The sequence below is a fragment of the Zea mays genome, chromosome 7, assembly GCF_902167145.1.
Source record: "Zea mays cultivar B73 chromosome 7, Zm-B73-REFERENCE-NAM-5.0, whole genome shotgun sequence".
Classification (NCBI taxonomy): Eukaryota; Viridiplantae; Streptophyta; class Magnoliopsida; order Poales; family Poaceae; genus Zea; species Zea mays.
The window spans coordinates 105,436,247-105,507,295 of NC_050102.1; the positions used below are offsets into that span (position 1 = coordinate 105,436,247).

At 49.0% G+C, this 71,049-nt stretch overlaps 3 protein-coding genes and 1 non-coding gene across 7 annotated transcripts; 2 read left to right on the forward strand and 2 right to left on the reverse strand.

The window, feature by feature from the left end:
- Nucleotides 1-14,421: 14,421 nt before the first annotated feature.
- Nucleotides 14,422-17,815, forward strand: LOC100285582 (carbohydrate transporter/ sugar porter/ transporter). Of its 4 annotated transcripts, none has more exons than NM_001413639.1 (3): nucleotides 14,422-15,114; nucleotides 15,998-16,747; nucleotides 16,890-17,815. In NM_001413639.1, the coding sequence occupies exons 1-3, from the start codon at nucleotides 14,824-14,826 to the stop codon at nucleotides 16,902-16,904; spliced, it is 1,056 nt and encodes a 351-aa protein (NP_001400568.1). In that variant the 5' UTR covers nucleotides 14,422-14,823; the 3' UTR covers nucleotides 16,905-17,815. The 4 variants fall into 4 exon arrangements, with proteins under 4 accessions (NP_001400568.1, NP_001151945.1, NP_001400569.1 ...); NM_001158473.2 differs by having other exon boundaries at nucleotides 15,998-16,743; NM_001413640.1 differs by having other exon boundaries at nucleotides 16,001-16,747.
- Nucleotides 17,686-17,758, forward strand: TRNAK-CUU (transfer RNA lysine (anticodon CUU)). Its single transcript has one exon. It is a non-coding gene; the product is annotated as a tRNA-Lys (tRNA).
- A 2,272-nt stretch (nucleotides 17,816-20,087) lies between the features above and the next one.
- On the reverse strand, nucleotides 20,088-22,079 carry LOC103632659 (Major facilitator superfamily protein). Its single transcript, XM_008654415.3, has 2 exons — nucleotides 21,538-22,079; nucleotides 20,088-21,428 (listed from the first exon to the last, which is right to left on the reverse strand). The coding sequence occupies exons 1-2, from the start codon at nucleotides 21,850-21,852 to the stop codon at nucleotides 20,265-20,267; spliced, it is 1,479 nt and encodes a 492-aa protein (XP_008652637.1). The 5' UTR covers nucleotides 21,853-22,079; the 3' UTR covers nucleotides 20,088-20,264.
- A 377-nt stretch (nucleotides 22,080-22,456) lies between these two features.
- On the reverse strand, nucleotides 22,457-27,073 carry LOC100193741 (Major facilitator superfamily protein). The gene is made up of 3 exons (NM_001138828.1): nucleotides 26,640-27,073; nucleotides 23,198-23,949; nucleotides 22,457-23,067 (listed from the first exon to the last, which is right to left on the reverse strand). The coding sequence occupies exons 1-3, from the start codon at nucleotides 26,934-26,936 to the stop codon at nucleotides 22,596-22,598; spliced, it is 1,521 nt and encodes a 506-aa protein (NP_001132300.1). The 5' UTR covers nucleotides 26,937-27,073; the 3' UTR covers nucleotides 22,457-22,595.
- Between the last annotated feature and the right edge of the window lie 43,976 nt (nucleotides 27,074-71,049).

Genomic DNA, 71,049 nt, shown 5'->3' on the forward strand with positions numbered 1-71,049 from the left:
AAGCTTGCAGGACGTCGCCCTCGTACCTGAGGCGACGGTGCAGTCAGCCCTCGACGTGACTTCATCGCCGCTTGACGACCAAAAGGTACCGACCGATTCCCATCCTACGTCATTTGGACTCAGCCTCAACCCGCCTAGCGACCTTGCTTTGGCGGGCGCTCTCGTAGAGGCGAGTTCAAACCCTCTGGGGTTTCGCATGCGGTCGCCTTGGGACCGGTTGACGGACGTCTCGACCTACGGGCCCTCTGGGTCCGAGGAATATGACGATCCCAACATCTGTTGGGATTTCTCTGGATTTGGCAACCCCAGTGCCATGCGGGACTTCATGACCGCATGCGACTACTGCCTCTCCGATTGTTCCGACGGTAGCCGCAGCCTCGACGACGAGGACTGCGGCCCAAGCCACGAATGTTTCCACGTCGAGCTAGGGGGTCCCTCCGAAGGCAATCATCTCGGCATGCCGGAGGACGGCGATCTCCCTAGGCCGGTGCCTCGCGCTGACATCCCACGGGAGCTAGCTGTGGACCCTGTTCCGGCGGGGGGTTACGACCCACAGCTCGAGCAAGTCCGCGGGGCGCAGGCCAGGCTCGACGAGGGAGCAACAGCGCTTGAGCCGATCCGCCGGGACGTCGGGCAGGTATGGGCGGGCCAACCCCCGGCCGGAGAAATACGTCACCTGCCCCAGGGTCTCCAGCACCGCGTCGCCGATGACGTCAGGGTCAGGCCGCCGCCCGCATCCAGTGGGGTCGGTCAGAACCTGGCTGCAGCAGCGATGCTCCTCCGCGTGATGCCGGAGCCATCAACCACCGAGGGTTGGCGAATCCAGGGGGAGCTCAAGAATCTCCTGGAAGGCGCCGCGGTCCGACGGGCCGAGAGCACTGCCTCCCGAAGGCAAGGATACCCCTCGGAACCTCATGCCGCGACTTCCCGATTCATGCGGGAAGCCTCGGTCTACACCGGGCGCACGCGCAACACCGCGCCTGCGGCCCCGGGCCGCCTCGGCAACAAGCACCATCATCGCGACCGTCGGGCTCACCTTGACGAAAGGGTGCGCCGAGGCTATCGCCCCAGGCGTGGGGGGCGCTACGACAGCGGGGAGGATCGGAGTCCCTCGCCCGAACCACCCGGTCCGCAGGCCTTCAGCCGGGCCATCCGACGGGCGCCGTTCCCGACCCGGTTCCGACCCCCGACTACTATCACAAAGTACTCGGGGGAGACGAGACCGGAACTGTGGCTCGCGGACTACCGCCTGGCCTGCCAACTGGGTGGAACGGACGACGCCAACCTCATCATCCGCAACCTCCCCCTGTTCCTCTCCGACACCGCTCGTGCCTGGTTGGAGCACCTGCCTCCGGGGCAGATCTCCAACTGGGATGACTTGGTTCAAGCCTTCGCCGGAAATTTCCAGGGCACGTACGTGCGCCCCGGGAATTCCTGGGACCTCCGAAGCTGCCGGCAGCAGCCGGGAGAGTCTCTCCGGGACTACATCCGGCGATTCTCGAAGCAGCGCACCGAGCTGCCCAACATCACCGACTCAGATGTCATCGGCGCGTTCCTTGCCGGCACCACCTGCCGCGACCTGGTGAGCAAGTTGGGTCGCAAGACCCCCACCAGGGCGAGCGAGCTGATGGACATCGCCACCAAGTTTCGCCTCTGGCTAGGAGGCGGTCGAGGCTATCTTCCGAAAGGACAAGCAGCCCCAGGGCCGTCCATCGGAAGATGCTCCCGAGGCGTCTACTCCGCGCGGCGCCAAGAAGAAAGGCAAGAAGAAGTCGCAAGCGAAACGCGACGCCGCCGACGCGGACCTTGTCGCCGCCGCCGAGTACAAGAACCCTCGGAAGCCCCCCGGAGGTGCCAACCTCTTCGACAAGATGCTCAAAGAGCCGTGCCCCTATCATCAGGGGCCCGTCAAGCACACCCTGGAGGAGTGCGTCATGCTTCGGTGCCACTTCCACAGGGCCGGGCCACCCGCGGAGGGTGGCAGGGCCCGCGACGACGACAAGAAGGAAGATCACCAAGCAGGAGAGTTCCCCGAGGTCCACGACTGCTTCATGATCTATGGCGGGCATGCGGCGAATGCCTCGGCTCGGCATCGCAAGCAAGAGCGCCGGGAGGTCTGCTCGGTGAAGGTGGCGGCGCCAGTCTACCTAGACTGGTCCGATAAGCCCATCACCTTCGACCAAGCCGACCACCCCGACCATGTGCCGAGCCCGGGGAAATACCCGCTCGTCGTCGACCTCGTCGTCGGCAACGTCAGGCTCACCAAGGTCCTTATGGACGGGGGCAGCAGCCTCAACATCATCTACGCCGAGACCCTCGGGCTCCTGCGCGTCGATCTGTCCTCCGTCCGAGCAGGCGCTGCGCCCTTCCACGGGATCATTCCCGGGAAGCGCGTCCAGCCCCTCGGACGACTCGACCTCCCCGTCTGCTTCGGAACTCCCTCCAACTTCCGAAGGGAGACCCTGACGTTCGAGGTGGTCGGGTTCCGAGGAACCTACCACGCGGTACTGGGGAGGCCATGCTACGCGAAGTTCATGGCCGTCCCCAACTACACCTACTTGAAGCTCAAGATGTCGGGCCCCAACGGGGTCATCACCGTCGGCCCCACGTACAAACACGCGTTCGAATGCGACGTGGAGTGCGTGGAGTACGCCGAGGCCCTCGCCGAGTCCGAGGCCCTCATCGCCGACCTGGAAAGCCTCTCCAAAGAGGTGCCAGACGTGAAGCGTCATGCCGGCAACTTCGAGCCAGTGGAGACGGTTAAGGCCGTCCCCCTCGACCCCAGTGGCGACACCTCCAAGCAGATCCGGATTGGTTCCGGGCTCGACCCCAAATAGGAAGCAGTGCTCGTCGACTTTCTCCGCGCGAACGCCGACGTCTTCGCGTGGAGTCCCTCGGACATGCCCGGCATACCGAGGGATGTCGCCGAGCACTCGCTGGATATTCGGGTCGGAGCTCGACCCGTCAAGCAGCCTCTGCGCCGATTCGACGAGGAGAAGCGCAGAGCGATAGGCGAGGAGATCCACAAGCTAATGGCGGCAGGGTTCATCAAAGAGGTATTCCATCCCGAATGGCTTGCCAACCCTGTGCTTGTGAGAAAGAAAGGGGGGAAATGGCGGATGTGTGTAGACTACACTGGTCTCAACAAAGCATGTCCGAAGGTTCCCTACCCTCTGCCTCGCATCGATCAAATCGTGGATTCCACTGCTGGGTGCGAAACCCTGTCTTTCCTTGATGCCTACTCAGGGTATCATCAAATCAGGATGAAAGAGTCCGACCAGCTCGCGACTTCTTTCATCACACCCTTCAGCATGTACTGCTATGTCACCATGCCGTTCGGTTTGAGGAATGCAGGTGCGACGTACCAACGGTGCATGAACCATGTGTTCGGCGAACACATTGGTCGCACGGTCGAGGCCTACGTCGATGACATCGTAGTCAAGACGAGGAAGGCCTCCGACCTCCTTTCTGACCTTGAAGTGACATTCCGATGTCTCAAGGCGAAAGGCGTCAAGCTCAATCCCGAGAAGTGTGTCTTCGGAGTGCCCCGGGGCATGCTCTTGGGGTTCATCGTCTCCGAGCGGGGCATCGAAGCCAACCCGGAGAAGATCGCAGCCATCACCAGCATGGGGCCCATCAAGGACTTAAAGGGCGTACAGAGGGTCATGGGATGTCTCGCGGCCCTGAGCCGCTTCATCTCACGCCTCGGCGAAAGAGGTCTGCCTCTGTACCGCCTCTTAAGGAAGGCCGAGTGCTTCGCTTGGACCCCTGAGGCCGAGGAAGCTCTCGGGAACCTGAAGGCGCTCCTCGCAAAGGCGCCTATCTTGGTGCCTCCAGCTGACGGAGAAGCCCTCTTGGTCTACGTCGCCGTGACCACCCAGGTGGTTAGCGCCGCGATTGTGGTCGAGAGGCAAGAAGAGGGGCATGCATTGCCCGTTCAGAGGCCAGTCTACTTCGTCAGCGAGGTACTGTCCGAAACCAAGATCCGCTACCCACAAGTTCAGAAGCTGCTGTATGCTGTGATCCTGACGAGGCGGAAGTTGCGACACTACTTCGAGTCTCATCCGGTAACTGTGGTGTCATCCTTCCCCTGGGGGAGATCATCCAGTGCCGAGAGGCCTCAGGTAGGATCGCAAAGTGGGCAGTGGAAATCATGGGCGAGACAATCTCGTTCGCCCCTCGGAAGGCCATCAAGTCCCAGGTCTTGGCGGACTTCGTAGCCGAATGGGTCGACACCCAGCTACCGACGGCTCCGATCCAACCGGAGCTCTGGACCATGTTTTTCGACGGGTCGCTGATGAAGACGGGAGCCGACGCGGGCCTCCTCTTCATCTCGCCCCTCGGGAAGCACCTACGCTACGTGCTACGCCTCCATTTCCCGGCGTCCAACAATGTGGCTGAGTACGAGGCTCTGGTCAACGGGTTGCTGATCGCCATCGAGCTAGGGGTCCGACGCCTCGACGCTCGCGGTGACTCGCAGCTCGTCATCGACCAAGTCATGAAGAACTCCCACTGCCGCGACCCGAAGATGGAGGCCTACTGCGATGAGGTTCGGCGCCTGGAAGACAAGTTCTACGGGCTCGAGCTCAACCACATCGCTCGGCGCTACAACGAGACTGCGGACGAGCTGGCAAAAATAGCCTCGGGGCGAACAACGGTTCCCCCGGACGTCTTCTCCCGGGATCTGCATCAGCCCTCCGTCAAGATCGACGACTCGCCCGAGCCTGAGGCACCCTCGGTCCAGCCCGGGGCACCCTCGGCTCGGCCCGAGGCGCCCTCGGTTCGGCCCGAGGTACCCTCGGCCTCCGAGGGCGAGGCACTGCGCATCGAGGAGGAGCGGAGCGGGGCCACGCCTGATCGAAATTGGTAGACCCCGTACCTGCAATATCTCCGCCAAGGAGAGCTACCCCTCGACCGAGCCGAGGCTCGGCGGGTGGCACGACGCGCCAAGTCATTCGTCTTGCTGGGCGATGAGAAGGAGCTCTACCACTGCAGTCCCTCAGGCATCCTCCAGCGATGCATCTCCGTCGCCGAAGGTCAGGAACTCCTCCAAGAGATACACTCGGGGGCTTGCGGCCATCACGCAGCGCATCGAGCCCTTGTCGGGAATGCTTTCCAGCAAGGCTTCTACTGGCCAACGGCGGTGGCGAACGCCACTAGAATTGTCCGCACCTGCGAAGGGTGTCAATTCTATGCGAAGCAGACCCACCTGCCTGCTCAGGCTCTGCAGACGATACCCATCACCTGGCCCTTTGCTGTGTGGGGTCTGGACCTCGTCGGCCCCTTGTAGAAGGCGCCCGGGGGCTACACGCACCTGCTGGTCGCCATCGACAAATTCTCCAAGTGGGTCGAGGTCCGACCTCTGAACAGCATCAGGTCCGAGCAGGCGGTGGCGTTCTTCACCAACATCGTCCATCGCTTCGGGGTCCCGAACTCCATCATCACCGACAACGGTACCCAGTTCACTGGCAGAAAATTCTTGGATTTCTGCGAGGATCACCACATCCGGGTGGACTAGGCTGCCGTGGCTCATCCCATGTCGAATGGGCAAGTAGAGCGTGCCAACGGCATGATTCTACAAGGGCTCAAGCCTCGGATCTACAATGATCTCAACAAGTTCGGCAAGCGGTGGATGAAGGAACTCCCCTCGGTGGTCTGGAGCCTGAGGACAACGCCGAGCCGAGCCACGGGTTTCACGCCGTTCTTCCTGGTCTACGGGGCCGAGGCCGTCTTGCCCACTGACCTGGAATACGGCTCCCTGAGGACGAGGGCCTACGACGATCAAAGCAACCAAGCTAGCCGAGAAGACTCGCTGGACCAGCTGGAAGAGGCTCGGGACAAGGCCTTACTACACTCGGCGCGGTACCAGCAGTCCCTGCGACGCTACCACGCCCGAGGGGTCCGGCCCCGAGACCTCCAGGTGGGCGACCTGGTGCTTCGACTGCGGCAAGACGCCCGAGGGAGGCACAAGCTCACGCTCCCCTGGGAGGGGCCATTCGTCATCGCCAAAGTTCTGAAGCCCGGAACGTACAAGCTGGCCAACAGCCAAGGCGAGGTCTACGGCAACGCTTGGAACATCCAACAGCTACGTCGCTTCTACCCTTAAGATGTTTTCAAGTTATTCATATACCTTGCACCCACGCAAAGTTTAGTCATCAAGGAAGGGTTGGCCTCGCCTCGGCAAAGCCCGACCCTCCCTCGGGGGCTAAAAGGGGGGGAACCCCCTCTGCGTTGAAATTTTCCTCGAAAAAAAAAAGATCTCTTCTGCCAGAATATCTTTCGTGCTTTTTGACTACTTCGAAAAGTGGATCCTGAAAACGACGGAGTACACGTAAGCAGCCAAGGCTGACCGAGCCGAGGGACTCCTACGCCTCCGGGATACGGATACCTCACTCATCACCTTCTGCGAGAAGTAACTCGCGTTCGGATAAAGTGACTTCGCGGACCGAACAAGTCTTTACGTTCGGAAGCTCTTCTGCCGAAGCGATCCTTCGAACCTTCTCGACTGAGTCGGTGACAGGGCCTCATGGACGGGTAAAGGTGCGCGTAAGCGGCAAGGCCGACCGAGCCGAGGGACTCCTACGCCTCTGGGATACGGATACCTCACTCGTCACCTTCCGCGAGAAGCAACTCTCGCCCGCACAAACGTCCCTGTTACCGACAAAAAAGTCCAGATACTCGAAACAAGAGGAAAGGAGACGCAGCTTTACAACACAGCGAGGGTGTGTATTCTGGCCTCGGCGGCCGCAGAAGGCACACGCTACAAGACACTCTGATCCTGCAGGCTCGGGTCTTGGCGCTGGAAGGGGGCAGCAGCACCCTCGGCATCGACGACAACTTCGGCGAGATCCGACCTAGCCTCGGACGGCGACGCGGTCTGAGGATCTCCGCTCTGAAGGACGACGTCATCATCACGCCCGGGCAATCGCTGCCAGGGACTTCTCCGGGAATCCGGCCCGAGCAGGCGGCTCGGCCGGTTACCCCTGGGGCCTCGGCCAACCATCTTCCAAGGGCGCCAGCCCGACCCGAGGCCTCGGCTGATCGACTCCGGCGTCGGTCCCGCTGACGGACAACCCAGCTAGGCTCCGGCCAACCAGGTTTCATTTTCGAGCCAACTCCGCCTCTGTTCATGCTGATACCGCTACCCCTGGCCTCGGCTCGTCGAAGAGCGGCCAAGGGGTCCCTTTAACTAAGCTAGAGGAGCCTCAGACAACAAGGCCGACCGAGCCGAGGGACTCCTACGCCTCTGGGATACGGATACCTCACTCGTCACCTTGACACGGGGCGACTCATGCTTGGTGAAGCGGTTCAGATAATCAACAGGCGAGTCTTAGTGCTCGAAAATGAGGAAAAAACACAGCTCCGTGCCAAAATTACATACATGTTCAGGCCCCAAAAGCCGTAATGAACAAAACACTGGCATTCGAAGTGCCATTACAAATGGAACTCCGGTTCCCCCCTCCACAGGTACGAACAACCCCACTCGATTGGGGTGGGCCTGCGGAGCAACAGAAGACCGACGAACGGCGCGCCGTCACCTGCTCTAGCAGCGGCGACGACGACGACTTCTGCCCCGGGGGGCCGAACAGCGGCAGCACTGACCTCAGGGCGGATGCTGCTGCCAGGAGGCCCCCGCCCATGCCCAAACTCGTGAGGCAAGGACGGGCAGAAGGCCGTAGAGTTGGAGGTCGGTCCGTGGCCGGCCTTGGCTATCAGCACCGGCGGAAGAACCTCTTCAAGCTGTCGTGGCAGACGCCGGCGCTGCGAGCGGCTCTGAAGCCACTCGCGTCCGAGAGCCAGGCACGGTGCAGCTGCCGGCGCCACGGACGACGATCGCCCTTCCCTCCGATCACTGAGTGAAGGAGCGGGCCGCCGCCCACGCAGGGGCCGACCCCAACTCGGCACACTCCCCTCCCCAGCCTTGGTGATGAAAATCCTTGAGGCTGAGGGAGGGGCAGAGGCCGCAGCCCGGCTCGCTTTCCCCCACCATCAAGCTGGAGGTCACCATCTTGGGTGACCGCCGGCGGAGGGGTGCAGCCGGGCTGCATGATGAAAATCCTTGAAGCCGAACGATGGCTAAAAGGTACCAACTCCCACGGAGTTGCGTTCCTCCAACGATAAGGCGAAAAGACGGCGGGCATCCCCCATCCGGGGGCTTGGAAGGTGGAAAGACGCGATGCATAAGAAAGGGAGAAGACATGGTCGCCTTCCGAAAGGGATCGCCCTCCTTTTAAAGGCCACTCTCCCTGCTTGCGCCTCCAACCGTCACGGGCTGAGTCTTCTCCAACACGCTCCAAGGTCCTCCCCTGCGGCGCGGGGGCTGGGTCCCACATGTCATGCAAACCGGCTCGGAGCAGAAGAAGCCAAACCGCCGCGCGTGGTGCACACAACTGCCCAGCGGTTACAAGTGACCCTCCACTTTTGCCCAAACCAACGGGCGAAAGAGGCGGGCAGCCATGCAGGCGGCATGCAACCGCGCCAAGTGGACGCGCTTCTCCGACCCCCGACACGCCAGCGTGGAGGCCCAGGCCCACGCGTCACGCAACCGGCGCGCCGGATGCTGCATGCAAGCAACTGCACCGCCACTTGCGCCACCACTGCGCCTCCTCGATTGCGGAACCAGTACCGCGACTCAAGGCGACCCAGCGCACGACCCAGCGGCGCCAGCTTGACGCGGCGGTCAAACGCGGCCAAAAGTGGGCCGGCAGTAATGGCGGTGGCAGGCGGGCGGGAGCAGCGGTCACGTCGTCAGCCAGGCTCACATCCCATCCGGGGGCAGCAAGAGAACCCCCTCTCACGGCGTGAAGACGACGCGCCCGTGATCCGTTCCTCGAGCGGCTCGCGCACGCGCAACGGCCGCCCCGCCAACCACTCGCCCCGTCGCATGAACTCCGCGGCAGGACAGGCGGCGTTTCTGGCAGGAGAAGCGGGCGACGCTTCGCCTTCGCCGAAATAACCGCGCCAAAAAAGGTACGCCGCGTCGTTTCGATTCGGTATCCTTTTCGTTTTTTTCCTCTTTCTCTATCTCTTGCAACAGGGACCGGGAAAGGGGGATACCCCGAAAAGGATCCTTCCCTATGAAGGAACCAAGCTCCGAGCCTCCTTACTGATCAGAGGTTCGAAGGCTGGCCCCCCGAAGGGTTCAACAGCCGCCTCAGATCGCGTGGGCCCTACACCCACTACTGGTCAGAGGTTCGAAGGCCGGCCCCCCGAAGGGTTCCACGGCCGCCTCAGGCTACCCGGGCTCCGCGCCCATTACTGATCAGGGGTTCGAAGGCTGGCCCCCGAAGGGTTCACAGTCGCCTCAGACACCGAGCGAGGGATGACCAGGGGTACGTTCGTTACATAACCGAGTCTCGGGCTGCGCTCCCGAGGTACCCTAGGACATTTCCGAGACCAGCGGGAGCGATCTTGTAACGGAATCCCATCGGAGGGGGGCATCGAGCCCTCGGACCCCGTCGCCAGGGGATCGGGTCCGGCAGATCACCCGCAGGTACTTTTGGGCGTGCCTCTGGGCCCCTAGCCGACCCCTAACGAACGGGGCACGGACGTCCAGTCGGATTACCCACTTGCAGCTCACCGGAGACACCATGTTCGGTGCCCATCGAGGGTAACATGGCGCTTTCCCCCCTCCTCCTTGCGGAAAGGCGACGTAGGGGCGTATGTAAAAAAGCCGAGTATGTCCCTGATCGCCCTCTCACCCTGTGCAGAGGCTCGGGGGCTGCTCTCGCAAACCCGGCTCCGGCCAAACCGTTGACAGCGTCAACATACCAGCCCGAGAACTTGGGCCCCGACCGTACACCCGGGCTACGGCCAGTTCGCATGAGGGAACAACCAGACCAGCCGAAGCGTTACGCAAGGCATTAAGACCTCGAAGGAGTGAAACCACTCCTCCGAGGCCTCGGGGGCTACACCCGGCGGGTGCGCTCGCGCGCACCCACCGGAACAAAATGCAACCGAGAAAGGCTGGTCCCCTTGCAAAAAAGTGCGACGAAAGCCTCCAAGCGAGTGTTAACACTCCCTTCGAGGCTCGGGGGCTACTGTCGGGGACCATAATTAGGGGTACCCTCAAGACTCCTAATTCTCAGCTGGTAACCCCCATCAGCATAAAGCTGCAAAGGCCTGATGGGTGCGATTAAGTCAGGGATCAGTCCATTCGAGTGACTCGATCACGCCTCGCCCGAGCCTAGCCTCAGACAAGGGCAGCCGACCCCAGAGGGTTTCCGTCTCGCCCGAGGCCCCCCTCCAACGGCAGACACATCTCCGGCTCGCCCGAGGCCCTGCCTTCGCTAAGAAGCAACCCTGACTAAATCGCCGCACCGACCGACCAAGTCGCAGGAGCATTTAATGCAAAGGTGGCCTGACATCTTTATCCTGACGCGCGCCCTCCGGCAGAGCCGAAGTGACCGCCGTCACTTCGCCGCTCCACTGACTGGTCTAACAGAAGGACAGCGCCGCCTGCGCCACTCCGACTATAGTGCCACTCGACAGAGTGAGACTGACAGGCAGTCAGGCCCTGCCAAAGGCACCATAGGAAACTCCGCTCCGCCCGACCCAGGGCTCGGACTCGGGCTAAGACCCGGAAGACGGCGAACTCTGCTCCGACCGACCCAGGGTTCGGACTCGGGCTCAGCCCCAGAAGACAACGAACTTCGCTCCGCCCGACCCCAGGGCTCGGACTCCGCCCTGGCCTCTGCCGACGACCTCCACCTCGCCCGACCCAGGGGCTCAGACTCGGCCTCGGCCATGGAAGACAGACTCGACCTCGGCTTCGGAGGAGCCTCCACATCGCCCAGCCTAGGGCGCAGGCCAGCCACGTCAACGGGAAGCGCCATCATCACCCTACCCCAAGCTGACTCGGGCCACAGGGAACAAGACCGGTGTCCCATCTGGCCAGCTCCGCCAGATAGGCAATGATGGCGCCTCGCACGCTCTGTGACGACGGCGGCTCTCAGCTCTCTTACGGAAGCAGGTGGACGTCAGCAAGGACTCGACCGCTCCAACAGTTGTCCCTCCGCCAGGCACCGTCGCTCCTCTGACGGCCACGACATCACACCAGCAGGGTGCCAAGATCTCTCCGGCTGCCACATTGGCATGTACTTAGGGCGTCAGCTCTCCCCCGCTAGACACGTAGCACTCTGCTACACCCCCATTGTACACCTGGATCCTCTCCTTACGCCTATAAAAGGAAGGACCAGGGCCCTCCTAGAGAAGGTTGGCCGCGCGGGGACGAGGACGGGACAGGCGCTCTCTTGGGGCCGCTCGCTTCCCTCTCCCGCGTGGACGCTTGTAACCCCCTACTGCAAGCGCACCCGACCTAGGCGCGGGACGAACACGAAGGCCGCGAGATTCCCACCTCTCTCACGCCGGACTCCGGCCGCCTCGCTCTCTCCCCCCTTTGTGCTCGCCCACGCGCTCGACCCATCTGGGCTGGGGCACGCGGCACTCACTCGTCGGCCTGAGGGACCCCTGGTCTCGAAACGCCGACAAAGCCCTTGATGATACAAGATATGACCATGGCATCATTATGTGGATAATACTTGAGTTGCAGGTCCACTTGAGATAAGATAATTGGGACGTGGGACCATTTGGATTTGATGTAGGGCCCCAGGACCCCAACATTATTGCACCCTTCTTTGAGCTTCCTTCCTATCTCTTGTTGCTTGGTTTGAAGCTTGATCCTCCCATAATGGGGAGAATAAGTTTCCTTAAGCTTGCCGACAAAGTACCGAAGCTTGTCATGGTCTCCATCAAGGTCGTGAATTCACCGGAGGTGGGCACCAATGTTGGTCACTTGTTTTTGACTCCTGAACAAAATCAGAAACAACGCAACACGAATGAATTAATCTTTTCCTCACCCTCCAATTAACTCTTTTTAAATAGGTTAATTAAAGGGAGAAGGTTAAAGATATATAGATAAGAGTTGAATCACAGATGAAGAAATTAAAAGACCAAAATGTTCTGGATAACTCATCTTGAAAACATTTTTATTATTCTTATTATTATTAAATAATGATTACAACCATACATTCGACTTTATAGAGAACAACGTAAAAGGCAAAAGGAGCAAATGCAAGCTTCGTAGGTAGAGCGACTCAATTCTCTCCCTCCTGAAAAACGTCGTCTCGTGCATGGCACTCTACCTCTATTTATAATGTTGAACTAGAGTACAATTTCGTACGAAATTGCATTTATGTCCTCAACCCTATACAAATAAACTACAAGATTAACTGAGGGTGTTGTCGTCTGTTTCTTCATAGTCGTGTTGAGCAAGCTTTGAAGTTTTCATTCTTTGTTTTTGTTGGCACATTTATACTGCAGAGCCGAACCTTTTTGCTTCGTCTTCGCTTGCACGTCACTCCTAAACGAAGGTAATCTTCACCAACCCCTCTGTTATACTTGAAACAAACTTTGGAACATTTGATAAACCAATGTTTTGATTTTGATGGCCTTAGATGAAAGCAGGCTGAACAAGTTCTACACAAGAAAAAAGGTAGAGCATGATTTTAGAAAAAAATGAAACTAGTTTTATATTTTTCTAAGCTAAAATAATTTTGATATTTATTCTAGAAAAAAATGCGTGGTTATTGTTTTAAAATAAAGGTGTTTCTATACTCGTTTATAGAGTGTAAGTGACCTCTGCAAGGTATCACGAAAATTCAATTTATCTTTCTCTGGCTGACTTATTAGCGCTACATAGGAGTGTTGGCCATGTAAGAAAAAAAAAACGTTATCAAAACGGCTCAGAGAGGTTAATTGAACGTTTCAACGGTTAGAGGAGTCTAAGAAAACGATTCTCTAATTGAGAAGTATAAATTAAATCAAACGGACTTTTTTCGGGAAGGCTTCGTAAGTCGGCGCTTGGTGTGACCGCAGATGGTGATATATTAGGTATCAGAGGTAGGACTAGAATTTATGGCAGACCAAAAAGATCACATGATAGCTATGACTTACTAGTTTGCTAAGTCCGTCGATCGTCGGGGACATGTCATATCGTTGCGACGAGCGAGATCTAGCTTGTCGGGCGGAGGTTATATCGTTGCGACGAGCGAGATCTAGCTTGTCGAGCGGATCAACGTCACAATGAAAACAGGACAAGGGACAGAGTTGGCGGTGTCGCATCGGGAATGGGTCGGCGACGAAAACAGGGTAGCGAGCAAACTGGTTTAGGTGATGTCGAAAAGATTAGGATCGGACTGGTAGATGCAAGGACTGGACTGAGAAGATCTGACAAGTAGGCTCATTACAGGGTTGTTCTAGGCCATGTTCTAAACCTATAAAGAAAATTGTTAACTGGTTTTAGCTAGGTTGGGGCATCTAATAACTAATACTTATTTGAGGAGTATAGCCAATAATTAGTTGATTCATTCTAAACCTTTCAGCTAATTTTAGTGACTAACTATTAGTTTTAGAGGTTTAGAACAAGACTTTATACCAGGGGCGAAGCCAGACAACGAAGTTATTGGGGTCACTTTCACTAGATAACAATATATTTGTATAGTATTTTCCAAATTTTATAGGGGTCAGCTGACCCCAACAAATGCCCCCGGCACCGCCCCTGCTTTATACTATCTAAAATTTTGATTTTTTTTTCTACGCTTAACACTAAATAATCATTAGATATAAAAAGATGCGCAAAATTGAGGGGTCATGACCCACTTTGCCTCCCTTTAGATCCGCCTCTAATTAGATCATCTTCAACAACTAATATTTCTGCTCCTAGTTTCTTTATATATTAGAATCCTTCTAAAAGTCTAAATCCCTAAAAAAACACCGAACTCTAACAGCTCCTTAAATATACCCAATTAGAAGAGCAGTCAGCCAATCAAAAACGACAGCACAAGCATCGGCCTCGCACGCACACATGTATCTGCAACACGGACGCGAGCACGCTCTAGAACGTGGGAGTGTGAAAAAAAAACTAGATAGAGGCAGCGGTGGCTCGACCCTAAATTTATATTGCTAGTCTCTAGTTTTGGGGCATCAAAAAAATTGGGAGCACATACATATTAGGAGCGGTTGAACTAGTATTTTTTCATCTTTTATGTCTAAACTATAGTTTTGGAAGTTAATTAGAAGATGTCGAAGATGCTCTTAATTTGCATGGGCTTAGATAGTCAGCACAAACTTTGTGCAAGTTGGGCCAGGCCCATAACGTGTTCGGAAGGCCGAAGTCGACACAATAACGGCACTGGACAGTGTATTCTGACGAGTGGCAGCTAGTAGATAGGCTGGTGGCCGCCGATGGAAACGGAAGCCACGTTCCTCCGGACTGAATATTTTGAGTTTCTATAGACACGTCACTGGTGCTCCGGGACACGCGGAAGCGGAAGCGAAGCAGGCCAAGTCCGGCGAGCTGACTTCACCCCTAGTTGTAGCTGTACTATGCCTCTATCTGTGTGGAACTGCTGTATGGATGATTGTCTCTGTCTTTGACAGCTGGCCCGGTCCCTAAAATCCATCGAAATCCTCCGATTTCCGAAGACGAGACGGATATGCGGTGTGCCAATGTCAAATCTCTGATAGCATTGGTCAATTGACTCGTCCTGAATGCCTCCTCCTAACCTTTGGATCAACAATGGAGGGCGGGGAACGCACGCGTTGCAATTGCAATTGCAACATCCGAACGCGTCGGCGAGCTAGGCGAGCAGATGAACCCCGGTCACTGTTCCCAACATCTCCATCGACGAACATTTCCACGAAAATCTCGCTGCTCTCGCGAAAAAAGGACGCCACCCGCCCTTGCTTGCTCTCCAGTTTGCACCCTGGAGGCAGGTGCAGGGGCGCTCCTCGCCAGCGGGCAGTCAACCGCCCGCGTCGGCCATGGCGGAGGCGGGGAGGCGGACGCTTGCGCTGGTGAACCTGGCGGCCATCATGGAGCGCGCCGACGAGGCGCTGCTGCCCGCGGTGTACCGGGAGGTGGGCGCAGCGCTGGGCGCCACGCCCGTGGCACTCGGCGCGCTCACGCTCTACCGCTCAGCCGTGCAGGCCGCCTGCTACCCGCTGGCCGCCTACGCCGCCGTGCGCTACAACCGCGCCCACGTAGTCGCCGTTGGGGCCGTTCTCTGGGCCGCCGCCACCTTCCTCGTCGCCGTCTCAGACACCTTTGCCCAGGTCCGTTCCCTAGAAAATCCCTGCTTTATCCGGCGGCGTGTTTTCTTTTTTCTCTTTTGGCGTGGGATCTCTTGCCACGAATTTGGTAGGCCACCAGTCCAATTGTGCTCAGCTTTGGATCTGATCATAGAACTATGGTGCGGATTCCAGCGGTATATGCTTCGGTTCACTGCTTTGGTTCATCCGCCGAATAATTCTGTGCTTTGTGCTTTCGCTGTCCAGGATTTACTGGCCAAAAAGATAACGAAGGTTCACTTTAGTTCCCGGTGCGGCTTTGTGCATTACCTTTGAGATGCTATAGCAAACCAAGTTTAGATCAAGATCACCGAAGAAAAAAGTCAACACGGTTTTTTTTTTGCTGTTATTTTTCCGGAGGAGTCAGAATTATTACTTAAATTCAGTTAAAATTTGCAAGTAATGCATTCAATGTGGCTTTATCGAAACATACGAGGAAAGTATAACTGCCATATTCATGGCTGTTAATGGTTGATTTATGTACATAATTATCTGATAACCATGAAATTGGTGTTTTCCTTTTTAAAAAAATGTGTTTTATTTCTTCTCATTTCAAGTTTTGAAGTGGCAACTTTCTCTGTATTTTTCTCCTGGATATAAAACTGTTTTAACTTTCGACCTGTTGTACTCTAATCTGGTTGAATCTCCACGAAATGTCATTGTTCACAACCAAAATTGATTTTGAAGTTCGAAAAAACCTTGAATTTAGTTTGCTTGACATTTTACCGCATCAATTTGCACGCGGTGAAATTTAACTTAAAATAAAGTTTCTATTAGCCCTCAACAGAACAACAGTTCTTTTTTGTATATCTGAGTAAAAGAGTAAAAGATGAGAAGATGTGTGCATGAAAAATGCCTTTTTTTTTAGCAGGTAGCGATAGCTAGATGTTTGAATGGTATTGGCCTAGCACTTGTCACCCCGGCGATCCAATCTCTGGTGGCAGATTGCTCTGATGACAACACTCGAGGCGCCGCATTTGGATGGCTTCAACTTACGGGAAACATTGGTTCAATTATTGGTGGTTTGTTTTCCCTGATGCTTGCACCCACCACAGTCATGGGTATTGCCGGCTGGCGTGTTGCATTTCACATTGTTGCTGTTATAAGCGTTGTAGTCGGTGTGTTGGTTGGCCTATTTGCAGTGGACCCTCATTTCCTCCATGTTGAAAGTGGCGAGCAGCTGTTACGCAAGTCTGCATGGGCAGAGATGAAGGATTTGGTGAGAGAAGCCAAGGCTGTTGTGAAGATCTCATCGTTTCAGATCATTGTGGCTCAGGGTGTCACAGGCTCGTTTCCATGGTCTGCCCTGGCCTTTGCCCCAATGTGGCTGGAGTTGATGGGGTTTACGCACAACAGAACTGGGCTCCTGATGGTAACATTTGCATTGGCAAGCTCACTTGGAGGGCTGTTAGGTGGAAAGATGGGGGATCACTTTGCTACTCGCTTCCCGAATTCCGGCCGAATAGTCCTGTCGCAGATAAGCTCAGCTTCTGCTATTCCGTTGGCTGCTCTGTTGCTTTTGGGGCTCCCTGATAACTCTTCTGGTTCCTTGCATGGACTTGTCATGTTTATCATGGGTCTGAGCATCTCCTGGAATGGTCCTGCAACTAACAAGCAAGTATATTTTCACCTTTTATTTGTTTCATTCGTTTCTGCATTAGTACTTCACTGATCAGGGCATAAAATGTATTTTATGACATGCAAGAGTAGCTCTATGAAATTCTTGAGTGCTGGCAATAATGATTCTATCTAATGTGCAGCCCGATATTTGCTGAGATTGTACCTGAGAGGTCAAGGACAAGCATCTATGCATTGGACCGTTCTTTAGAGTCAGTTCTAGCTTCATTCGCTCCACCAGTTGTTGGGTTTCTAGCCGAGCATGTCTATGGGTACAATCCCGTCCCCTACGGAGCTGCAGATAACAATGTTGGCAGGGATAAATCAAATGCTGGCGCCCTAGCCAAAGCTCTGTACACGTCGATCGCCATCCCTATGCTGCTGTGCTGCTTCATCTACTCCCTGTTGTACCGGACGTACCCACGAGACAGGGAGAGGGCAAGGATGGACTCTCTGATCACTCCAGAGCTCCAGCAGATTGAACTGGAAAGATGTCATGGGCAAGCGGATTATTATTCTGGAAGGAAGGACAAGGACGGCTCTACTGTCTTCGATATGGATTACAGAGGAATCGACGCCTATGATGACGAGAAGGGATTAATCGATCAGCAGGCTAAGCAGAGCGGCAATGTCAAGTGGCACAGGAGTCATTCACAGAATTTGTGACGTTTTTGCCAAAGTATCAGTGCTCTCGGATCTGTACAGAAAACGTGAGTGAGAGTGAGTTACCTCTCGAAGGACGATTACATAGGGTTGTTTAGATAGACTCAGAAGCATCAGAACAATTCGGTTATGTTCAGCATTATATATATATATATATATATATAATAATAGTATAAGACTTTTGGAGGAATATGGAGGTGAATATATATTTGTATTTGATCAGACCGACGAGGCTACTATACAAATTATGTAATCAGTAAAACAAAAATATAAACTGCCCGTCTAGCTCAGTTGGTAGAGCGCAAGGCTCTTAACCTTGTGGTCGTGGGTTCGAGCCCCACGGTGGGCGTTATTTTTGTTCACTGTGTGCTCTTCAATCAATGATCAGAGTTTATATATATTTTGCCAAACGGCCAGAAAGCCCGACACTAATCAGACAACCAACAATGGGTCCGTTTCTGGTCACCAAACTTTTGCTTCTCAGTCTGATTTTGTCGTAATGTAACTATATTATGTGAAAATCGGCTAAATTAACATAAATGTATAATCCATCGAATCGTCATGATAAGAGGAATTCGCTGCTTTCTAAACTCTAAACCTTACGGACCTCTTTATGTTACTTTGCACGTAAGTTCCATAACATCTATTCTCGTGACAACTAAATTATACACGAATCTAGGTTCTTAGAAAAACTCTTCAGAAAAAATTACCATATAGGCCTATAGAGTAGGCTTATAGTGAATGATTATGAGACAACTGGAACGGCACGATGAACAAAACAAACTATAGTGAATGGTCATTATCAGGGTATACCTTTTCGTTTTAACTTATTTTTTTGTAAGGCGTGGAAAAAAATCCAACAAATTTCGTTGAATTTCGCTATTTCTGATCGAGATGGTATTTCAAACTTTCTGAAAACAAATTTCGTTTTTCTCAGTCGGAAAATGCTGTTTCTCGGTGAAGTTTCTTGTTTGTGGACCAAAAAGAACCGAGTAGGTGTGAAAACATTAAGATTTTTTTCTTGAACACGCAGGTGAGCTACGTATCATTATATTAAAAAAAGAAATAAGGCCCGAAAATGAACCAAAATAAAAGTTACATGGATCTATCATGGAGGCAAGTACACAAAAAACCAGAAGAGATTCATAAAAGAAACTAAACCAAGGCACATGGGGCCATAGAGGCCACAGCGCACTCAGACTGGACGCTCCAGCTAGACGCCAGGCTGCAGCCTCATCTCTAAGGCTATCCGCAACCGTTACCTCTAAATTTTTCCCCCTATATCACTTTTCCCCCCTATTTTCCCCCCTATTTTTTCATCTCCCGCAGCGGTTCCCCCTAAATACTCCCCCTATACCCCACTACCACTATAAAATATCATTTTCTATACCAACTATCAATTTTTTATCTACTAACAATTACTCGTGGACCCACAGCACAGTGTTTAGGGTGATGAACAGTGACACGCTAGATCTGGGGGGAGAGAGAAGGGGACCGACACGTAGGGGGCGCTGTAGGGGGCACCGCTGCGGCCATAGGGTGCCCCCTACAGCCGACATGCAAGGGGAGGGGGCGCGGTAGCGTTCACCGTTGCGCTCAGTCTAACGACTTGCAATACCTTAGCAATACTAGGATTAGATCCCTCAAACGCACACACATTGCGATGCTTCCACAGATACCATGAGACTAGCATTGCCACTAAGTTGAAACATTTCCTGTCACTTCTTGGGACCAGGGATAAAGCCGAGCACCACCATTCCTACAGACCTAGATCATCTGGCCCAGGAACACAACACCGAAGGCCGACAAAGGAGAGGGTTATGAACCAGACCTCCCTAGTGAACACACATGTGACAAACAAGTGGTTCACATTTTCGTTATGTTGATCACACATCAGGCAATGTTCCGGATGAGACGTTCTGGGTGAGGCAGTGAAGTGTCCCCATTGTTTAGGACTCAAATGTAATACAATTACTAGTCATAGGAAGGTAGTAATCACATTTATTGCATCAGACAGAACATAGTCTTATAAATAAATATTACAATATCAAAAGCAAGTTCTAGGAAGCTTAAAAATAGCGGAGCGGGAACCAGCTCTAGCCACGGTGTAGACGCAACCCTCCTCTAGTCGAACAAAACAGTAATGAAGTGCAATATTTCTGGGACTCGTTGGAGATCAAATTTTATTTAATTTTATGCAACTCTCTTCTTTTATATGTTTTTTCTTGTTAGACATTTTTATTTATAAATTTAATTTTGTGCAGCTCTCCTATTTCATATGTTTTTTCTATTAACAGTGCAACTCCAATAGTTCTCTAAAACGCTTTTTAAATCAATAATTTAGGTTTTTAATATAAAAACTCCTCTACAACAGTTCTCTAAATGAACTTACTAGATTTAGCAACTTCTTATCTAACTTTATTTCCTCTCTATATTAGGCAACTATTTAGCTACTCTCTAAACAAAAACGTTGATAGCATAATGTAGTTAATGAAGGTGATTGTTGACATTTGTGACTTTTTGTTTATGTGGATAGATACCAAACAAAACTATAACCTATATTTAGAGAATTATTAGAGAAATCACAATTTTTTACTTTCAAAGTTATTTATTAACTTCTTAAATCTGTGATTTAGAGAGCTAAAATTTACACAACTATTGGAGTTGCTCTTAGATACTTTTTTAAAAAGTTCCTCACTGATAATAATGTATGAGAAGTTTTTACTAAAAAAGACTGAACGGTGTTACTGAACTAAGCCACGGATTAGAAGTCTTTTTTAGATGAAACGTCTCACGTCTATTCTTCTCCCCAACGGACGCCGGTCTCTTCGAACCTGACCAGTGACCATAGGGACTCACTGCGGCAGCAGCTTCCTCTCGCCATTGTCTTCGTCCTCGGATCCAAATCCTTCATCGCCATAATCCCCTCTATTTCGCGCCGCCTCAGCCCGCGCCATCTCCCTGTCCCTGGGGTAGGTGCAGTACAAGAACGAGTAGATGGCGCAGCACATTGCCATGGGGATGGCAATGGAGGTGTATATCGCCCTGGCGAGGGACGTCGCGTTGTGCCGCTCCATCTGGAAGTCGATAGCCGTGCGCTCGTCTACGCCGCCGCCACTTGCAGATCGGGCTAGCTTGTAACCGTAAAGGCGCTCCGCGAGGAGGCCGACCACCGGGGGCGCGAACGAGGCCAGCACTGCCTCAAACGTCCGGTCCAGCGCGAACACGGTCGTCATTGCCCTCGGCGGGACGATCTCCGCGAGTATCGGGCTGTTTGTAGCTGTGCCGTTCCAGGAGGCCATGATCCCCAAAATGAACAGCGCGGCACCATGCTTGAGCGTGGAGGACGGGTCGTTGGGGAGCGCGAGGAGGAGGATGCCGGAGAGGGGAATCGCGGAAGCAGAGCTGATCTGCGAGAGGACGATGCGGCCCGAGTTCTTGAACCGCCGGGCGAGGACGTCCCCCACCTTGCCACCGAAGAGAGCTCCCAGCGACGTGGCGACCTTGAACAGCGTCATGAGCGCTGCCGTCTCGCCGTGGGAAAACCCCACCAGCTCCAGCCACATCGCCGTGAACAACAGCGCCGACCAGGGGAACGACCCGGTTAGGCCCTGCGCGATGATGACCTGGAACGACGGGATCCGCATCACGGCCTTGGCCTCCCTGACGAACTCCTGCACTTCCTGCCTCACTGGCTTGGAAGTGGCCGGGCTCACCACCACGCGGCCTCTTGCTGCGCCGTCGCTCGCGGCGAACGCGCGAATGGACACGCCGACCGCGGCCCCCAAGACGCCAAGCAAGAGGAAGGCGAGCCGCCAGCCCGGTAGCCCCAGGAATGAGGTCGGCGCCATGAGCAGGCCGAGGGAGGTGCCAGCCACGGTGCCGGCCTTGCCAGCCACGGCGAGCCACCCGAATGCCATGCCCCTGCTGGCGCCGTCCACGGAATCGGCAACGAAGGCGTAGATCGCGGGGATCTGCAGCGCCAGCCCGACACCGTTCAAAGCCGCCGTCACCGCCATCTGCACTCCTCCCAAGACATCTCAGTTTTGGCGGAGGCAAGATGGAAGCGATGAGGAAGCTGGTGGCAAGGCAAGCCGGCAGCCACGCGGCTCATGTACACGGGCGTACCTGTGGGAAGGTGGTGGAGAAGCCAATGAGGAAGGTCGCCACCGCCCACACGAACGCGCCGAGCGCGATGACGGTGACGCGATCGTGGCGCGCCGCCAGGTACGCCGCTAACGGATAACAGGCGGTCTGCACGACGGAGCGTGACAGCGCGATGGAGCCGAGCGCCGTGGGCGATGCCTGCAGCGCGGTGCCGATCTCCCGGTACACCGCCGGGAGCAGCGCCGCGTCGGCGCGCTCCATGGCCAGCGCCGCGAACGCCAAAAGCAGCGTCGTCCTCCGCGAGCGCCGCTGCCTCCAGCCCTGCTGCTCCGCCATTTGCGTGCTGCTGCCACCACCTCCAGCGCCGTGCCTTGTAGTCAACGGCGACGGGGGAGAAGAGTGAGACCGAGACCGAGGAACCTTTCAAGGGCAGTAAAGACTTTGCAGCACATGTACGATTAACTACTATAATCCTCGATTCCTCGCTGCTGCCAGCCTCCAGGGATCTCTGGTGTTTGGAGGCTGTTCGCTGCGGCTTGCTGCGGCTGCAATCCGGCTGCGGCTGCGGCTTCTACAGTATTTTTCTCTCTATGGATTGCAGCTGCAGCAGTCCAAACAGCTGCAACAGTGTCGGCTTGTAGCCAGCCGAACACGCCCTTGGACTTTGGAGTTTGGATAGGCTCCAGCCGCTCCGGACGAGAGTCCATGAGCCAGAGTTTTGCCAAACACGTTCGGAGTATTTGGCATTTGCGAGAAGTTGTTATAGGGACTTTTTCAGCAAATGCTTTTTAAACTAGATGGGCATTTGGTACCGCTTCTGCTTGTAACTCAAAAACAAAGTCCCTTTTCATCAACGTTGAAGTGCCGTCATGTACGTCACGAAGCCACCAGCGGGATATGTTGTATACTAGCAGTTGCAGTAGCAGCATAACATAGACATGGAAGAAAAAAGAACGGTCACTTTAGTGAATCATATTGATCGTCGTGTTACAATTACAAGTTCCTAAAATCGGCAGGAACATCTATCATCCTCTTCAACATGAATGGTCCTCCTAGTAGGTTCTTCTGTTCGTCACAACTCATGGTTTCCTTCCTAGTAGTTTTTCAGTGCCGGCATCGGCCTCAGCAGATCTTTCAGAACCATAACTGCCATCAACCTCGTCAGGTTTATCACCGTCGCCGTCGCCGCCGCCTCCTAAACTCGGACCGCCCAGCAGCTCAATCTGGTCCAACTCTGACTGAATCACCGACTGCATGCGCGCACGCTCCCTGTCTCGAGGGTAGGTGCGGTACATGAACGTGTATATGGAGGTGCAGATGACCATCGGTATGGAGATGGCCGTGTACAGCGCCTTGGCCAGCGACGCCGCGTTCTCCCGGTCTTGCCCAGGGCTGCTCCCTCTGCCGTCGTCCTGTTTGAAGCCGTAGACTTGCTGCGACAACAGGCCAACGACCGGAGGCGCAAACGACGCCAGAATGGACTCGAAGGTTCTGTCCAGAGCGTAGATGCTCGTCCTTTGCTTCTCGGGCACGATCTCCGCAAAAATCGGGCTGCGCAAAATTAAGGAGGCAGTTTTTTCATTCAACATCGGGCAAGGGACAAGTGTGTAGTAAGAAGTGCCTGAAGCCAGCAACTGAACCAGCAGCATCTGAAACTGAAAAGGTGAAATGCGTGGCGTACCAGTTTGTAGCAGCTCCGTTCCAAGAGATGATGAGTCCCATGACGAACAGAACAAGTCCATGGGCAACACCACTGGACGTGGACGGATTATCAGGCAAGCCCAGCAGAAGAACAGCGGCCAAAGGAACAGCAGAGCCGGCGCTTATCTGAGACAGCACGATCCTCCCAGCGTTCGGATACCGCCGAGCGAGCGAATCCCCCATCTTCCCGCCAAGAAGGCCGCCGACGGAGGTGGCGACAGCGAAGGTGGTCGTGAGGACGGCGGTGTCCTCGTGGCTGAACCCGACGAGCTCCAGCCACATGGACAAGAACGACAGCGCTGACCACGGGAACGAGCCGCTGACGCCCTGGGCAACGAAGACCTGGAACGTCGGGATCTGGACTATGGACCTGGCCTCCATGATCAGTTCCCTTGCTTCATCAAGCGCGGACTTTTTGCTGGATGGTGGTGCGGCATCGTTTGTGGGGAAATGGGGATCCACGGCGAAGAACCACACGAGGGTGCCGACGATGACGCTGACGATCGCGACGAGGTGGAAGGCAATACGCCATCCTTCGATCCCCAAGACTGTAGTCTGGGCCAGCAGTAAGGCAAAGAATCCCCCGAATACGGAGCCGATGCTGCTGGTCAGTTGCAGCCATCCGAATGCTGTGCCGCGGTTGTCGTCGTCAGTGGAGTCGGCTACCAGCGACTGGACTGCTGGTATGACGAGAGCTAGACCAATGCCGTTCAAGCCCCTTGAAATTGCAACCTGGAGAGCAGCAGAACTAAAGTTTGAGTAACCCTCCACTGTGGCAGTTTGGCTATGGTAATTTACAGAGTGAAGTTTGGAACGAGAGATGATAATGATAGACAACGGGCATCCGAAACTCAAAACCCGATGAGTTCTTACCCTATTAATAAGACAAGGTTGCAAAAGTTGTAATTTGCTAGAAATAAGGATCTTAATATATTTTTTATTTTTATTAACAAAAAACGTAGTAGTCTAGAGTAGAGTAGTTTGTTAAAAACAATGAGACCTAACTTCAATTTCTAGATTTGACCATTTTTTTAGTGTTAAATGGTCGCTTCAACTAATATGGATTGCAACATTTTATTTTGTTGCAACAACTGGAGTTTGCAACGGGATGAAAAACCGTTACCATAAGCTTTTGCCACTCTGTTTTCTGCAACGATTGACAACGAAAGTGATATTATGGCAAATGGTAGAACTTGCCACGATTTATGACTTTTTGCAATGATTTTTGTCCATTGCAAGATGGTGTTTTACAAGCAGTGCACCACGATTTATGACTTTTTGCAATAATTTTTGTCCATTGCAAGATGGTGTTTTACTAGCAGTGCATTGCCGCTCCTCCTACACAATCTTTTGCTTATATGTATCCTCCTTCGTACCCATACGGATATCCGGTCCTCCTCCTCATGGATCATATGGTGTTCCTCATCCATATGCTCCTCCTTAGGCCATCCCAGCAGGCCATGTAAACGGCCGTGAAAAGTACTGTATATTGAACTATTTGCAGGAGTTTAAAATAAGGAGTGAGTGAGATATAGAATCTGTTGGAGATAGCCTTATGGTGCTCCTCCTACGTTTCCTCCGTATCATGGTAGTCTTTTTACATATGGTGCTCATGCTCCATTTCGTTGTATGGTGGTCTTTTTACATATGGTGCTCATGCTCCATTTCGTTGTCCCCCAAGCACGGTAGTGCCACTAAGCAGCCACAGAGATACAGCCTCCAATCGGTCCATGTACTTCAGTGGCTCACATTTTCAACAACGACGGGACTAGACTACGATAGAAGACGATAGACTAGTAAGTACACATATACCTTTATAAGTTTCACACTTAATTTAAGCCGAGAACTTTTTTTTATTTCATAAATATATGGTTGTATGCATTGCTACTGCACTCTGTTGACCCTGGGGGCACAACAAAAAATGATCGGCCTTTTTGGGGCCAAATAGTGTTATGTACAACTCTACCACAGAACCTCGTTAACACCGTACGGATAAAGCAGCTCAACAATTGATGGTTTACGAGCAATTCAAAAGCCACCCTCTTCAACATCATTTGCTACTGATTGTCCGCGGTCTGGACAAGTGGATAGATGATAATATGCTACTCAAAGTGGCAAAAGAGAGCTTCCACAACAAGATCAGTGAAATGGATGCCAAGGTGGAGCACATGTGACACGCTCTCCGTTATCTACCCAAGAGATGCATACGACTTAGTGATGACGACTCCAGCGATACGAGCAAATGATCTTGTCTCAATATGGATGGCGATTATAGCTCCACACGCTGGATAGTGTTGAATCGACACGCTATACTAGCCATGATAGGACAAGAGCACTACACTAAGGTAAGGGCTATCAAGGAGTCCCCTACCAAGAAGAGCATGGTGAAAAACTCTACAAGGCCAACGAGGAGATAAATCAATCAAAATTGTACAACCATATCACCAAGTTGTTGGATCAATCAACCGCTAACTTGGATGATGACATGAAAAGAGCTTAAAGGTTAGCCATAAAAATGGTCAAACAATTAAATATAAATGAGGAATAGTACGATGAGGATGACAATGAGAAGTACTTTTATTTTTTAAAAAAACTATGTAGTTTTATTTTATTTTTTGCATTTTATTTATTTGTTCGAATTATGATTTATTAAATTATGTGCTTGATTAATTTTTTTCAAGCAAAACGTCGTGTTTGGTATTAAATGAGAGTATGTAAAAGAAAGGTTAATGTTACCGTTGATGGTATATATACACTAGAGTGCTATGATAAATACGAGCAGACAACGATTGATAACACTGATGGTAATATGATCGATGACTAATGTGGTGGGCAGTATATATAGACCGAAAAGGTAGATCTTGCCTTAATCCAAAAGATACTGAAAGTCAACGGCATATCGGTGTCAGACACCACCATCGTTGTGAGGAGGAAATACTCTTCTTTGTCCTGTCATTATACGTCGAGTGAAAGAATTCAAGAGATGATAATAAGGGATTGCTTCTAGGTTGTTCCTTAGTCAAGTGTCAGGTATAAAAATTCCACTTCGAAAACGAAAGATTGGCCAAAACGGCCTTTTGTCATTCTCCTCCCATGATTCACGGCCTCAAGCATACTTTTCACAAGCTCGATACCGATATGATTTCTTGAGAAAAAAAATCCCGCACCCTTCAGCAAAATTTAACCGCTGTACTTTGCTGGAAAATTACGGAGTAACCCCACCTACTTGGTTGAGGATGATGAACCAACAGCAGGAAAATGTTGGACATGGGACACACTACTTGGAGTCAAACCGAAAGACAGACAGCTGAAACAATCTGAACTTTCTAACCGCAGCAGCACACAGCAAGCACTCGCTATGTATTCTTGCAACAAACGGAACAATTAGCAAAGGCATATCCAGTGGCGGTCGGGCGGCTGACCTGGAGGAAGGTGTCGGAGACGGCGACGAGGAAGGTGGCGGCGGCCCAGAGGAAGGCCCCCAGCGCGATGACGTGGGCGCGGTTGTGGCGCGACGCGGCGTAGGCCGCCACCGGGTAGCAGGCGGCCTGCACGATGGAGCGGTACAGCGTGAGGGCGCCGAGCCCCGTGGGCGTGGCGTGCAGCGCGGCGCCCACCTCCCGGTACACCGCCGGCAGCAGCGCCTCGTCGGCGCGCTCCATGATGGACGCCAGGTTCACCAGCACCAGCGTCCGCCGCTTCTCCGGCGGCGGACCCATTCTTCTGGTACCTGCACCCTCTCTCTCTCGCCTCTCCTGTTCAGGCCGCCGGACGCTCAGCTCCGGCTTGGGCTATCGCTCCGCTCGGAATGGCCGCCATTAGTCAGCAACTCAGCAAGCAAGCAAGTAGCCAAGCCACCGGCGGGCGATCTGGGTCTTCTCTCCTCGGGAGAATTTTTATATTTACCGCTCGTCTTTGGTTCGAGTATAGCCGTGTAGCATATGACACGTGGGCCATCTTACATGTGGGATGTTATGTCAGTGATGGAGTCAGGTACGCTGGCAAGTTGGGCAAGCAGGCAAAAGCGACTAGCGACGAGCGAGCTAGGCGAGGTAGTTGGGGAGCTTCCCATTGGTTGGTTAACTGAAACCCCATGGGTCCCGACTTGTCAGTAACACAGGCAGAGCCTATACAGGAGTTGGATGCAGAGGACGGTGTCGCGCGATTGTTTTTTTTTGGGTGAACGACGAGAAAACTATTTGTACGATGCTACGTATGCGCGCGCCCTCGCGCTGAGGGTATTTCTGCAGTACATACGTTTAGTTTTCGGACTGAAAAGCAGTTAAAAGTCATATACAACGACGCAGCACAGGACAAATTTAAATACTACTAGTCGGTTGATCGTGCATTGCGACGGCTCACAACAATACTCACGTAAATTATCCACCAAAAAGATCTTAAGATTTTTTATTATTGTCTCCACTCTCCGCATAATATTTTTTTTAATTTGACTAACTGATGTTGTTATTTACTTCATCCAATATGTCTTGTTACAACACGGTCAATGAAGGGAGCGATTTAAAGAGAGTTCACAATGACTGACTAAACGAACAGAAATTATAGAATGACATAATTCCACCGTACAAAGACTAAATAAGAGAAAGTTTATGAGCTCAAGTTTCTAAAATAAGTCACATGAACTCAAACTTATAAACCTAATGCATACAAGAGCCAAGAACACAAGGGACGAGCACCATGTGGTAGTGCCCGCATTGAGCTCCAAATCCTAACACATATTTTACAGGATTCATGAGCCATCATCAGAAGAACATAAACCATGTGCAGACAATAAATAAAGTATTAATACACCTAAATTATGTTCAGTCCTTAACACAACAAAAAACTAACACCTAAAACAACAGAGGAACAACACAATAATTTTTGCAATGACACAAGGATAGGTGATAGGTACATAGAAGTGCTAGAAGCATACCGAGTCGATACAGTTATAAGGGAAAGGCCATGTAGACAGGCGATGTTGAGCCATCGAACGGGTATCATAGACAGCAAATCAAGGACCCCCATCGCTCGCCTCTCCCACTTCTAAGGTTTCGTAGAGCAGGAAGGGAAGGAAAGAGGCGGGCATACCTATTCGTTGCTGGAGAAGGACACGACGAAGACCTGGGCATTTGGAGGCGACATAGATAGTATACCGCTAGATACATATAGGGAGAGAGCACACAAGCGGAGAAAGAAGCCCAAGCGGAGCAGCTCCAAGTCGAGAGGTACCCGCACCAAGCGTCAGACCGAGAAGGGCGAGAGAATGCGAGTGCCTTCCGAGCCCTGTACCAGCCGAGGTGACACACCACCACCATCAACTTTGTAGCATATGTCGACTGTTGTCACGCTACATGCCTTGGTTGTCCAATATCTTAGACTTGGACTCCTCATCGCCAAGATAACCTAAGCATGACAGACGTCACTGTGTCCTCCTCGGCGTCACGCATAGAGAAAGGCCAGGAGCAAGACCGACTCACCCCGTACCCTCGTTTACAAGCATCGGTCGACTTGCGGCTGCGACCATGGGCGGGGGCAGTAGGTTGGGGAGGAAGAACAACGAGAAGGCCGGGAAGACGAACGGGACGTCCGTCGACGGTGAAAACGATGGTGCGCGCATGCTGTGAAACGTCCTCGTGGACGTGCAATAGCCACCGCGCGGGTCGGTGTCGAGGCTGGTGTTGGACGAATACGGGGAGGAGACGCTTGCTCCCACGCTCTCTACTGAGAATGGGGTGGCGCGAAGGCGGAAGCATGAGGGGAGAGAAAAGAAGCAGGATGGCGAACGAGGTGGCGGCAACTGAGGCGAGGACCATCATTATCGTGCCGATGTATAGATGACTAAATGGGTCGTGTGTGGTGGGCCGGCCCGAGGCACGACCCATTTAATAGTGCCTGGGCCCGCCCGACTTGAGCGTCGTGCCTTCTTGGGTCGTAGTCTCGGCCCGTAGTGCTGGCCCGACCCAGCACGATTATATTTTTTATTTTACAAAAAATATATACATATGTACAATTTATATTAAATATTAAATACACCTGAGCATGATGTTCTACTGGTTAGATGGCTTCACCCAGTGTCTCATGTCCTTCTTATATCAGGGCGTGGGTTCGAACCCCACCTCATGCACAGTATTTTTAACATTTTACGCTGATTTAACCAAATGACCCGACGGGGTAACGTGTCGTGCCTGGGCCAGAGCTGCGGGCGTCGAGCCTAGCGGGCCCATGCCACATTTTACGCTGATTTAACCACATGGCCCGTGCCGGGCCGTCATTTGGCCATTTATATGTGGAGGTGTGGTTTGGGGCGTGGAGGTTGGTTGCACGGAGAACGACCGTTGAAACTGGTGTTTTAATATAATAGAGACTATTTATATTCCCGTGCATTTATTTTTTATATATGATATACGATAAATTTTGTTTAAATAAAGCACAAAATATATGTTTTCTATTGATTAGGTGGGTGTGATTGTGGAGCCACAACCAAGGTTCAAACACTCACTTATACATAATTTCACCTTGTTTTTGACATAAAGCACAAATATAAGGCTTCCTAAAAAGAGGTCTTGCACCCTTGTATCATTTGCTCTTTCAGCAAGAGATAATTAATATTGGATAATTTAAATTATATTTTTGTTCTCTCTGAAGGATATTATCAAGAATCACTTTAAATAATTGTTGGGGCTTTGTTGGTTGCAATACATTTTTGTCAAATAAAACAAATCTTTCCAAACTGGTCCGAACATACCAAGGCAAATGAAGCAACATTGCAGTCCCCATGCACCCTTGAAGTGCAGCACCAAGTTAATTGAATGTTTTTAGTGTGGTAATCGCGTGGTGCTATGAGATCTCAGAACTATTGCCTAGAATCACAACAACTGTAAGAGGATGGAGACCACAATGATCTAGCAAGACTTCTACGACGTGTTGTGAAGTATAGAGAAGTTAAACGCCAAAAAGCCATGGTGTTTGGAATTTATAGTTATTCTATTTTTCATGATGTATCTTCCTCTAACATGCCTAAATGCCATGGTGTTTGGAATTCTCTTGTGTTCTTGCTCATTGTGTTTGTTCCTGTTCTTCGTTCTCTCACCATTCCGTGGAAGATTTGTTTATATTTTTTTTGTGTGTGGATTTTGAGAAGTGCCCTTCTCAGATCTACTACTTTGAACCCTATGTATCATCTAGAACATCTCATTTCCAAAGTTAACTGGGTGAATTTTGAGATCAATTCAGTTTTATATCTCATTCTTTAGTTGAGCTCATGCAAACCGGTTGAACCGGTTTTGACACCGGCCGCACCGGTTTTACCCAGTTCGTTTCTAGTTTTTGTTGAAAAAGTTTCCGCTTGCCTATTCACCCCCTCTAGGCAACTTTCAATGATTAATATAACCATTCAGACTCATGTATTTGCTAGTGTTTATGTTTATAGTTCAAAGGATGCAACATAGACTTAGACGAAGGCAAAAAGGTGATTGAGGAGATCAACACCTCAAAGAAAAATTTAAAAGAATCATTGAAGATCTATCAAAGATCACGCAAGTCTAAGAAACATGACGGAAGAAGCTCAAGTGAAGAAACACAAATAAACAAGCATACGACATGCATCAGATGTGTCTTATGGCACACCAGATGTCACATGGGATAGGTGATGTGCCTAGACCAAAGACAAGCCTGAAGACAGAGTGCATCGGATGCTAGAGTGTACACTAGACATGGTGCACCGCATAAAGGCATGCAGAGAGCCTTGCAACACATACATGGCCAGTGAAAGGTCCCTTGTGGGTTTTGGTGTTTTTGGATGATAACACAATTAAAGGTCTAAAATGGGTGTTAAGTGTTAAGCAAATACTTAGTGCAGAGCTTGTAAATCTCAACACAGGAGAAGATGAAGAATGGATATTGATTAAGTGGGAATCAATGTACATGAGTTGGAGTGTTGGAACTTGCTACCAGGTGCAAGAGGATCCAACGGGGATGAGAGTTGACGCAAATAGGGTTCTCGCACGAGATGGCAAAAGCTCTGTTAATCTCGCCTCTCACGGGCACTGTGCGGGGGTATTTATAGGTATCTGAGCGCCCAGCGTCTCGTGTTAAGGACGCATGTGCCCTCAGACACCTAGGTTATCCACAGAATATTCCCATAAAGCAGGGTTACAGACTGTAATTACAGGGATGCCTTTACAAACTAAGCCCGTAACGCGCAGCGGCCACGCAGGGCCCGTTACAATGGGCCGGATCACCCGTGGGCCTCTGAGCTGGACGAGTCCGCACGGTGGGGTGACCTCGTCGCAGGCCTTCGTCTGATGTCGTACGGGGCGAAGGGTGTCCCTGCCCGTTTTATCTCCGTTGGACCAACGACTGTAGCGAAGGCCTCGAGCGAAGGGTGGCGTCTTTGCCTTCGCCCCAACATTTGCCCTCCGAGGGACCAGTTCGACAAAGTCATCTGGTGTCGAAGACGTCGCTAGATGGCGGAGACGCTGCCCTCGTTCGAAGTGGTTCCGCGGGGGTTTTTGACATGACCGTTGATTGACACCGTACTGTTGGACTGCGGGTTTCCCGAAGCGCCACGCCCTGTGTATAAAAGGGGGCGGGGGTCGGCGCTTTTTGAACTTCACTTTCCGCGCTCCGTGAAAACCCTAGCCGCCTTTTCCACCGTCTTGCTGCTCGTCTGCCCTCCTTGCTCTTGTTCGCCGGAGATCTGGCTCGAGTGAAGCAGACCGCCCGCCACCGCCGACGGTACGTAGCGATGCCGACCTCCTCTTCTTCTGCTGCCGCTATGCCGCCGGCCGATGCCTCGCCGCCGGCCGACGCCTCGTCTGAGGAGACGCTGAGTACTTTGGTGGCGGAGGAGTTGCGCGCCGGCGATACGGTGGATTTTGGTGTGTCGAGGATGTCGTCGGTCCGCGTGCAAGATATGCAGCGGTTGGGTTACTTTGGCGGCGGAGTTGCTCGTGTCCCGGGGACGGAGGAAGTCCCCGAGCCGGAGGGCGAGTTGGTTGTGTTCGAGGCGTTCTTCGCCGCCAGTCTCCGCCTGCCTGCGCACCGATTTGTTGGAGAAGTCCTGCGCAGATTTAATGTTCAGATACATCGGCTGACTCCGAATGCCGTGGTGGCTCTGTCGAAGTATGTCTGGGCGATGACTTCGTACGGCGGGCAGCCATCAGTCGACTTCTGCGCGGCTAATATTCGCGGTAGACTTCGATTTTTCGCACTTGTTGTGCTAATCCGGCTGCACCCTTAGGCGACTTCTGCGCGGTAAGTCTTCGCGGTAGACTTTGATTTTTCGCACTTGTTGTGCTGATCCGGCTGCACCCTTAGGCGACTTCTGCACGGTAAGTCTTCGCGGTAGACTTCGATTTTTCGCACTTGTTGTGCTGATCCGGCTGCACCCTTAGGCGACTTCTGCACGGTAAGTCTTCGCGGTAGACTTCGATTTTTCGCACTTGTTGTGCTAATCCGGCTGCACCCTTAGGCGACTTCTGCGCGGAGTTGTCGCACGTGAGGGTGGCTAGCGCTGAGCCTCGCGGTGACTTCGTATTGGTCGAATGTCGAAGACCGTCGTCGCGGTCTTTTTTCGACGCATGTTTTTGTGGGGGATTTTTCACTTGTATATTACATGGCTCCGCCTCGTTAAAAACCTCACCCCCCGGGAGGAAAAGAGTGCGGGCCAGAATAAAATTGTTTTTGCAAATTACAAGGGCGAATCAGCCCTGATGAGTCAAACAAAAAATTTGCGGAGGTTGTCGATGTTCCAGGAGTGCTCCAGGTCTTCGCCGCTTGGCGTTATGAGCCTGTAAGCGCTGGGGGAAGCTTTCGTCTTGACTATGAAGGGGCCCTCCCACCTGGGCTCCAGCTTGCCCCTGGACTCTGTCCGAGCTATTCGGACGAGTACGAGGTCCCCTTCGTTGAATTCCCTTGGGATGACTGCATGGTCGCGCCATGCTTTTGTCTGGGCTTGGTAGTTGTTTAGTGCTTGTAGGGCGAAGACTCGGTCTCCATCGATGAGATCCTTTGAAGTGGCCTCGTCCACGTCGGGGACGCCTGAAGGAACTGTTCACGGGGACCCATGTTTTATTTCTTGTGGGGTCATAGCCTCCGATCCGTATAGAAGGCGGAAAGGAGTGAACCCGGTCGCCCTGCACTCAGTCGTGTTTAGTGCCCAGACCGCCTCGGGTAACAAATCGGCCCACTTGCCCTTTTTTCGTCGAGGAGCATCTTTTTGACGGCTGTGAAGATTTTTCCATTGGCGCGTTCCACACCTCCGTTGGACTACGGGTGATAGACTGAGGCGAAGGCAAGCTTGGTGCCGATGGAGAAGCAAAAATCCTTGAAGTCTTGGCTGTCAAACTGCTTGCCGTTGTCGACTGTTAGTTCGGACGATACTCCGAAGCGGCAAACAATGTTTTGCCAAAAGATTTTTTGGGCAGTCTTTGATGTTATTGTGGAGACGGCCCTTGCCTCGATCCATTTGGTGAAGTATTCGACAGCGACGAAGGCGAACTTAAGATTCCCCTGAGCCGTGGGTAGGGGCCCGACGATGTCTAGGCCCCAGCGCTGGAGAGGCCATGTGTGGGCGATCAGCTTTGTAAATTGCGAAGGGCTGCCTGATCGAGAGGAAAACTTCTGGCAGGCTTCACAGGACCTTGTGACCCGATTTGCGGCGCAGATCATTGCGGGCCAGTAGAAACCTTGGCGGATCACCTTAGCAGCTAGGGCCCTTGGCCCTGCGTGAGAGCCGCAGGTACCACTGTGGACTTCGCGTAGGATCTGGACACCTTCGGTTTCGGTGACGCATTTGAGCATTGGCTGACTGACCCCCTTCTTGTAGAGTTGGCCCTCAATCAGTGCGAAGTCCCGGCTTCGATGTTTGAGGCGCTTGGCCTCGTTGATGTCGGTTGGGTGATAATACCCCTGTAGGAACAGAGTTATTGGTGCCCGCCAGTCTTCGGTCATGATAAGGTTGACTATTTGGTGGCCCTCGCTGTCATTGGTTATTTGGAGCCCTTCGGGGCTCCGGACGGCTGGTGTGCCGATGACGTGGTAGAACACGTCGGAGGGCAGGGGCTCGCCTCTGGCGGCAGCCTTGGCCAATGCGTCGGCCTCTTCATTCTTGGCCCGGTCCACATGCTGCAAAGTGAATCCCTTGAACTGTCTCTCGAGACTTCGGATGGCCGCGAGGTATTGCATGAGTGCGGGGTCCTTTGCTGCATAGTCTTTCTCGACCTGGCCAGCAACTACCTTGGAGTCTGTTCTGATGATGCAGGTGGTGACCCCAAGGGCCCTCAGCTTGCGGAGACCGAGGATGACTGCTTCGTATTCTGCTATGTTATTTGTGCATCTGTCGAATTCCAGAGCGAAGCTGAGGCGAGCCGCATATCTGTGCTTGACTCCGGTTGGCGAGGTGATGACTGCCGCGACGCCTGCCCCTGCATGGCACCATGCGCCGTCGCAGTGGATCGTCCAAACCTTTTCTGCGGATGGGTCTGACTGTGTTATTGGCCCAGTCCAGTCGACGACGAAGTCTGCCAGGACTTGTGACTTGATGGCTGTCCTGGGCTCGAAATTGATGTGGTATCCGGAGAGTTCGGCCGCCTACTTGGCAATCCTCACCGATGCTTCCGGGTTTCTGAACAATTCGCCGAGTCCCCTGTCTGAGGTGACCCGGACCTTGAATGCTTCAAAGTAATGGCGCAATTTGCGCGAAGACATAATGACTACGTAGGCAATCTTCTCCAGCTTTGTCATGTTACATTTGGACGGCGTCAGCACTTTGGAGACATAATAAATTGGGCACTGCCTGATCACGCCCTCAACTGTCTGCTCCTGCACCAGTGCCGCGCTAACCGCATGCGGCGAAGCCGCAACATATAGCAACAGAGGTAGTGAAGAGTCGGGGCTTGTAAGGATTGCCAACTCCGACAGGTACTGTTTTAATGAGGCGAAGGCCGCTGCCTGCTCTGGTCCCCAAGCGAAGTCTTTTGCGCCACGGAGAGTTTTGAGGAAAGGGAGACTTCGCTCAGCGGACCTGGAGATGAATCTGTTGAGGGCGGCCAATCTCCCCGTCAAGCGTTGGACGTCTCTGGCGGACTGCGGAGGCCTCATGTTTATGATGGCTTGAATCTTGGTTGGGTTGGCATCGATGCCGCGGTGTGATACCAGGTAGCCCAATATTTTGCCTTGGCGAACGCCGAAGACGCACTTTTCCGGGTTTAGGCGGAGTCGTGCGTCTCGCATGTTCGCGAATGTCTCGGCGAGGTCAGTGACATGGTCCGCCTTGCTCTTGCTGGCGACGACGATGTCGTCCACATATGTGAATATATTTCTGCCAACCTGCCCGTCGAGCACTATCTTGGTAAGCCTGGAAAAGGTGGACCCGGCGTTCTTGAGTCCCTCCGACATTCTGATGAAGCAATATGTGCCGAAGGGTGTTATAAAGCTGGTGCTAGCCTTGTCTTCCTCCTTCATGTATATCTGGTGGTAACTAGAGAAGCAGTCGAGGAGTGACATGACTTCGCACCCAGCCGCGCTATAAACTATTTGGTCGATTCGCGGCAACGGGAAGTTGTCCTTTGGGTAGGCCTTATTGAGACTGGTGAAGTCAATGCACATTCGCCACTTCCCGCTCTTTTTCTGCACCATCACAACATTGGAGAGCCACCTGGGGTAAGCCACCGGCTCGATGAATTTGGCTTCCAGGAGGCGGTGCACTTCTGCCTTGGCGGCCTCTGTCTTCTCGTCGGACATCTTGCGAAGCCGCTGTTTTTTCGGCCTCACCGAAGGGTCGATTCCCAAGCTGTGCTCAATTATGGATCGGCTGACCCCGACCAGGTCGAGGGCTGACCAGGCGAAGACATCTTTGTTCTTGGACAGGCAGCAGAGGAGCTTCTCCTCTTCATGCGAAGTGAGGTCTTCGCTGATAGTGACTGTCTGCTTGGGCGTGGCCTGGTCGAGGGGGACAGTCTTGGTCCCGTCGTTGCTCTGCAGCTGTGCCTTGTCGTGCTATTTATCGGTTGGGCTGGCGGGTGCGGGGACCTCGCGCTGGGCCGTGAGGCAGTGCACATTTCTCTGACCGGGCACGAAGTCTCGCTCTATGTTGTGCGCAGTCTGTTGATTGCCGTAGACCATAATAACGCCTAACGGACCTGGTATCTTCATACATAGGTATAGTCCGTGAATGGCTGCTTCGAACTTATTGATGGAGCACCGGCCCATGATGGCATTGTATGGATATACCATATCCACAATATCAAATGTTACTTGCTCGCTTCGGGCATTGGGTGCTACACCGAAGGAGAGAGGCAGCTCTATTTTGCCGACAGGAAAGGTGCCCTTGCCGCCGAAGCCATACAACGGATTGTCCGAAGGCTTGAGCAGGCTGTGGCTTATGCCCATACGATCGAAGGCGTGGAGGAAGATGATGTCCGCCTGACTGCCATTGTCGACTAGGACTTTGTGCAGGTCCCAGCCTGCCACGCTGCAATTGATAACCATGGCGTCGCTGTGGGGGACGCTGCGCAGGTCGACGTCTCGTGCGTCGAAGGTTAGCGGTATGTGGGACCACTTTGTCTGCACGACTGGGCCAGTGACGGCGACGTGGTTGATGCTGCGGTAGTGGTCCCGCTTCTGCCGCTTTGTGTCGAAGTCAGTGCTGGACCCCCCAGTTATCATGTGAATGACTCCGCGATACGGCTGATCGGCGAAGTCTTCCTGCTTTGGGGCGTGGGGGATGTTTTGATGTTGCTGGTGTGGTGGTGGGGGTGGGGGAGGTACGATTTGTACTTCCGGATGGTGTTGTTAAGCGTGGTGCGGTGGATGCGGGGCGGGGGCGTGGATATATGGTGGAGGGGGTTGCTGGTAAGTGTGTGCGACAACTCTGGGGTTGTCGGCTGGCTGCGCCCGTGCCATCCTGTCTTTGGTGGCCTTCGTTTCTGGGCAGTCTTTGGTTTGGTGGGCGCAGTCTTCGCCGTGGAAGAGGCAGTAGAATCAGCGTGGCGGCTGCGCACGCCCCCGACCCCTGCCGCGAGTTCCACTTCCGCGGCCCTGGGGGGATATTCCTGGCGACGAAGGGCCTCAGCAGCGGGGTGCTGGTTGGCGATGTTGTGCACTTGCTGTTGATTGCGGCCGTCTCGACCGGAGTCTTGCTGCGGAGTCCTCGTCCACGTGCGGCTGGACTGTGGAGCATCCTTAGGCTTCCTTTGGGACTCAACCTTGCGCTGGTGGAGCTCTTCGGATTTGGCGTATTTTTCAAACAGCTGATATAATTCCTGGAGGTTCTTGGGCGGATCTCTGATGCAGTGGCTATAGAGGACGCCGGCGCGAAGGCCACTGATAGCGTAGTGGATAGCGATCTGGTCATCGACTGAGGGCAGCTGTGACTTGAGTGTTAAGAATTTGCGGTAATACTCCCGCAGAGTCTCCTTTTCCAGCTGCTTGCAGAGCGAGAGTTCGGCCAAGGCGTCGGTGTCTGGGCGGTACCCTTGGAAGTTGAGCAGGAACTTGTCCCGGAGGCTTCTCCAGGAATCAATGGACAGCGGAGGCAACCTGGTGAACCAGGTGAGAGCTGGGCCTTCGAGGGCGATGATGAAAGACTTGGCCATTGTGGCATCGTCCCCTCCGGAAGATGCAACGGCGACCTGATAACTCATTATGTATTGTGCTGGGTCGGTGCTGCCGTTGTACTTGGGATAGGTCCCTGCCCGGAAGTTAGCGGGCCAAGGCGTCACTTGCAGGTGTGGCGCCAGGGGACTTCGCTCGTCCAGGTAGTTGACCCCTTGGAATGGTGCGGCGTGCGGGAAAGTGTGGTCGCGCTGGTGGAAACGCGGGTCTTGCTGTTGTGCGCGTTGTTGCAGGGGTGGCCCATACTACAGGCCGAGGTGGCCTTCGCGCGTATCTTCCAGTTGCTGCTGCAGGGGTGGCCCGTGCTGCAGGCCAAGGTGGCCTTCGCGCTGCATCAGCGCGATCTCCCGCTCGAGGTCCTGGGCCTTCTGCTCTTCGTCGCATATCATTTGCCGCACTTTGGCTAGTGCGGACACGCGCTGGCGCTTGGCCTCCAGTATCTCTTTCTGCCTCTGGAGATTGCGGTTCTTGAGGCGCAGGGCGCGCAGCTGTAGCTGTTCTTCCGCTGAGACGCCGAGGACTTCACCGTCCTCAGTGAGGTCCGCGCCCTCCAGTGGGGCGAAGCCTGGGGGTGGCTGCGATTGTCCTTCAGGGCCACAGGTGCGGAGGGGATCGTCTTCGCAGGTGCGGAGAACGTCATCTTCAGTGGCCTCTTGGTGGGTGGATTGGGTGAGGGCGAGGGCCTTGCCCTTTCTTGCAGCAAGTAGTGCTGCCTTCGCAGCCTCGTCAGTCTTCGGGTTAGCTTTCTTGGGTGCCATCGCGGGTTGTTTTCTCGTAGCACGAACGGTGGGCGCCAAATGTTGGAACTTTCTACCAGGTGCAAGAGGATCCAACGGGGATGAGAGTTGATGCAAATAGGGTTCTCGCACGAGATGGCAAAAGCTCTGTTAATCTCGCCTCTCACGGGCACTGTGCGGGGGTATTTATAGGTATCTGAGCGCCCAGCGTCTCGTGTTAAGGACGCATGTGCCCTCAGACACCTAGGTTATCCCCAGAATATTCCCATAAAGCAGGGTTACAGACTGTAATTACAGGGATGCCTTTACAAATTAAGCCCGTAACGCGCAGCGGCCACGCAGGGCCCGTTACAATGGGCCGGATCACCCGTGGGCCTTCGAGCTGGACGAGTCCGCACGGTGGGGTGACCTCGTCGCAGGCCTTCGTCTGATGTCGTACGGGGCGAAGGGTGTCCCTGCCCGTTTTATCTCCGTTGGACCAACGACTGCAGCGAAGGCCTCGAGCGAAGGGTGGCGTCTTTGCCTTTGCCCCAACATGGAGACAGCTGATTAAACTAAGGACGAAGCCAAGAAGGACTTTGAGGAATCGAGTGCACGGGAGAAGGTCAAGAAGACCGAGGTACCTAAAGCTTCAGGGTGAAGAAGATGGCTTGCAAGAAGTCAAGGTTGGTCAAGCTGAGAAGAGTCCTGCAGCATTGAAGACTATTTTAACACCCCGTCCACTCTTGGACCGGCGGTACTTCCTTCTGGCAGCCCTCTAGGATCATATATCATCCCCACAAATCAACACGAGTCTTTTGTGCGCACCTTGTCCTCATTCATGCGCACCCGATAAGACTTCTAGGTCTGTCACCCATCCTAAGATTGCTCTAGGCCAAGCACGCTTAACCCCAAGGTTCGTTCGAGACAGGCTTCCGAAAAAGAAGATGCACCTTGTTAATATGAGTACTTGAAAGTAGCCTAGAGGGGGATGAATAGGCTACACCTGAAATTTTTCACTAAAAACTTCAAGATAGTGTTAAATTCAAGTTGAACTGGTGCAAACTGGTTCAGCTGATTTTGTTTGCAGCTGAACAAGTTTGAACCTGCTCAACTTAGATTAGATAAACAGTTAAACAAGTGTGACAAAGTAATGAGAGATTCTTTCTTAAGACTTGCCCTAGTCAAAATCCACTCGAATGGGTGACAAATCAATATGAATTGGTTTCACACGATTTGCACACAATATAATCAAATATGAACTAACCAACAATTTAAAGCACTTTTCAAGAGCACACCAAGAACACACGATTTAACCCGAGGTTCAGCAACCACCACAAAGGTGTCCTACTTCTCGTTGAGGAGCCCACAATGGGCTAGGTCTTTTCCAACCCTAATCCTCCACAAGCCGACCACCAAGGTCAAGGCAATCTCTTCTCAACTTAGCTTAACGAGCGGGTGATACAAACTTCTTGGGGTCGTCCACAAATTTGGAGACTCCCAAGCAACCTCTATCCGTCAAGGAACACAAGGTTCCAAGAGTAACAAATCCGCACAAGATTCAAGTTTGCGATGAGCTCGAGAGATGGAGAGAAAGGGAGAATCCAGATGAAATCAACAGCGAGTTAGACCGACTTCACCTCACACCAAGGGTCCTTCAATCAATTGAAGGAGATGCGATTTGTAATACCCAAAAGTATAAGTAGTGAAAATTAGAGATGAGCAATATTTTGTGATCCATATTTATCATCTCATGTGAACACTTCATTCAAGAATAAAGAACGAATAACTTATACAATCAAATTGTGCATCATGCTGAGGTTTCATTGTGTGTGCATTTTTTTGTGACAATGTAAAAATAACAAAAAAATCCAAATTTGGAGATTTGACCCTAATTTGCAAATTGAAGTTTAGAATAGAGGAAGAAAAAGGTTATACAAAAGATAAATATATAAACATATAAACATATAAAAATATATATATAATATAGTTAAACCATCCATATTATTGGGTTCAGTTTGTACATTCAAAATGAATATGAGTTCACATTGAAAGTTTGATTCAAATTTGAATTTGAAATAAAAAAAAAGAAAGGAAATCATAAATGGTAAAAAGAAAAAAAAAGAGAAAGCCATGCGCCTGGGCTGCCACTGCTCATTTTCGGCCCACTCTAACTTCCCATCTGCGCGGCCCAGGTCACCACTTCCGTTGCCTCGCGCCACCACATGACCCAGTCTCACCGCGCATTGGGACCCACCAGTCAGCTGTGGCCCTCCCTCCGCGCGAACTCGTCTCCTGTGCACACGACCCCCCTACCGACCCTGACTCGCGGGACCCGCGCTGTCATCCCTTCCGCTGCGCTCTGCAACGAACCACGCGCGAATGGCGGACCTCGCGTAGATCCCGGGTCGTGGCAACACCCCCACCGCATACAACTCAGCCGTTCCGTTCCCCGGGTATAAGTGCTTCGGCTACCGCGACCTCTTATCCTCATCCCATCCAACCATGACCACGCGTCATGATAAGAACGAGCTGCCCGCTGCCATGGGAGAGAAGTGGATGCCGCTGTGGTTGTCCGCCTATGCCAATCCGTGGCCGGCGTGGAGCCATACGACATCACCAGAACGTGGAGACCTGGGCGCGGAGCGACATTATTGACTACGGCGTGAGGAATTGCTCGTCGTCGTTGGAGCTCCGCCGCGGGCCGCATGACGCCGTGGCCAGCGCGGTCTGCACCCACACTACCGGTAAGATCACCGTCCCACGATTTGATTCACTATTTTCTTCGAGTAGAGCCTCTCGTGGTTGATAACCGTGCACTGGGGCGCCTGGCGAGCCTTGGGTGCGCTCCGGCGAGCCTTGCCGCCGTGGGCGAAATCCATGGTAGATGCCGTTCGGGGTCAGAAATCGGACCGAGTAGCTTCGCAATGTCACATGGAATGATTTGCTCCTTCTCACCCGACCGAATCAGAGCCTTGGGTGGGCTGATTTCTCGCCGCCGTAGTGATGCCGCCGTGATTCGGTGCTTTGCCGCGGGCAGGGACCTGGGCGCAACGGTTCGTGATTGGGAGTGATCCACGTGACTCGTGGTAGTCGAGTGTCCATGAAAACCGATTTGGGTGCATGAATCGGTCGGGGACTCACCGTGGGACGCGTTCGCCGGTGGGCTTCCGTCGCCTTGGGTGCGCGCCGCCGTCCACGCAACCTGAAGGTAGGAGAGAGTATCAGAGACGTTGATCTGCCCGTGAACGACTCGAATTTGATGCCGCATACCGGTTCGATTAGATAGGATTCAGACCGTTGGATTTCAATCGTACGACATGAGTGAGATCGAGGGCGATTGTGTCTGGGAGCCGTGGATCTCTGATCCGGCGACCAGAAATGAATGCAGGTTCAGAACTTTCCTGATCTAATCTAGCATGTCCATCCTAGATCGGACGGCCTGATTCACCATACCCCTTCGGCCATCCGTTTTGCATAAGAACCCCTGGAATATCTGTGAATCAACCCGCCGTCCACCCTCACTGCGCTCTGTGTCTATAGATTTCTACCGCGGAACCTCTGACCTTTCCAGGAATTGAGGCCCAGTCCAGAATAGCATTAAATCAGAGAAAATAGATTATAAATGGATTTTTAATATGAAAATAAACCCTAGAACTTGTATAAATCATAGAAAATCCATCTTTAGTTCAAATCACTCCATTTCACTTTCTAAAATTTTGTAATATTATTCTCTATCACTTAGAGTCTCTGTTCTGTCATGAAAGCAGTAAGAAAAGTAATTTACCATTTAATCTTATTTTAATCACATTAAACCTTAGGAAATTCATAACTTGAAATCTATAACTCCAAATCTAGTGATTCCAGTTCCTATGATCTCATTTTAATGTGTAGATTATTACTGTGTATTTTGTGTACATGTTTGGTGTGATGTTAATTTTCTCTATATATTGTGCTTGTTTGTATTGTGGCGAGTAGAAGAACCCGTTGCTGAGGATCCTGGTGAGCAGCAGGTTGAAGTAGCTGAGCAGGAGCTCATTGAAGGCAAGTTGTGCCCTTGACCACTTTTTACCCAATAATGTTCTTTAATGTCACTTATTCATGCATAGGTTAATTTTGCTGGGACCCAATAGGTCACCCTAGATTTGTTATCTCATTACCTTGTTTACCCCTGAATCACTTGGGTAGTTTGCTATTGCTTTACATGGTTTTGGGATAATCATTTATTATATCTATGTTCCAATTATTCTTGTTATTCTATTTATGTTCATGTCAAGTTCATTAATGTTAATTGGAACATAGAGCTTAACTTGAGAACCACGTGCCACCACAAGGGTTTAATGGGACGCCCTTGGCTGACTAATTAGGAAAGCTAGTGGAAGACTACCTTACCCGAAAGGGGCAAGGGCAGTAGGGGAGTGGTCAGTGTAGGGAGGTCCCTGGTTGATTTTGCTGCGATGGCGGTCAGCCAGGAACCCTGCATTGGAACTTCCTATAAACTGTAGCGGGTTTTCGGAAGCTAGTGGAACTTTGTAAAGGCCTCGTAGTGTTGCCCTGCCGCGCTTCCTAGGTAGAGGTGTATGGGATTCGCGACCCCTTGGCAGATGGGTAGCATGACTTGTGGGTAAAGGGTACAACCTCTGCAGAGTGTAAAACTGGTATACTAGCCGAGCTCACGGTCATGAGCAGCTCAGGACTCTCTGATGTTTAAATTATGGAACTTAAATTCAATTTTGTCATTTGCATTGCATGGGTTTATTATTAATTTGTTCTATTACTTTATTTAAGGTTTGGTATTTACTTACATCTAGTAACTGCTAATAAAAGTTTGACCAACATTAAAAGCAATGCTCAGCTTTAACCATTCTCTTTGATAAGCCTTACACTCCATGAGCTCCCACCTTTGGTGAGTTCATGTCACATTATTCCCCACGACTTGTTGAGCGATGAACGTATGTGAGCTCACCCTTGCTGTCTCACACCCCCCCACAGGAGAAGAGCAGGTGGTTCAGGAGGAGCCACAAGGCGAGGAGTATGATCTGATCTAGGTGGTGTTTCTCAGTTGACATTGGCGCCGACGATCCTTAGTTCGTTTTATATTTATAATTTATTTTGTAAGACTTACGCTATGTAATAAATACTCTGATTATATTGTGACATTTATCTCTATACACTCTGTTATTGTATATGTTGTCTTCTTGGCGCATGTATGAGATGCACCTGGCTTTGTTCCTTAAAGCCGGGTGTGACAGAAGTGGTATCAGAGGAAATGTTGACTGTAGGACGAAACCTAGATAGAAACGGACAAAACCCTTACCTACTTACCTTCTTCTGATTCATTCTACACTTACCTTACTCTGATTCTTTCTACACTTATCATGATCCTGTTTCACCTTCTACTGTTCTACTCTGATCATTCTTACCTCCTCTATCCTAAGACAAGATGGATTTCACACCATGGAATCCTACCACTATGATCTTTTTAAGAGATAGGAACCCAAGACAAAATTTAAAACTATTTTCTTTAAAAATGTTGTTTGATTGTGCTGATGAATAATGCCTGATTTGCTTCTTTGATTGATTGAAACATTATAGTTGGGCATCTTAGCATGTACCACCATAAGGTAATGAATTAACTTTAGTAGGTGACACACTAATCTACTTAGTTAATAAATCCCCCGCAGTAACATTTCTCGTAATTACTTGCCTTGTCTACAATTCTTCCTTTCTTACCCTGTATTTCTAACCTAGATGGGCTACCCCTATAGTGTTAGAAGAGAGCACTATAGACCTGATCCTTGGTATGCCATGGCTAAGAAAGGCAAAGGTAGTATATACACTGTGCTAAGGGACCCGTAGAACTCACCAGTTCCAAAGGAGAAAGATTCGAAGTTGAGGTTGCAGTAACTACCACCATCAGACTAGCGACATTCTTAGTAGATGGGAAGTTTGTTGGTGTCAACATCCATGTGGTTAGAGATTTTTCGGATGTCTTCCCAGAAGAGTTACCAGGGATGCCACCATATAGGGAAGTTGAGTTTGTCATTGATCCCTTACCTGGGCTGTCCCTACTTTCAAACGGCCATACATGATGTTCGTAGAAGAATTAAAGGAACTTAAGAAACAGTTAACGGAGTTGCAAGAGGCTGGGTACATTCGTCCGAGTTCCTCAACTTGGGGAGCACCGGTTCTGTTTGTACAGAAGAAAGATGGATCACAAAGGATGTGTGTGGATTATAGATCTCTTAACGATGTCACTATGAAGAACAAGTGTCCATTACCCTGCATTGAGGATTTATTTGATCGGATGAGAGGTGCAAGGGTATTCTCAAAGATTGATTCCCGATCGGGTTATCATCAAATGATTATTAGGCCATCGGATATCCCCAAGACGGCTTTCTCGACTCGATATGGATTATATGACTTCATCGTTATGTCGTTTGGACTACCTAATGCACCAGCCTATTTTATGGATCTGAAGAATAAGGTGTTCATGATCTGGATATATTCGTCGTGGTTTTCATCGACGATATATATTTTTTTTCCAAGAGTGATAGTGATCGTGAGGAATATTTGAGATTGGTGCTACAAAAGCGACGAGATAATCAACTCTATGCCAAGTACAGCAAATGTGAGTTTTGGATTGGCGAGGTGCCATTTCTTGGTCATATCATTTCTAATGGAGGAATTTCAGTGGATCCTGCTAAGGTTAAGGAGATAATGGGGTGGAGAGTACCCACTACAGTTACTGAGATTCGAAGTTTCTTGGGACTTGCAGGATATTATCGGAGATTTATTGAAGGATTTTCTAAGATTGCTAAACCTATGACTTCACTTTTGGAGAAAGGAAGAGAATTTAAGTGGGACGAGAAGTGCCAAGACAGCTTTGAGCAATTGAAAAAGAGGTTGATGTCGCCACCAGTATTGGTTATGCCAGACCTACAGAAAGGATTTGATATCTATTGTGATGCATGTGGCCAAGGCTTAGGATGTGTGCTCATGCAAGACGGACATGTGATCGCCTACGCGTCTCATCAGTTACGGAAACATGAATTGAACTACCCCACTCATGACTTGGAATTGGCAGCCGTTGTGCATGCGCTTAAGATTTGGAGACACTACATTATGGGAACCAAGTGTCAAGTATACACGGATCATAAGAGTCTGAAGTATTTATTCACTCAGAAGGATCTCAACCTTAGGCAACGCCGTTGGTTGGAGCTTATTAAGGATTATGATTTGGAGATTCACTATCACCCGAGCAAGGCAAATTTGGTTGCAGATGCCTTGAGTCGCAAGGAGCATGTTCATTCAGCTATTGTTGCCCAGCTACCCGATGAGATTGTTGAGGATTTCAGGAGACTTAACCTGGGGATAGTTGCTCACACTGAAGGAGTTACTATTGATGTGGAACCTACTTTGGAGCAAGAGATCCGCAAAGGACAAATTGGTGATGCTAAAATAAAAGAGATTAAGGATTTGATTACTGAAGGTCGAGTTCCGGAATTTACCGAAGATGAGCAGGGCACCGTATGGTTCAAGGACAGAATGTGTGTTCCTGATATTGAAAGCCTTCGAGAGACTATTTTAAAGGAGGCCCATGACTCGGATTATTCTATTCATCCTGGTAGTACCAAGATGTATCAGGATTTGAAACGGAAGTATTGGTAGTATGGATTGAAAAGAGATGTAGCTGCACATGTGGCTATGTGCGACGTATGTCAAAGGGTTAAGGCTGAACACCAGAGGCCAGCCGGACTATTGCATCCACTGAAGATACCCGAGTGGAAATGGGAAGAGATTGGTATGGATTTCATTACTGGATTGCCTCGCACCCAGAAAGGATATGATGCTATATGGGTGATTGTGGATAGATTGACTAAAGTGGCTCACTTTATTCCTGTGAAGACTACATATAAAGGTTCTCAGCTAGCAGAGTTATATATGGCTCGGATTGTGTGTTTACATGGAGTACCAAAGAAGATCGTGTCGGATCGAGGTTCACAGTTTACCTCAAGATTTTGGAGAAGCTTTCATGAGAACATGAGTACGAAGTTGAATTTCAGTACGGCTTATCACCCTCAGACTGATGGACAGACTGAAAGGACCAATCAAGTATTGGAAGATATGTTGAGAGCATGTGCCCTTCAGCATGGAGGAAGTTGGGATAAGAGTCTGCCTTATGCTGAATTCTCATACAATAATAGCTATCAAGCCAGTCTGAAGATGTCACCTTTTGAAGCTTTATATGGGAGAAAGTGCAGGACTCCTTTGTATTGGGATCAGACTGGAGAAAGACAGTTCTTTGGGCCTGAATTGATTCAAGAAGCAGAAGAACAATTTCGTATAATTCGAGAGAATTTGAGGGTGGCTCAAACCAGGCAAAAGAGCTATGCTGATAATAGAAGAAGGCCACTGGAATTTGAAGAAGGAGATTATGTGTATCTCAAGGTGTCACCACTTCGTGGAATGAGGAGATTCAAAGTTAAGGGCAAATTGTCCCCTCATTATATTGGACCATTCTTGATCTTTAGGCGAGTTGGGGAGATGGCATACCAACTCGAGTTACCTGCTAGTCTGTCGGATGTGCATAATGTGTTCCACGTGTCTCAACTGAAGAAATGTCTCCGTGTCCCTGAGGAACAGTTACCAATGGAAGAGCTCAGTGTTCAAGGTGATTTGACTTACACGGAGTACCCGATTAAGATTTTGGATACTTTGACTCGAGTTACAAGAAATAAGGTGATAAAGATGTGCAAAGTCCAATGGAGTCACCACGGTGAAGATGAAGCAACTTGGGAAAGAGAAGAAGAGCTTCGCATAGATTTTCCCCACCTTTTCCCTCGTTCTTCTTAAATCTCGAGGACGAGATTATTTTTAAGGGGGGTAGGATTTGTAATACCCAAAAGTATAAGTAGTGAAAATTAGAGATGAGCAATATTTTGTGATCCATATTTATCATCTCATGTGAACACTTCATTCAAGAATAAAGAACGAATAACTTATACAATCAAATTGTGCATCATGCTGAGGTTTCATTGTGTGTGCATTTTTTTTGTGACAATGTAAAAATAACAAGAAAATCCAAATTTGGAGATTTGACCCTAATTTGCAAATTGAAGTTTAGAATAGAGGAAGAAAAAGGTTATACAAAAGATAAATATATAAACATATAAAAATATATATATAATATAGTTAAACCATCCATATTATTGGGTTCAGTTTGTACATTCAAAATGAATATGAGTTCACATTGAAAGTTTGATTCAAATTTGAATTTGAAATAAAAAAAAAGAAAGGAAATCATAAATGGTAAAAAAGAAAAAAAAGAGAAAGCCATGCGCCTGGGCTGCCACTGCTCATTTTCGGCCCACTCTAACTTCCCATCTGCGCGGCCCAGGTCACCACTTTCGTTGCCTCGCGCCACCACATGACCCAGTCTCACCGCACATTGGGACCCACCAGTCAGCTGTGGCCCTCCCTCCGCGCGAACTCGTCTCCTGTGCACACGACCCCCTACCGACCCTGACTCGCGGGACCCGCGCTGTCATCCCTTCCGCTGCGCTCTGCAACGAACCACGCGCGAATGGCGGACCTCGCGTAGATCCCGGGTCGTGGCAACACCCCCACCGCATACAACTCAGCCGTTCCGTTCCCCGGGTATAAGTGCTTCGGCTACCGCGACCTCTTATCCTCATCCCATCCAACCATGACCACGCGCCATGATAAGAACGAGCTGCCCGCTGCCATGGGAGAGAAGTGGATGCCGCTGTGGTTGTCCGCCTATGCCAATCCGTGGCCGGCGTGGAGCCATACGACATCACCAGAACGTGGAGACCTGGGCGCGGAGCGACATTATTGACTGCGGCGTGAGGAATTGCTCGTCGTCGTTGGAGCTCCGCCGCGGGCCGCATGACGCCGTGGCCAGCGCGGTCTGCACCCACACTACCGGTAAGATCACCGTCCCACGATTTGATTCACTATTTTCTTCGAGTAGAGCCTCTCGTGGTTGATAACCGTGCACTGGGGCGCCTGGCGAGCCTTGGGTGCGCTCCGGCGAGCCTTGCCGCCGTGGGCGAAATCCATGGTAGATGCCGTTCGGGGTCAGAAATCGGACCGAGTAGCTTCGCAATGTCGCATGGAATGATTTGCTCCTTCTCACCCGACCGAATCAGAGCCTTGGGTGGGCTGATTTCTCGCCGCCGTAGTGATGCCGCCGTGATTCGGTGCTTTGCCGCGGGCAGGGACCTGGGCGCAACGGTTCGTGATTGGGAGTGATCCACGTGACTCGTGGTAGCCGAGTGTCCATGAAAACCGATTTGGGTGCATGAATCGGTCGGGGACTCACCGTGGGACGCGTTCGCCGGTGGGCTTCCGTCGCCTTGGGTGCGCGCCGCCGTCCACGCAACCTGGAGGTAGGAGAGAGTATCAGAGACGTTGATCTGCCCGTGAACGACTCGAATTTGATGCCGCATACCGGTTCGATTAGATAGGATTCAGACCGTTGGATTTCAATCGTACGACATGAGTGAGATCGAGGGCGATTGTGTCTGGGAGCCGTGGATCTCTGATCCGGCGACCAGAAATGAATGCAGGTTCAGAACTTTCCTGATCTAATCTAGCATGTCCATCCTAGATCGGACGGCCTGATTCACCATACCCCTTCGGCCATCCGTTTTGCATAAGAACCCCTGGAATATCTGTGAATCAACCCGCCGTCCACCCTCACTGCGCTCTGTGTCTATAGATTTTTACCGCGGAACCTCTGACCTTTCCAGGAATTGAGGCCCAGTCCAGAATAGCATTAAATCAGAGAAAATAGATTATAAATGGATTTTTAATATGAAAATAAACCCTAGAACTTGTATAAATCATAGAAAATCCATCTTTAGTTCAAATCACTCCATTTCACTTTCTAAAATTTTGTAATATTATTCTCTATCACTTAGAGTCTCTGTTCTGTCATGAAAGCAGTAAGAAAAGTAATTTACCATTTAATCTTATTTTAATCACATTAAACCTTAGGAAATTCATAACTTGAAATCTATAACTCCAAATCTAGTGATTCCAGTTCCTATGATCTCATTTTAATGTGTAGATTATTACTGTGTATTTTGTGTACATGTTTGGTGTGATGTTAATTTTCTCTATATATTGTGCTTGTTTGTATTGTGGCGAGTAGAAGAACCCGTTGGTGAGGATCCTGGTGAGCAGCAGGTTGAAGTAGCTGAGCAGGAGCTCATTGAAGGCAAGTTGTGCCCTTGACCACTTTTTACCCAATAATGTTCTTTAATGTCACTTATTCATGCATAGGTTAATTTTGCTGGGACCCAATAGGTCACCCTAGATTTGTTATCTCATTACCTTGTTTACCCCTGAATCACTTGGGTAGTTTGCTATTGCTTTACATGGTTTTGGGATAATCATTTATTATATCTATGTTCCAATTATTCTTGTTATTCTATTTATGTTCATGTCAAGTTCATTAATGTTAATTGGAACATAGAGCTTAACTTGAGAACCACGTGCCACCACAAGGGTTTAATGGGACGTCCTTGGCTGACTAATTAGGAAAGCTAGTGGAAGACTACCTTACCCGAAAGGGGCAAGGGCAGTAGGGGAGTGGTCAGTGTAGGGAGGTCCCTGGTTGATTTTGCTGCGATGGCGGTCAGCCAGGAACCCTGCATTGGAACTTCCTATAAACTGTAGCGGGTTTTCGGAAGCTAGTGGAACTTTGTAAAGGCCTCGTAGTGTTGCCCTGCCGCGCTTCCTAGGTAGAGGTGTATGGGATTCGCGACCCCTTGGCAGATGGGTAGCATGACTTGTGGGTAAAGGGTACAACCTCTGCAGAGTGTAAAACTGGTATACTAGCCGAGCTCACGGTCATGAGCAGCTCAGGACTCTCTGATGTTTAAATTATGGAACTTAAATTCAATTTTGTCATTTGCATTGCATGGGTTTATTATTAATTTGTTCTATTACTTTATTTAAGGTTTGGTATTTACTTACATCTAGTAACTGCTAATAAAAGTTTGACCAACATTAAAAGCAATGCTCAGCTTTAACCATTCTCTTTGATAAGCCTTACACTCCATGAGCTCCCACCTTTGGTGAGTTCATGTCACATTATTCCCCACGACTTGTTGAGCGATGAACGTATGTGAGCTCACCCTTGCTGTCTCACACCCCCCCACAGGAGAAGAGCAGGTGGTTCAGGAGGAGCCACAAGGCGAGGAGTATGATCTGATCTAGGTGGTGTTTCTCAGTTGACATTGGCGCCGACGATCCTTAGTTCATTTTATATTTATAATTTATTTTGTAAGACTTCCGCTATGTAATAAATACTCTGATTATATTGTGACATTTATCTCTATACACTCTGTTATTGTATATGTTGTCTTCTTGGCGCATGTATGAGATGCACCTGGCTTTGTTCCTTAAAGCCGGGTGTGACAGATTTTGGGTGTGAGAGGTGGATTGAATGCTCTTGTTTGAAAGTAGGTTAGCCAAGAAATCGTGGAAAGGGCAGAAGTGAATGAAGAGAGAGAGTGTGAGGGGTATATAAAGGAGCCCCCAAAAGCTGGTGGCCGTTGGGGAATCCTGACTGAAAACCGGTTGAACCAGTTTCCATGAGGGTGGTTCTCGGTTCACTGGCTGGCTCAGCCGGAGAGTGGACCGGTTCCAAAACCGGTTGAACCGGCCCAAAAACCGATTGAGCCGGTTTTACAACAGTCTGTGCACGACTTTTCTGACACGACAGACTGGCAGAGCAGAAAGTGGCAGAGTGAACAGTGCACAAAAATCGGTTGAGCCAGTTTTTGAAACAGGCTGAACATAATTTTAGAAAACTGAAGAGAACCATGGGGAAGTCTTAGTGGGAAGTGAAAGTGGTTTTTCCAAGAGCATTCATGATCTAATAAAATGTTTTCTTAGAGGATTTGAAAAAGGTTTGGACTGAGCTCATTGCAGTTACTTACTCAACTATTGTGGATCCCTCTTAATTGAACAACGATTCCTATGACTCAAGAATTGTAAAAAGTAAATTGTCGTTGTTCACAAGCACTTGAAGCACGCTATATGATGTAGAATTCTAATCCGCTGTGCTTTTCCATTTGTGTACATATAGAATCTGTGCTCCTCGTGTCTTTAGAATAACTATATACACACTAGGAGCAAACTTGTTAGAAACTCTGTTTGTTTTGTCATTTAATCACCAAAACCCTCAGTCAGGGTTGATTGCACTTACAATCTCCCCCTTTTTGGTGATTGATGCCAAAACAAGCTGGAGTATAGATGAAAACAAAATCCCTAGCGAGATTGTGAATACTAGTGTATGTGTGGCTCCCCCTAAATATGTGCATGAGCTTTGTGATCTTCATATTGACTTGATATGTCAATTATGCAACATATTTGGAGAGAGTGAATACTCAACACATTACACAGTTATTCGTGGGATGCAACAATATTATATAAGATACGATGATGTAAAATGACATACTCTCACAATTTCATCATGTCATAGCATAAAATATATGATGGATAAGGAGGATGATAAAAAACAAGCTAGCTATTACAATAATGATCACCATCACATAATGTTGTTCATGGCCCTAAGCCATCATCACAAGCATAGACAAATGCTAAAGTTATTAGAGACCATCTATTCATTACATAAATAAAAGTAGTTCACTTTAGCCCCTTGGGCTACTAACCATCAACCCTTCTCCCCATTTTTGGCAATGAGCACCAAAAAACAGGAGAAGACAAAAACACATCACTAGGAAGGAGAGGGATCAAAGAATTGAGACGCCAGATTGACTGCAAAGTTTTCCTCCCCAGGGTTAGCAGGGGGAGGAGTGCTTCCTGAAGGATCCTGGGGGGAGGATAAGATGAAGAGTAACCCGGATCACCCTGGTGGGGAGGCGAGACAAACTGATCCCTGTCATCAAAGAACTCTTCTTCTTCAACATCTTCATCTTCAGCCGACATGAATGGAACTCCATAAGTTTGTTGATGCCATTCATTGATTTCTGGAGGAGGTGCATGGAGAGGCACATCAGACGAGCGGGGAGCAAAAGGAATTCCCATGGAGATAGACTAACGACAGAGATTGTCATCCGTCTCTCGCTGCCGGCTGGCCAGCTCGTGAACATCAACAGAAATATTCTTGCACATGGAGAAAAAGGCTGCTATCCCATGAACCAACCTTGCTCCCATGCCGCGACCACGACCACGACCACGACCACATGGTGTGGGAGAGCCATGACCAGGAGAAGGACGAGAGGGACCAGCTGTAGTTTGCTCACGAGAGCTTGCAGGGGCCTTCCTCAACCGCCCTGCTGGATTATTAGGGTCAATCCAGAAAGGGGTATAGGAAAGATGTCTGGTGCCCTTTTCATATCTGAATTGGGTGACCACCTCAATCATTTTCATGATGTAGGGGGCATGCAGACATCCCTTGAGAGGAAAGAAAGGGGCATGGATAATTTCTTGCCAAATCATATCAAACACATTCAAGCTCTCACTGCTATTGGGCTTCATGAAGGAGAGAAGAACTTTGCTTTTACCCAGGATGTTCATTTGATTTCCCCCTTTGGAAATGAGAGTCATCCTAAAAAGAGAGTTGAGATACCTGTAGTACTTATGCAAATTTGTGGATTTCCAGTACTCATCATTTTCAGAAATGTGAAGATCTTTGGCCTCAGCCCTGGTGGGAGGGCGAAAATCATGGATTTTGATCTTATCTCCAGCAATATCATTATCAGTGAATCCCAATATGTGAGCAAATCTTCTGTAGCTAACTTTGTACCAGCTTCCTTCAATAAAAAAGTTCATATAAGGAAAGTTGTAGGGACTTTCCTCATCTGCAGGCTTGATCCACAATGTAGAGTAGAATTGAGCAATAATCTCATTGTTCCAATCAAATTGGAAAGTCATGATATTTTTCATTTTCTTTTGTTCACAGGCCCTCTGTGCCAATGTCATCTCTAGATCCCCAATACCTTCACACCCACTCCAGTTGATAAAGCGTTAATGGAGAATGGGCTGGTGCTTCTTGGGAAGGATAACCGAATTGTAGAAATCTACATTAAGTAGAATCCAAAAGCGATTACCTTCAATCCTGATGTCTCTAACACGGAGGGTAGGATTCTAAAAACGCATGTCCTGAAGAAGAGTGGACCCTCCGCTGGCACTGAAATCAATAATTTCTTCGTTGGGGGAACGCCGAGCCTGAGCTTTGTGAAGAACCAATCCTTGAATAATGGGGGCATGAGCAGGAGGGAGGTCAACATCATCATCTTTGCCTCCTTCATCATCACTGGTAGACTCCCAGGCCTGAGGATTTGTCACGGGATGAGAACGACTAGAAGGGTTTCAAGCCGTTCGTCCGCGAGTTCCTTGAGACCCAGAAGCCTCACCACCCATCATGACATTACTAGATCCTCGCCCACACTTGGATCTAGACCGAGAGGGAGTCTCCTCATGAATTTCTGGGGAACTATCATCTGAATCAGATTCAATGATGGATGGATTCCGACGACGAACCATCCTTAAGATCAAACAAGATACATATGGTGAGAGTGATATTGATGTTCAAGGAGTTTAACAAACATGTTTGAGGAAAGACAAGTATAATATTGGGCATGCATTTCAACCGTTCATATGAACGGTCTAGCTACAATGAACAATATCAACCTATTTAACTCAAAACAATGTTCGAGACAATGAGAATTGATTAAGTGTGTCATACACCTAAACTACACAATCTCCTTGAAGATAATCTCAAGATATTCAAGAAATGCATAGATCGAGTCAAAAGATAGAGCAGATGCAACAATACCTCAATCTGTGAAACCTTCCACAAAAATCCCAAAATGAAGTGGAGAGGGTGTGGAGGAGCTTAAGAGGATCGAATCCACAATAATCTCCACGAATTTTGGAGAGATTTTAGTGGGTTTTTGGAAGGATTTGAGGTGAGGAGGTGTGAGGGAGAGAGAGAAATGAAGGCGTCAGTGGCTGGGGAGAACTGAGAGAGAGAGATAGAAAGTAAAGGGGAAAGGAGAGAAAAGGGGGCGGCGGCGGCTGGGCAGACTGCCCAAATTTGCTACAGCGCGCACAGTAAATGCACAAAAAAGAGGACTGATTGCGTAGACTACTGACGCACTGACAACACAGACTGCGAGACAGACTGACAGCGCATACGTCGAGACGCAGAAAATTGGTTCAACCGGTTTTGAGACCGGTTCAACCGGTTTTCACCAGAGAGAAACCGATTGAGTGTCTGGCTCAGCCGGTTTACTCAACCAGATTTCAGAAAGAGCCAGATATGGCCTAGTATACAAACAATATTAATGACATGAATATTTTAGACAACAAAAGTAAGATTTCAAACTTCATCTTGTTCACAAAAACAACTTTATACTAATCAATCATGATTCAAATTTTATTTCTTAAGACACGTTTCAAGAATCCAAGATATTTAGTTCACTCCTTAGAAAACAAAACCTAGTCTCATCAAGAGGTTTAGTGAAGATATCAGCTAGTTGATTTTCGGTGCTTACATGGAATAATTCGATATCTCCTTTGGCTTCATAGTCTCTCAAGAAATGATGTCTAATATCGATATGTTTAGTTCTAGAGTGTTGCACAGGATTGTTTGTCAGTTTAATATCACTCTCATTGTCACATAACAGTGGAATTTTGTTCAACTCACAACCAAAATCTCTCTGAGTTTGCTTCATCCATAACAACTGTGCACAACATGCACCAGCTGCTATGTACTCAGCTTCTGTAGTGGAAAGTGCAACACAATTTTGTTTCTTTGAACTCCATGACACTAAGGACCGCCCAAGGAATTGGCAAGTGCCAGTAGTGCTTTTTCGATCTACTTTGCGACCGGCATAATCTGAGTCAGAATAGCCAAGTAAATCGAAAAAGGAGCCTTTAGGATACCACAATCCTAGATTTTGGGTGTGGACTAAGTATCTTAGGATTCTCTTAACGGCTACAAGATGACATGCTTTTGGATTTGCTTGAAAACAAGCGCACATGCATACACTTAACATTATATCAGGTCTAGATGCACACAAGTAAAGCAGTGACCCTATCATTGATCTATATAGCTTTTGGTCTATCGGTTTACATTCTTCATTTAGGTCGAGATGTCCATTTGATGCCATTGGAGTCTTGATGGGTTTTGCCTTTGCCATACCAAACTTTTTCAACATATCTTGAGTGTATTTGGTTTGACACAAGAACGTTCCTTCCCTTAATTGCTTGACTTGAAATCCAAGAAAGAACTTGAGCTCACCCATCATAGACATCTCAAACCTGTTCGTCATTACCTTACTAAATTCTTCACAAAATTTCTCGTTAGTACTACCAAATATAATGTCATCGACATATATTTGGCACACAAATAATTCATTATCGACTTTGCGAGTAAATAAGGTAGAGTCAGCTTTTCCTATCTCAAAACCATTTTTAAGTAGGAAATCTTTGAGACATTCATACCAAGCTCTAGGGGCTTGTTTAAGCCCATAGAGCGCTTTGTGGAGAAGGAAAACATGGTTGGGCTTCCTTGGATCTTCAAACCCCGACGGTTGCTCCACATAGACCAACTCTTGTAGTGGCCCATTTAGAAATGCGCTCTTGACATCCATTTGATACAACTTGAAATCATGATTAGTAGCATAGACAATTAATATTCTTATTGATTCTAACTTTGCTACCGGCACATATGTTTCGCCAAAGTCAAGTCCCTCCACTTGAGCGAAACCTTGGGCAACCAACCGTGCTTTGTTTCTTGTAACAACACCATGCTCATCTTGTTTATTTCTAAAGACCCATTTGGTTCCAATCACATTTTGCTTAGGTCTTTCAACTAAGGACCAGACTTCATTCCAAGTGAAGTTATTTAACTCCTCTTGCATTGCAATTATCCAATCCGGATCACCCAACGCTTCTTCAACCTTAAGTGGCTCAAGAGAGGAAACAAACGAGTAAAATTCACAAAATTTGCTAAACGGGATCTAGTTGTTACCCCTCTTTTGATGCTGCCAAGGATGTTGTCCACTGGATGATCTCTTTTGATGGTATGGTGAACCCAAGGATGAGGCACTAATGGTTGTCTTTGAATTTGCCCTTCATCATCATCCTCTTGTTCAAGAGGAATTTCATTAACAACAACTTCAGGTCCATCTTCCACAATTGTTGGCAACTCTTGTGGTTGATGAACTTCTTCAAGGATTGGATGACTTGAGGTTGATGTGTTTGCTTGGGTGAAGGATTCATCACCCGCCACCTTTGCGCCCACATTAATGACCACATTTGTCATCCAAAAGGTTCCTTCGTCATCATTCTTTTCTTGTGGTCTCACTTCACCTATTGCAAGCTTCTTTATGGCCTCACAAGGTGGTTCTTCATTTCCTGCAATATCATTAGAAACATGCCCTTGCGAGCCATTAGATTCATCAAATGTCACGTCTATCGCTATTTCAACAAGATCGATGGTATTGTCGAAAACACGATATTTGTGCGCATTTGATGCATAACCAAGCAAGAAACCCTCGTCCACTCTAGGAGCAAACTTCGAGCTCTTGACTTTCTTGTTGAGAATAAAGCATTTGCAACCAAAGACTCTAAATAATCAACCTTAGGTTTGTTAAGCTCGTAGGCAGTCTTCTTATAAATCTTGTGAAGATATAGACGGTTGATTGCATGACAGGCGGTGTTGACCGCCTCGGCCTAGAAGTTGTCAGGTGTCTTGTATTCATCCAACATGGTTCTGGAGGCTTCGATTAGTGTTCGATTTTTCCTTTCCACTACACCATTTTGTTGTGGAGTGTAGGGGACCGAGAACTCATGTTTGATTCCTTCTCCGCCTAAGAATTCTTCAACACCTGTATTCTTGAACTCTGTCCCATTGTCACTTCTCACTTTCTTGATTTTTAGCTCAAACTCATTTTGAGCTCTTCTCATGAATTTCTTCAAAGTCTCTTGGGTTTCACCTTTGTCACTCAAAAATAAAACCCAGGTGAAGCGAGAAAAATCATCAACAATGACTAATCCATACTTACTTCCTCCAATACTTATGTAGGCCACTGGACTGAATAGGTCCATATGAAGAAGCTCCAAAGGCCTCTTAGTTGTGACCACATTCTTTGATTGATGTGGGACTCCATGTTGTTTTCCTACCTGGCATGCGCTACAAATCCTATCTTTCTCAAACACAACATTAGTTAGTCCAATGATGTGACTATCCTTTTGAAGTTTGGCCAAGTTCCTCATGACGACATGAGCTAGCCGACGATGCCATAGCCAACCCTTGTCGGATTTTGCCACTAAACAAGTCTCAGGTGTCACCTTATTTGTTGTGAAATCAATAAGATAAAGTTTACCCTTGAAGCAACCCATAAAAGCAATAGAGGAATCCTCCCTTCTAAGGATCTTCACATCCACATCAGAAAATAGGCAATTATATCCCATTCCACATAGTTGTGAAACAGACATCAAATTGTAGCTTAAAGAATCTACTAGCAAAACATTTGAAAGTGACTGGTGGTCAGAGATAGGAATGTTACCAATACCAATCACTTCACTCTTGCCACTATCTCCAAACACAATTTCTTGTGCTTCTTGAGTTAGTTGCAAGGAGTGAAACATGTCTTTCTCCCCGGTCATGTGATTTGTACATCCACTGCCAAGCACCCAGCTTGACCCACCAGAGGAGTAGACCTACAAAACAAATTTAGGCTATGCTTTTAGGTACCCAAATTGAATTGGGTCCTACAGTGTTAGTTATCGCCTTGGGTACCCACACACTCTTTTTCATAATCTTTCTCTTAGTGTAGGCACCCACATATTTTACAACCAGTTTTCCTGAATCCCAAGTCAGCATATAATCACAAAGATAAGAGTGAGAAATGGGAGCTCTAAACTTTTCTCCATTTGTGGAAACCACTTCCTTCATCTTATCCTTTGTGTGACTCAAGTTTACCTTCACTTGAGTTGACTTGTCATTTGATGAATGAATTCTCCCCAAGGCATCATATAGGGTGGTTCCCTCTATGAACTTGGGGGGATCTCCACCCCTTATGCTCTATGCTAGGGTTATCCTTGTATGAGTTGTACCCAAGTCCCTTTCTCCCATTGTTGGGCTTCAAGGACTTGTACTTGGGTTCAACTTTCTTTAACCCATCATTGCTAGAGCATTTTTTTCAATATTTCCTTGACTTTAACCTGTGAGCTTCCCTTCCTTGCATGGTTAGTCAAGCAACAAGAAGCATGATATTTTATACAATGTTTGCAAATATTATTATTTGAGGAGCTAGCCTTAGATTCTACCAATAAAGATGAAGCATTGAAGTTCTTGAAGCTTTCAAGTTGCACTTGAAGTTCTTGATTTTGGACTGTCAAGCTTAACATGCTTGATTCAAGTGCATCATTTTCATTTGCAAGACTAACTATAGAGGTTTTTATATTTGTCATTTCTTTCTCTTTATCCTCTATAGTTATTTTGACTAAATATACTTCCTTAGTCAAAGCTTCTAGCATCTCATCTTTTATTGAATAGCAATTCTTGAAGCTCTAGGTTTCTCTCCTTTTCAAGGATGAGCAAGTCTTCTTGAGTGCCAAGGGTTGCTTTTCTTTTATCTAGCTTCTCCATTAATTTAGTGATTACATTGTATCCATTTAAACCAAATTCTTTAATCATTTTATTTTTCATGACTAGTTGTTCATCATCATCATTAGTAAAATCATCATTAAATAAGGTTACCTTATCTCCTTTTGCCATGAGGCAAGTGGGAGTGTAGGAGTCGTCGAAGAGGTTGGTGAAGAGTTGCGAGGTCGAGGTGGATTGAATGGCGACATTAGCCACCTCTTCCTCTTCCTCCGAGCTTGAACTCTGTTCATCGGAGTTCCATTCTTCACCTATGTGGGCTTGGCCATACTTCTTCTTCTTGAAGTATCCCTTGCCCTTGCCTCCCTTCTTCAACTTGTCTCTTTTGTAATCCTTCTTGGCATCTTGTTCCTTTTTGTTCGGACAATCCGCTATGAAGTGACCGGTGTAGGAAACGGGTGACGCCTAAGAGGGGGGTGAATTAGGACTTCTAAAACTTTTACTAAACTAGGCCACAATTAAATCCCTAGAGCAAAACCTATGCAAATAATCAAACTAGAAAGTGCAATCTAGGTTTTGTCTAAGTGTTGCTATATCTACCGCAAAGGTTAAGTTTCAATCTATACTAAATAAGTATGAATACAAGATTGAAACTTAAATACTTAATATAAATGCGGAAACTTAAGGAGCAAAGTAGAGAAGCAAACTCTCGTGGATGACGTCGGTATTTTTACCGAGGTATCCGGAACCACGCAAGGTCCCGACTAATCCTCGTTGGTGCTCCTACGCAAAGGGAAGCTGAAAGGGAATTAGGCTTACACCTAGTTCCTAAATAATTTTGGTGGTTGAATTGCCCAACACAAATAATTGGACTAACTAGTTTGCTCTAGTGTATAAGTTATACAGGTGCCAAAGGTTCACAACAAGCCAATTAAAAAGACCAATGTTGGGTTCAAAATAGAGAGCTAAAGGCATCCCGAAAGGCTCCCTGGTCTGGCGCACCGGACTGTCCGGTGCACCAGGGAACCTCGCGCTGAACTCCTCAGCCTCGGGAATTTTCAGAGCCGGCGCACTATAATTCACAGGACTGTCCGGTGTACACCAGACAGTGTCCGGTGGTCCAAGAGGACGCGGCTCTAGAACTTGGCAGCCTCAGGAATTCGCGACAGCTGCTCCGCTATAATTCACCGGACATGTCCGGTGTACACCGGACTGTCCGGTGTAACTGCGGGGCAACGGCTACTTCGGCGCCAACGGCTACCTGCGGACGCATTAAATGCGCGCCAGCGCGCGCAGAAGTCAAACACGCCCATGCTGGCGCACCGGACACTCTACAGTGCATGTCCGGTGCGCCACCGGACATCCAGCCGGGCCCAGAAGACAGAGCTCCAACGGTCAGAACCCAACGGCTTTGGTGACGTGGCTGGCGCACTGGACTGTCCGGTGCACCATGCGACAGACAGCCCCACCAAACGGCTAGTTTGGTGGTTGGGGCTATAAATACCCCCAACCACCCACCATTCATTGCATCCAAGTTTTCCACTTCTCAACCACTTATAAGAGCTAGGCATTCAATTCTAGACACACCAAAGAGATCAAATCCTCTCCAATTCCACACAAGGCTTTAGTGACTAGCGAGAGAGATTTGCCGTGTTCTTTTGAGCTCTTGCGCTTGGATTGCTTCTTTTCTTTCTCACTTGTTCTTGTGATCAAAACTCCATTGTAATCAAGGCAAGAGGCACCAATTGTGTGGTGGCCCTTGCGGGGAAGTTTTGTTCCCGGTTTTGATTTGAGAAGAGAAGCTCACTCGGTCCGAGAGACCGTTTGAGAGAGGGTAAGGGTTGAAAGAGACCCGACCTTTGTGGCCTCCTCAACGGGGAGTAGGTTTGCGAGAACCGAACCTCGGTAAAACAAATCCGCATGTCACACTCTTCATTTGCTTGCGATTTGTTTTGCGCCCTCTCTCTCGGACTCGTTATTATTTCTAACGCTAACCCGACTTGTAGTTGTGATTAATTTTGTAAATTTCAGTTTCGCCCTATTCACCCCCCTCTAGGCGACTATCAATTGGTATCAAAGCCTGGTGCTTCATTAGAGCCTAACCGCTCGAAGTGATGTCGGGAGATCACGCCAAGAAGGAGATGGAGACCGGCGAAAAGCCCACTACAAGCCACAGGAGCACTTCATCGGAAAAGTCCCGCACCAAGAGGAAGGAGAAGAAGAAGGACTCCTCCAAAGGGAAGGAGAAGAGATCTTCTTCACACCACAAAGAGAAGAAGGAGAAATCCTCTTCCCACAAGCCGCATCGGAGTGGGGACAAGGAAAAGAGGATGAGGAAGGTGGTCTACTACGAGACCGATTCTTCATCGGCATCCACCTCCGGCTCCGACGCGGCGTCCGTCACTTCTAAGCGCCAAGGGCGTAAGAAGTATAGTAAGATTCCCCTACGCTACCCTCGCATTTCTAAAGATACACCTTTACTTTCCGTCCCATTAGGCAAACCACCAACTTTTGATGGTGAAGATTACGCTAGGTGGAGTGATCTAATGCGATTTCATCTAACCTCGCTCCACAAAAGTATATGGGATGTTGTTGAGTTTGGTGCACGGGTACCATCCGTAGGAGATGAAAACTATGATGATGATGAAGTAGCCCAAACCGAGCACTTCAACTCCCAAGCCACAACCATACTCCTCGCCTCTCTATGTAGAGAGGAATATAACAAGGTGCAAGGGTTGAAGAATGCAAAGGAGATTTGGGATCTACTCAAGACCGCGCACGAGGGTGATGAACTCACCAAGATCACCAAGCGGGAAACGATCGAGGGGGAGCTCGGTCGCTTCCGTCTTCGCCAAGGGGAGGAGCCACAAGATATGTACAACCTGCTCAAAACCTTGGTGAACCAAGTGCGCAACCTCGGGAGCAAGAAATGGGATGACCACGAGGTGGTTAAGGTTATTCTTAGATCACTCATCTTCCTTAACCCCACTCAAGTTCAATTAATTCGTGGTAATCCTAGATACACACTAATGACTCCCGAGGAAGTTATCGGGAATTTTGTGAGCTTTGAATGTATGATCAAGGGCTCAAAGAAGATCAACGAGCTTGATGATCCCTCCACATCCGAAGCACAACCGGTGGCTTTCAAGGCAACGGAGGAGAAGAAGGAAGAGTCTACACCAAGTAGGCAACCAATCGACGCTTCAAAGCTCGACAACGAGGAGATGGCTTTAATCATCAAAAGCTTTCGCCAAATCCTCAAGCAACGGAAGGGAAGGACTACAAATCCCGTTCCAAGAAGGTTTGCTACAAGTGTGGTAAGCCCGGTCACTTTATTGCTAAATGTCCATTATCAAGTGACAGTGACAGGGATAACGACAAGAAGGGCAAGAGGAGAGAAAAGAAGAGGTACCACAAGAAGAGGGGCGGCGATGCCCACGTGTGCCGCGAGTGGGACTCCGACGAGAGCTCCACCGACTCCTCCGACGACGAGGACGCCGCCAACATCGCCGTCACCAAGGGACTCCTCTTCCCCAACGTCGGCCACAAGTGCCTCATGGCAAAGGATGGCAAAAGGAAGAAGGTTAAATCTAAATCCTCCACTAGATATGAATCCTCTAGTGATGATAATGCTAGTGATGAGGAAGATAACTTGCGTACCCTTTTTGCCAACCTTAACATGGAACAAAAAGAAAAACTAAATGAGCTAATTAGTGCCATCCATGAGAAGGATGATCTCTTGGACTCCCAAGAGGACTTCCTAATCAAGGAAAATAAAAAGCATGTTAAGGTTAAGAATGCTTATGCTCTAGAGGTAGAAAAATGTGAAAAATTAACTAGTGAGCTAAACACATGCCATGACACTATTGCCAACCTTAGAAATGAAAATGCTAATTTATTAGCTAAGGTTGATTCTCATGTTTGTAATGTTTCAACTTCCAATTCTAGAGATGACAATGATGATTTACTTGCTAGGATTGAAGAATTGAACATTTCACTTGCTAGCCTTAGAATTGAGAATGAAAAATTGCTTACTAAGGCTAAAGATTTTGATGTTTGCAATGCTACTATTTCCGACCTTAGAACTAAGAATGATATATTGCATGCTAAGGTTGTAGAATTAAAATCTTGCAAAACCTCTACATCTACTGTTGAGCACATGGCTATTCATGATCACATGGCTTTAATTAAACAACAAAATGATCATATAGCAAAATTAGATGCTAAAATTGCCGAGCATAACTTAGAGAATGAAAAATTTAAATTTGCTCGTAGTATGCTTTATAATGGGAGACGCCCTGGCATCAAGGATGGCATTGGCTTCAAAAGGGGAGACAATGTCAAACTTAATGCCCCTCCTAAAAGATTGTCTAATTTTGTTAAGGGCAAGGCTCCCATGCCTCAGGATAACGAGGGTTACATTTTGTACCCTGCCGGTTATCCCGAAAGCAAGATTAGGAGGATTCACTCTAGGAAGTCTCACTCTGGCCCTAACCATGCTTTCATGTATAAGGGTGAGACATCTAGCTCTAGGCAACCAACCCTTGCTAAGTTGCCTAAGAAGAAAACTCCTAGTGCATCAAATGAACATAGCTTTTCATTTAAAACTTTTGATGCATCATATGTTTTAACTAACAAATCCGGCAAGGTAGTTGCCAAATATGTTGGGGGCAAACACAAGGGATCAAAGACTTGTGTTTGGGTACCCAAAGTTCTTGTTTCTAATGCCAAAGGACCCAAAACCATTTGGGTACCTAAAGTCAAGAACTAAACTTGTTTTGTAGGTTTATGCATCCGGGGGCTCAAGTTGGATAATCGACAGCGGGTGCACAAACCACATGACAGGGGAGAAAAAGATGTTCTCCTCATATGAGAAAAACCAAGATCTTCAACGAGCTATCACATTCGGGGATGGAAATCAAGGTTTGGTCAAAGGGTTGGGTAAAATTGCTATATCTCCTGACCATTCCATTTCCAATGTTTTTCTTGTAGATTCATTAGATTACAATTTGCTTTCTGTATCTCAATTATGCAAAATGGGCTACAACTGTCTCTTTACTGATGTAGGTGTCACTGTCTTTAGAAGAAGTGATGATTCAATAGCATTTAAGGGAGTGTTGGAGGGTCAGCTATACTTGGTAGATTTTGATAGAGCTGAACTCGACACTTGCTTAATTGCTAAGACTAACATGGGTTGGCTCTGGCACCGCCGACTGGCCCATGTTGGGATGAAAAATCTTCATAAGCTTCTAAAGTGAGAGCACATTTTAATACTAACCAATGTTCATTTTGAGAAAGACAGGGTTTGTAGCACATGCCAAGCAGGAAAGCAAGTTGGAGCCCATCATCCACACAAGAACATCATGACGACCGACAGGCCGCTTGACTACTCCACATGGATCTATTCGGCCCGATTGCTTACATAAGCATCGGCAGGAGTAAGTATTGTCTTGTAATAGTGGATGATTATTCTCGCTTCACTTGGGTGTTCTTTTTGCAGGAAAAATCTCAAACCCAAGAGACCTTAAAGGGATTCTTGAGACGAGCTCAAAATGAGTTCGGCTTAAGAATCAAGAAAATAAGAAGCGACAACGGGACGGAGTTCAAGAACTCTCAAATCGAAGGCTTCCTTGAGGAGGAGGGCATCAAGCATGAGTTCTCTTCTCCCTACACGCCACAACAAAATGGTGTAGTGGAGAGGAAGAATCGAACTCTATTGGACATGGCAAGGACCATGCTTGATTAGTACAAGACTTCGGATCGGTTTTGGGCCGAGGCGGTCAACACTGCCTGCTACGCCATCAACCGGTTATATCTACACCGAATCCTCAAGAAGACATCTTATGAACTCCTAACCGGTAAAAAGCCCAATATTTCATATTTTAGAGTATTTGGTAGCAAATGTTTTATTCTTGTTAAAAGAGGTAGAAAATCTAAATTTGCTCCTAAGACTGTAGAAGGCTTTTTACTAGGATATGATTCAAACACAAGGGCATATAGAGTCTTTAACAAGTCCATTGGACAAGTTGAAGTTTCTTGTGACGTTGTGTTTGATGAGACTAACGGCTCTCAAGTAGAGCAAGTTGATCTTGATGAGATAGGTAATGAAGAGGCTCCATGCATCGCGCTAAGGAACATGTCCATTGGGGATGTGTGTCCTAAGGAATCCGAAGAGCCTCCAAATGCACAAGATCAACCATCCTCCTCCACGCAAGCATCTCCACCAACTCAAAATGAGGATGACGCTCAAGTTGATGAAGTAGAAGATCAAGCAAATGAGCCACCTCAAGATGACGGCAATGATCAAGGGGGAGATACAAATGATCAAAACAAGGAGGATGAAGAGCAAAGACCGCCACACCCAAGAGTCCACCAAGCAATCCAACGAGATCACCCCGTCGACACCATCCTCGGCGACATCCATAAGGGGGTAACTACTAGATCTCGTGTTGCACATTTTTGTGAGCATTACTCTTTTGTCTCCTCTATTGAGCCACACAGGGTAGAGGAAGCACTCCAAGATTCGGATTGGGTGGTGGCGATGCAAGAGGAGCTCAACAACTTCACTAGGAATGAGGTATGGCATTTAGTTCCACGTCCTAATCAAAATGTTGTAGGAACCAAATGGGTCTTCCGCAACAAGCAAGATGAGCATGGTGTGGTGACAAGGAACAAAGCTCGACTTGTGGCCAAGGGATACTCCCAAGTCGAAGGTTTGGATTTCGGTGAAACCTATGCACCCGTAGCTAGGCTTGAGTCAATTCGTATATTATTGGCCTATGCTACTTACCATGGCTTTAAGCTTTATCAAATGGACGTGAAAAGTGCCTTCCTCAATGGACCAATCAAGGAAGAGGTCTATGTTGAGCAACCTCCCGGCTTTGAAGATAGTGAGTATCCTCACCATGTCTATAAACTCTCTAAGGCGCTTTATGGGCTCAAGCAAGCCCCAAGAGCATGGTATGAATGCCTAAGAGATTTCCTTATCGCTAATGGCTTCAAAGTCAGAAAGGCCGATCCTACTTTATTCACTAAAACTCTTGAAAATGACTTGTTTGTATGCCAAATTTATGTTGATGATATTATATTTGGGTCTACTAACGAGTCTACATGTGAAGAATTTAGTAGGATCATGACACAAAAGTTCGAGATGTCTATGATGGGGGAGTTGAAGTACTTCTTGGGATTTCAAGTGAAGAAACTCCAAGAGGGCACCTTCATTAGCCAAACGAAGTATACTCAAGACATTCTAAACAAGTTTGGGATGAAGGATGCCAAGCCCATCAAGACACCCATGGGAACTAATGGGCATCTCGACCTCGACACGGGAGGTAAGTCCGTGGATCAAAAGGTATACCGGTCAATGATAGGTTCTTTACTCTACTTATGTGCATCCCGACCGGATATTATGCTTTCCGTATGCATGTGTGCAAGATTCTAAGCCGACCCTAAGGAACCTCACCTTACGGCCGTAAAACGAATCTTGAGATATTTGGCTTACACTCCTAAGTTTGGGCTTTGGTATCCTAGGGGATCCACTTTTGATTTGATTGGTTATTCGGATGCCGATTGGGCAGGGTGTAAAATCAATAGGAAGAGCACATCGGGGACTTGCCAGTTCTTGGGAAGATCCTTGGTGTCTTGGGCTTCAAAGAAGCAAAATTCGGTTGCTCTTTCCACCGCCGAAGTCGAGTACATTGCCGCAGACCATTGTTGCACGCAATTGCTTTGGATGAGGCAAACCCTGCGGGACTACGGTTACAAATTAACCAAAGTCCCTTTGCTATGTGATAATGAGAGTGCAATCAAGATGGCGGATAATCCCGTCGAGCATAGCCGCACTAAACACATAGCCATTCGGTATCATTTTCTTAGGGATCACCAACAAAAGGGAGATATCGAGATTTCTTACATTAACACTAAAGATCAATTAGCCGCTATCTTTACCAAGCCTCTTGATGAACAAACTTTTAACAAACTTAGGCATGAGCTCAATATTCTTGATTCGCGCAATTTCTTCTGCTAAATTGCACACATAGCTCATTTGTATACCTTTGATCATGTCTCTTTCATATGCTATGACTAATGTGTTTTTCGAGTCTATTTCAAACCAAGTCATAGGTATATTGAAAGGGAATTGGAGTCTTCGGCAAAGACAAAGGCTTCCACTCCGTAACTCATCCTTCGCCGTCGCTCCGCGCATCTCTCCATCTTTTTGGTGAGAATTCAAAGCAAAAGGACTTCGTCTTTGGTACAATCTTCACTCATTTATTTATGACCAAAGGGGAAGAACGTAATTTAAGGGCTTATATCTCACTCAAATTATCCGTTTTTGGCGATTCATGCCAAAGGGGGAGAAAGTATGAGCCCAAAGCAAAAGGACCGCACCACCACCCTAATTTTAAAATTGGAGATTTTCAATTGGTAAAATTGGTATCTTATTGTGTTCAAAAGGGGGAGAAAGTAGCATTTCAAAAATGATATATCAAAACCCTCTTGAACACTAAGAGGAAGATCTCATTTAGGGGGAATTTTATTTAGTCAAAGGAAAAGCATTTGAAACAGGGGGAGAAAATTTCAAATCTTGAAAATGCTTCGTAAAATCTTATTCATTCACCTTTGACTATTTGCAAAAGAACTTTGAAAAGGATTTACAAAAGAATTTGCAAAAACAAAATCTGTGGTGCAAGCGTGGTCCAAAATGTTAAAAATGAAGAAACAATCCATGCATATCTTGTAAGTATTGATATTGGCTCAATTCCAAGCAATCTTTGCACTTACATTATGCAAGCTAGTTCAATTATGTACTTCCATATTTGCTTTGGTTTGTGTTGGCATCAATCACCAAAAAGGGGGAGATTGAAAGGGAATTAGGCTTACACCTAGTTCCTAAATAATTTTGGTGGTTGAATTGCCCAACACAAATAATTGGACAAACTAGTTTGCTCTAGTGTATAAGTTATACAGGTGCCAAAGGTTCACAACAAGCCAATTAAAAAGACCAATGTTGGGTCAAAATAGAGAGCTAAAGGCATCCCGAAAGGCTCCCTGGTCTGGCGCACCGGACTGTCCGGTGTGCCACCGGACAGTGTCCGGTGCACCAGGGAACCTCGCGCTGAACTCCTCAGCCTCGGGAATTTTCAGAGCCGGCGCACTATAATTCACCGGACTGTCCGGTGTACACCGGATAGTGTCCGATGGTCCAAGAGGACGCGGCTCTGGAACTTGGCAGCCTCGGGAATTCGCGACAGCTGCTCCGCTATAATTCACCGGACTGTCCGGTGTAACTGCGGGACAACGACTACTTCGGCGCCAACGGCTACCTCCGGACGCATTAAATGCGCGCCAGCGCGCGCAGAAGTCAGACACGCCCATGCTGGCGCACCGGACACTCTACAGTGCATGTCCGGTGCGCCACCAGATATCCAGGCGGGCCCAGAAGACAGAGCTCCAACGGTCAGAACCCAACGGCTTTGGTGACGTGGCTGGCGCACCGGACATGTCCGGTGTGCACCGGACTGTCCGGTGCACCATGCGACAGACAGCCCCACCAAACGGCTAGTTTGGTGGTTGGGGCTATAAATACCCCCAACCACCCACCATTCATTGCATCCAAGTTTTCCACTTCTCAACCACTTACAAGAGCTAGGCATTCAATTCTAGACACACCAAAGAGATCAAATCCTCTCCAATTCCACACAAGGCTTTAGTGACTAGCGAGAGAGATTTGCCGTGTTCTTTTGAGCTCTTGCGCTTGGATTGCTTCTTTTCTTTTTCACTTGTTCTTGTGATCAAAACTCCATTGTAATCAAGGCAAGAGGCACCAATTGTGTGGTGGCCCTTGCGGGGAAGTTTTGTTCCCGGTTTTGATTTGAGAAGAGAAGCTCACTCGATCCGAGAGACCGTTTGAGAGAGGGTAAGGGTTGAAAGAGACCCGGCCTTTGTGGCCTCCTCAACGGGGAGTAGGTTTGCGAGAACCGAACCTCGGTAAAACAAATCCACGTGTCACACTCTTCATTTGCTTGCGATTTGTTTTGCGCCCTCTCTCTCGGACTCGTTATTATTTCTAACACTAACCCGACTTGTAGTTGTGATTAATTTTGTAAATTTCAGTTTAGCCCTATTCACCCCCCCTCTAGGCGACTATCAGAAGCCCACGCGAGGGCCAAGCACCTCGGTCGAGTAACTCCGTGAGAGCCGCGGGCCTTCTCCACACGCAAGTGGTGCTCCGCTTCTGGCTCCTCTCGGACGCTCCCCGCCGTCTCCACTATCGACCTTCCGGCCGAAACGCCATGGGCCTCGTTCCCTCCGGTACACGGTGGCGGCCGTGACACAAACACGGTTGTCACGGTCTCACAAGACTCTCGCCCCACTCGGTACAATTACAACGGCCCGCGCAAGAGCCGAGGGGTTGTGTGGTTTGTCTAAACTCACTCAACTAACTAGGATTCACCTAGAGCAAGCGCTAATGCGGTCTAACTAACCTAAGCACTTCACAAAGCACCTACGCTAATCACCGAGTGATTCTATTAAGCACTTGGGTGTTTGAGCACTTGGAAATGTCTACAATATGCCTTGGTATGTTGCTTAGGCTCCCACACCTCCAAATGGCCGGTTGGGTGAAGTATATATAGGCCCCAACTCAAATATAGCCGTTGGAAAGCAGTTGTGCAGCTTTCTGTGGCGCACCGAACAGGTGCACCGGACATGCCATGTGTACTAGCCGTTAAAAGTAGTCGTTGGAGCTTCCGAAGATGGCGCACCGGACATGGCGCATCGGACGGTCCGGTGTGCACCGGACAGCCCATGTCTGCTTGTCGTATTTTGGCCATAACTTTTAGCTCCGAACTCCGATTTCGATGATCTTGTACTTTTTGGAAAGCTTATGAAATTCTCTACATCCCAGAGTTGAAGACATATCAGTTTGAGTAAATTTGGCACACCGGACAGGCCAGTGTGCACCGGACATCCCATATGCTACTCTTGTTTTTTCAGCAATTCCGACTTCGTATTGTGGGCATAACTTTTAGCTCCGAACTCCAATTTTGATGATCTTGGACTTTTTGGAAAGCTTATAAAATTATCTACATCTCAGAGTTGAAGGCATGTCAGTTTGAGTAGATTTGATTTTGTGAAACACTTCCAATTCAGTCAGCCCTTCCTCTCAACTTTGTCAAGTTCACTTTTGTTTTGCATCTTTGTATCTCACTTCTACTTCTTGATGTTTTGGACTCTTAGCATGTATAAAGTGTCTTCAATATGACTTTGTAATGTCTTATATGGGTATCATAATGTCTTCTTTGAGGTGTTGCATCCTCAGAGCCTTAGTCCAATCCACTTCGCATCTTGTGAACTACAACACACAAACACTTGGAAAATACATTAGTTCACATGTTGTGTTAATCATCAAACACCAAAATCTATTAAGCCAAATGGCCCGGGGTCCATTTTCCTTACAACCGGTCTGACCACATTCATAGCATGCCCTCTTCTTTCCTTTTCTCTGATACTTGTCATTCTTCCTTACAAACTTCTTGAAGGTCTTGATGAACATAGCAGTATCCTCATCACTTGAACTCTCTTCATTGCTTGATGTTCCAACCACCTTCTTTGACTTGTGGTCTTTGCTTTTCTTGGAAGAATCTTGCTCATTTGAAAACAAGGCGTGTGAGTCTTTTGTTTTGATTAGAGCCTCTTCTGACTTATGTTGTTGATTTTTGGCAAATAGTTGATGAGGAGTCATCTCCTCATAATCATCACGATCTCTTATCATCCTTGCCAAACTCTTGTCCTTTTCTTTATAGGCTCTCATGAATAGCCTAGTGACTTTTGAGTCACTCCAATCTTCACTACCCAACACTCGTATTTTGTTGACCA

Coding starts and splice junctions, on each gene's coding strand:
- LOC103632659 (XM_008654415.3), bottom strand. CDS start 21,852: ATGGCGGAGCAGCAGGGCTGGAGGCAGCGGCGCTCGCGGAGGACGACG. Junction 21,429..21,537: donor TCTCCACCACCTTCCCACAG/GTACGCCCGTGT, acceptor GGAGGAGTGCAG/ATGGCGGTGACGGCGGCTTT.
- LOC100285582 (NM_001158473.2), top strand. CDS start 14,824: ATGGCGGAGGCGGGGAGGCGGACGCTTGCGCTGGTGAACCTGGCGGCC. Junction 15,115..15,997: donor TCTCAGACACCTTTGCCCAG/GTCCGTTCCCTA, acceptor CTTTTTTTTTAG/CAGGTAGCGATAGCTAGATG. Junction 16,744..16,889: donor AATGGTCCTGCAACTAACAA/GCAAGTATATTT, acceptor TCTAATGTGCAG/CCCGATATTTGCTGAGATTG.
- LOC100193741 (NM_001138828.1), bottom strand. CDS start 26,936: ATGGGTCCGCCGCCGGAGAAGCGGCGGACGCTGGTGCTGGTGAACCTG. Junction 23,950..26,639: donor TCTCCGACACCTTCCTCCAG/GTCAGCCGCCCG, acceptor GCTGCTCTCCAG/GTTGCAATTTCAAGGGGCTT. Junction 23,068..23,197: donor AACGGAGCTGCTACAAACTG/GTACGCCACGCA, acceptor AATTTTGCGCAG/CCCGATTTTTGCGGAGATCG.